This window comes from Notothenia rossii (assembly GCF_949606895.1).
Source record: "Notothenia rossii genome assembly, chromosome: 6".
Lineage (NCBI taxonomy): Eukaryota > Metazoa > Chordata > Actinopteri > Perciformes > Nototheniidae > Notothenia > Notothenia rossii.
This window is the reverse complement of record NC_136909.1, coordinates 4692287-4764375: the sequence shown is the minus strand read 5'-3', so window position 1 is coordinate 4764375 and position 72089 is coordinate 4692287. Positions and strand designations below refer to the sequence as shown.

Here is a 72089-nt window from a genome sequence, read left to right as displayed (position 1 = left end):
GGAACTCCCCTATAGCTTAGTCCTGATATTTTATTTTCCTTTTATCAGCAGCAAAGCTTCTTCTTCTTCTTCTTGCAGGTTATCAAACTGAGGCGAAGATTATGAGTCCGATAATAACCATGGTGGCCACCACTCCGATGCCGATGAACACGTAGCGCATCTTCTTGTTCTCACAACGCTTCTGTTGCATCACCTTGTTGGTTTTCTTCTCAAATCCTTTAGCCTGGGGAGAAAACACACAGAAAAGAAGCGGTTACATTACCCATGTTGTGTTATTAAAATCAGAACTAGGAAAAGACAAGATGTATATGCTCAGAGCTTTGGTATTAGTAAAATGATTGCTATAAAAAGGCTTAAACCTCACTACTTGGAAAATGTAACAGCGAAACTACAACTCAAGATGGAAGAGTATTTAGAGAAATGGTCGGATTTGGCAAAGTTAATCTATTGTAAGCATCTACATTTTTTATATTTCTTAAGCTTTGTTGATAATTACTATTGTTCATTGTACTTTTTGATTATATTATATATCTATATTTGTATATAACAGTATGATATTGTATCTATACCATGTTGTATATGCCTGCCCAGTATGGGAACGAGCTGCCCATGCCAAGAAGCTGGATCCCGCCCTCAATGCTTGCTGCCGCATTATCACAGGCTGCCTGAAATCAACACCTACAGACCGTCTGTACATCCTGGCAGGCATAGCCCCACCAGAGATACGACGAAATGCAGCGAGCAAGAAAGAGCGCCAACAACAGTCTACTGACCAAAGACATCCTCTCTTTGGCCATGTGCCAGCCAAGAGCCGCCTTAAATCCAGGAAAAGTTTCCTGAAGAGCGTCCCACCCCTCGGAACACTGAGCACAAGCAGTGAAAGAGTCACTCGGTGGGAAGAAAGACTTGACAACCTCCCATCAGCAACAACAATGGAGCTAAAGGCGAGCGAGGCACTGCCCCCTGGAGCAGACACCAACTACGCAGTGTGGAAATGCCTAAACAGAATAAGATCTGGTGTTGGACGTGCAAAAGCCACTATCGCCAAATGGGGATACCTAAATGACGAGGACGTTGTGTGTGACTGCGGCATTGAACCACAAACCATGCAACACCTCCTGATATGCCCCCTGCTGGAGCAACCCTGCACAACATCGGACTTGGCAGAGTTTAATGAGAAGGGACAGCAATGTGTTCAGCTGTGGCTGAACCACATCTAACCAAGCCCTGTAACTGACTGCCTTGTGGACACGATAAGAAGGAGAAGACCATGTTGTGTGAGACTCACTGTCAAGGAACTTGTTCTAATAAATGTTAAAACAATAATTAAAATCAGAAGTAGAAACTCTTTACGTCCCACAGCAGGGACATTTACAGTGTTACAGCAACGGAGATAAGATGTGTTTTAAAGGTCTGTGTGAACCAAAAGCTGAAATAATAACTCCTTTAAAACCAAAGCCAACAAAGAAAACATATCAAATCCAGAAAATATATTTTTTAATTTTCTCTATGTAATATGTCTGTACTACCAACAGATCACATGACTACGATGGGGTCAAGCAGGTCACATGGTTCCCACAACGCTGTTACATCACACTGTGGAGCATTCATCACATTATAAAAGATTTCACACTTTAAACACAGCACAGTGAAGCTGCATTAGACGGACATATCACAAATCAATTGTAAACAAAACACCAGAAGAAGAAGCCACATTTGCAGACCACTGAGGATTTTTTTTTTGCGCAAAACTAAGATCTCATGTTGGATTTTCTGTGTTTTTGCATCCAATTAAAGTCAGATTTTTACTCTCTGTGGGCTGATTTTGATTACGTTTTGTTCAATTTAGAAGTTTTAGTGGACTGGATGGGGCAGGTGGCTTATTTTTGGGTAAATATGGCCCGCTTAAAACTGCCATCGTTGATCCGGAAAACGTCAGAAATGGATTCTGCATCCTCAATAAACTCCAAGACCACCAAGCCAAGCCATATTGTCCACATAGGCCATTACTGCTAATTAACACAACGTATGCTAATTGAGTCAATTGGCTAGCATTTGTGAGTTAGCATCCGGCAGTTTCTATGTGTTGGCGACCCTACTATCTCCATCATAACACTTTGGGGGTAACTATGCTGGCCATTAAACAGGACTTGTCAGTTTTTCTGCATGTTAGCTGTTTCAGTGGGAACGATGCGACCCCCCCGCTGACCCCGGACGGACGCTGGCACACCAGCTTCATTCATCTTAGGAAACAATAGGAAATACCTTTCTAAACATAGCACCATAAAACACAATCAGGATGTAAATTGTACATTTCTTTTCCTCTCCAGCTCCACCTCAGGAGTATTTATAGACATCAATATGACATTTCCTCCTGTTAACCCGTGTGGAAGTAGTTTCACACAGAAACACTTCGTCTGTATGTACTGAATACATATCTTTAATCCAACACATTTGGAGAGTTATGTGTAACTTCACCATGTTTTAAGGTGAGACACTACTGGCAAAAACATGTTTTATCATAAACTGGCAGTAAGTACATTTAGTAGAGTACTGTACATAAGTACAATTAAAAAGTACTTGCACTTTATTCCAATTTATGCTACTTTATGAAACGGACAAGTCAAATCAAGCAATCTGATTGGTTCTTAGCCGTGATAATACTGAGCGTATACCACGGGTAGAATTGTAAGTTACTTTTCACAACAAGTCAGTATCCCTCCGCGCCTGAGAAAAACAGTATACTGTTGGGCTGAAAAGCAAACTGCCTGCTTTTCATACTGGAATGAGAAAGCAGCGGAGAAGTAACGGGGCAGAAACCCTCCTTTGTACGCAGCGGTCCAGACATAGACATCAAACGGCAAAACATATTCAGTGTGCAGTTCCTTTGGCATTAGGGCAGGGATACTTTCCAAGGTTTGACATAATGAATTGTTCTACTTTTAAAGCAAGCAACGATGTTTTCAAATCTGTAATCAAAGAGGTCCGCAAAAACGCTATCGACCAATCAGATTGCTTGATTTCACTTGTTCGTTTTATAAATATATTTAAATTTCTTCCGTTACGAAACAAACTTACAAAGCATAAAATGGAAACATTTAAGATTAACTTCGACCTCCGGGGGGGTCTTACTATACTATGGAGGAGTGGATTGAGCAGTGCCTTAAAAAAGCACCTAAACGACGACATGCAGAGCTACGTGAAGAGCAGGTAGACCAACTGGAAAAGTACCACCATTCAAAAGCTTTCTGATGCGGGTCTTGAAACAAAGCAGAGAAATGATGAGCGTTCGTGGCCAGAGGTGCGAAAGCTCTCTCCAGAGCTACTGGAAGCCCAATCTCGGGGACCGGAGAAAGTGGAGCAATATTCTCGCCACGCCAAGCAACAGCCTCGAACAACCTCAACCTATACAAGTGACCACGTAAGCCATGCTACTGATGTTGGACAGTTTTTCAGTGGATGCACAATAAACAGCAACAAAGAAAAATGAATGTAAATAAACAGCTAAATAATGGATCAAATAGATAAAGTAGAGACACTACATACTGATATACACCTGAACATCAGCAGGAGAGGACTCTTTAAAGTAGAGACACTACATACTGATATACACCTGAACATCAGCAGGAGAGGACTCTTTAAAGTAGAGACACTACATACTGATATACACCTGAACATCAGCAGGAGAGGACTCTTTAAAGTAGAGACACTACATACTGATATACACCTGAACATCAGCAGGAGAGGACTCTTTAAAGTAGAGACACTACATACTGATATACACCTGAACATCAGCAGGAGAGGACTATTTAAAGTAGAGACACCACATACTGATATACACCTGAACATCAGCAGGAGAGGACTCTTTAAAGTAGAGACACTACATACTGATATACACCTGAACATCAGCAGGAGAGGACTCTTTAAAGTAGAGACACTACATACTGATATACACCTGAACATCAGCAGGAGAGGACTCTTTAAAGTAGAGACACTACATACTGATATACACCTGAACATCAGCAGGAGAGGACTCTTTAAAGTAGAGACACTACATACTGATATACACCTGAACATCAGCAGGAGAGGACTCTTTAAAGTAGAGACACTACATACTGATATACACCTGAACATCAGCAGGAGAGGACTCTTTAAAGTAGAGACACTACATACTGATATACACCTGAACATCAGCAGGAGAGGACTCTTTAAAGTAGAGACACTACATACTGATATACACCTGAACATCAGCAGGAGAGGACTCTTTAAAGTAGAGACACTACATACTGATATACACCTGAACATCAGCAGGAGAGGACTATTTAAAGTAGAGACACCACATACTGATATACACCTGAACATCAGCAGGAGAGGACTCTTTAAAGTAGAGACACTACATACTGATATACACCTGAACATCAGCAGGAGAGGACTCTTTAAAGTAGAGACACTACATACTGATATACACCTGAACATCAGCAGGAGAGGACTCTTTAAAGTAGAGACACCACATACTGATATACACCTGAACATCAGCAGGAGAGGACTCTTTAAAGTAGAGACACTACATACTGATATACACCTGAACATCAGCAGGAGAGGACTCTTTAAAGTAGAGACACTACATACTGATATACACCTGAACATCAGCAGGAGAGGACTCTTTAAAGTAGAGACACTACATACTGATATACACCTGAACATCAGCAGGAGAGGACTATTTAAAGTAGAGACACCACATACTGATATACACCTGAACATCAGCAGGAGAGGACTCTTTAAAGTAGAGACACTACATACTGATATACACCTGAACATCAGCAGGAGAGGACTCTTTAAAGTAGAGACACTACATACTGATATACACCTGAACATCAGCAGGAGAGGACTCTTTAAAGTAGAGACACTACATACTGATATACACCTGAACATCAGCAGGAGAGGACTCTTTAAAGTAGAGACACTACATACTGATATACACCTGAACATCAGCAGGAGAGGACTATTTAAAGTAGAGACACCACATACTGATATACACCTGAACATCAGCAGGAGAGGACTCTTTAAAGTAGAGACACTACATACTGATATACACCTGGACATCAGCAGGAGAGGACTCTTTAAAGTGTTCTCCTCACCTTTTCATGAAGATCCTCAGCTCGGGTCTCCAGGTCTCCCAGTTTATCCGACCTCTCGTCGACCTTGTTCATGTTCTCCAACATGATGACCTTCACCTCGTCCGCATCATCCTGGACCTGCTGCAGGCGGCTAGTCCCGTTCTGCCACACACACACACACACACACACACACACACACACACACACACACACACACACACACACACACACACACACACACACACACACACACACACACACACACACACACACACACACACACACACACACACACACACACACACACACACACACACACACACACACACACACACACACACACACACACACACACACAGTGAAACTAGAGACACTTCAGAAAATATTCACAAATTAAATCTCTCATAGTTGCGTGTGAAATCCAAAATGGCTGACTTCCTGTTGGGTTTAAGATATGACGCCAAGAGGCTTTTATTTGCGTCTCACCATGCTTCATATACCTTCCAAATGTCATACTTGTAGGTTGAAGCACAACGAGGGGCTGAATGTTTGCAACGTTTTGAGCCTTTTTACCCCAAATCAGACACAGGGACAATATTTGAGTCGCACTGAGCTCTGTCGAAGTTATTTTTCTGCACAATGCCACCACTATTCTGCATCAAGGCCAGTGTACTCAAAGAGAGTTATACTCAGCCAGTGAAATGTTTGTTTATTGTTCCTGTCGCTCTGGAGGAGTTTTTGTGAAGTCTGGGGTCATGGGAATTAAAAAGACGAGGGCATTGACCGCAGAAAGAGGCTCAATAATGGGAAACACTGCATATTTGTTTCTCTAAGCCAGGATATGTTGGCCCTGCTGCTGTGATCTTCAACACGTTTCTGTTTGCATATCTCTCTCTTGTGAGTGAGTATACTGCACTCTCATTGCTACAGGTTAAAGTGTTCTTTGTTCTTATTAATGCATCAGGCATGGAGGTTATATTTTGGATTGAATCTGGCATTTCTTCATGTTTCTTTTTTAACACAGTTTGCAAAAGAAGTGAAGCGTTGCCTGTAGTTGTGCAGACTTGTTGCTGCTTGATGCTATCAGGGTGGATGTTGTATAAACACAGACGGAGCATTTCCTCCTGCTGCTACCTGTGTCTGAGCAGATTAAAGCAACAGTGCATTCATTTAAAGAAATAAGGATTTTAAAACAGTGTGGAGAAGGTTATTTATAAAATGTAATACCTTTCAATAATGTAATAAGAAATGCAATTATTTGACAGATTTCATTCGAAGGCTTTGTTTCCATGTGCAGCTCTTGCAACATATAATATATTAAAAGAAATACAAAGTAAAGCAAGTAAAATGCAGGAATTGGTTAAGATATAAATATATACATACTTAATCTCCATCTACTTCATGGAGTATTTTTCCAAATAATATAAACTGGGATAACTGCGTTTTCTGAGATTTTTTCTTTTTTTTTTTTTTTCACATAATTTGTGAAAAGGTTATTTGTATAGTTACATTTAAATGTGGTGTTAATACTTCTCTTTAGCATCCCTTTTTAATGCTAAATTGTTTCTTAAAAATACTTATTTTTTATTATCCTTACATATTTCTTTTTTTTACCTACATTGCAACTTATTTGTTTAGATTGTTTACGTCCACACCACCAGATACCAAAGCTAATTCCTTGTATGTGTAAACGCACCTGGCACTAAACTGGATTCTGGTTCTTTAAAGGTCCCCTAGTACAGGGGTTCCCAAAGTGGGGGTCGCGAGAACCAGAGGGGGGTCGCGAGATGATTAAAAAAAAAATGGAAAATTCAAAAAAAAAGAAATTATAAAAAAAATGTGTTAATTTTTTTTATATATATATTTTTTAATTATTATTAATAATAATGTTTGCATAGACATTTTTTTCTTTGACAATCCACTAGGGCAGTGTTTCTCAAACTTTTTCTTCCCCCCCCCCGTCGACAGGGGGTCGCCAGTCTCTGGCACTGTTATTTTGGGGGTCGCGGGCTGAGAAGTTTGGGAACCCCTGCCCTAGTATACTGTTTTCCATCAATATATCACAGGTCTCAGATATATACAGAGCCTGTCTCTGATTGGCTGAAACACCAAACAGATCATTGCAGCATTACCCATAATCCCCTGTTTCCAAAGTGCTGATTCTCTGTCTGTTACTATAGATGAAAATAAGGAGCCCCTCCCCACGCCCCTCTGAGAGAGATTTGGTTACAAAGAACTCAATGGTGCTCTAGGAGGAGATTCAGGTGATAAGGTGGGGGGGGGGGGGGGGGGGGGGGGTTACCTTGGTTGCTGATTGGCTAATGGTTACACAAGACAAAACATCGTTATGACATCATCAAGTGGCCAAAATCTGATCAGCTCATTTTCAGACAGGTTTTTATAGAAATGGATCAAAAAGAGAGAGAATCTTTGTTCCTGAAACTTTCAGAGTCTCTTTCCACAGAGGGGACACATGTTGATGTAGAAGAGACATGAAGAAGAGGGGACACATGTTGATGTAGAAGAGACATGAAGAAAAGGGGACACATGTTGATGTAGAAGAGACATGGAGAAGAGGGGACACATGTTGATGTAGAAGAGACATGAAGAAGGGGGGAAACATGTTGATGTAGAAGAGACATGGAGAAGAGGGGACACATGTTGATGTAGAAGAGACATGAAGAAGAGGGGACACATGTTGATGTAGAAGAGACGTGAAGAAGAGGGGACACATGTTGATGTAGAAGAGACATGAAGAAGAGGGGACACATGTTGATGTAGAAGAGACATGAAGAAGAGGGGACACATGTTGATGTAGAAGAGACATGAAGAAAAGGGGACACATGTTGATGTAGAAGAGGCATGAAGAAGGGGGGACACATGTTGATGTAGAAGAGACATGAAGAAGAGGGGACACATGTTGATGTAGAAGAGACATGAAGAAGAGGGGACACATGTTGATGAAGAAGAGACATGAAGAAGAGGGGACACATGTTGATGTAGAAGAGACATGGAGAAGAGGGGACACATGTTGATGTAGAAGAGACATGAAGAAAAGGGGACACATGTTGATGTAGAAGAGACATGAAGAAGAGGGGACACATGTTGATGTAGAAGACACATGGAGAAGAGGGGACACATGTTGATGTAGAGGAGAAATGAAGAAGAGGGGACACATGTTGATGTAGATGAGACATGGAGAAGAGGGGACACATGTTGATGTAGAAGAGACATGGAGAAGAGGGGACACATGTTGATGTAGAAGAGACATGAAGAAGAGGGGACACATGTTGATGTAGAAGAGACATGAAGAAGAGGGGACACATGTTGATGTAGAAGAGACATGAAGAAGAGGGGACACATGTTGATGTAGATGAGAAATGGAGAAGAGGGGACACATGTTGATGTAGAAGAGACATGGAGAAGAGGGGACACATGTTGATGTAGATGAGAAATGGAGAAGAGGGGACACATGTTGATGTAGAAGAGACATGGAGAAGAGGGGACACATGTTGATGTAGAGGAGACATGAAGAAGAGGGGACACATGTTGATGTAGAAGAGCTCGTAACGTCGGAGACTCTATGCGTTACATGAATGCACACAACGTTGTTTTAATGTTATGGTAGCGTTCTTAAAATAGCTCTCTATCTGTGATTTTAATTGTTGTTTTACTTTTATGTACGCACCACGACATCAAGTCAAATTCCTCGTGCATGTACCTGCTGATAAACCTGATTCAGATTCTAAAGAGAAATGAAAGTGATAACACGGAGCAGGTTTATCCAGATTGTGGGTCACGCCTTGTTTCTGCCGGGAGTCGAACCACAGGATGATAAGAGGCTGGATATTTGGAGGACATTCAGAGAGACTTTAAAGCTTTTTGCATCCTGAAAGGTTTCTACTTCACCTCCGACCCCGAGAGGAAGGCGGCAGCGACAGGAAACCGACAGATAGAACGAAAACAAGCTCGCCCTCTGCGCCTCCATTTCATATCTCACAGATTTCACTTCCTGTTGCTGCAAACACAAGTTCACTGTAGGCTAAGAATAGCAAGAAGACGTGGAAAAATAAGTTGTTTATCTGTTTTTAAAAAGGCTGCAGTTGCTATTTTATTTAAGTCTTGCACCATAATGACCCCACTTCGGACTGCCACTTCTAAGTTTGACATATTTAACACATCCATAACTATCAAGTTTGTATATTTCTAGGGTTACTTACATTTTTAAATCGTATTGTTATTATCCTTTAATGAATTCGTACCTGTCCGATCCCCCTGATTATTGATGTTGCAGCTAAAAATGTATTATTATTATTATTATATCAGATATTAAAACACTAAAGGACTCGAGGACTTTGAATACGTTTATTTAATCTTTACAATTATTATCCTTTTGTCACAGCTCTGTTTAAAGAGCGGTGCACTGATGTCCTATTTCTATATTGGACCCTGAAGGCAGCATCGTCCTGGTTCTATTTACAAAAAGCCAATGGGTTTTTGTAATGGATTTGTACTTCTTCTTTAAAGTGCAGCCGTCTTCAGACAGGAAGTGCTGCCCATTCCAGTTCGCCGCCTCCTTCCTTCCTTCCCTCCCTCCCTCCCTCCCTCCCTCCTGCCTTAATGTACCTGGCATTATCCGGGGAAACCACACCTATCAGATAAGACTCTGCTCATTACTGTGAACACAATGCTGCCTCTAAAGCTAATAAAATACATATTAATCATCTATTATCGAGTAGATTTATATTTAAGGATGTAGCCTATGAATGAGGTTGTTAGGATTTAACCATTGCTCTTGTTGGCAGCCAACAATGCATATATATATATATATATATATATATATATATATGCAGTCTCTGATAGTGTTACGTTATTCTGAGAGTGCTCTCATACTTGTTTGATTCTGAGATTGTATATATTTATATAAATATATGTTTGTGTTTGTGTGTCCGCATCTGTAGCCTGTTATTGTCTCATTATACCGCACTGTGAATGAATCAAAGTAAATATATAAGTCATCATGAACACATCTGTCCATCAGACAGAGGGCTGCTGTGCCTCCTGTCATCATTAATGGACGTCTCTTTAAAATGACCGCTCAGAGGAGAGGAGTTCTCATTTCTCTAACCGCTTGCTGCTTCCCCTCCTCTCTCCTCGGTTCCCCTTCTCTCGCCTCGATTCCCCTCCTCTCTCCTCGGTTTCCCGTCCTCTCTCCTCGGTTTCCCTCCTCTCTCCTCGGCTCCCCTCCTCTCTCCTCGGTTCCACTACTCTCTCCTCGGTTCCCCTCCTCTCTCCTCGGTTCCCCTCCTCTCTCCTCGGTTCCCCTCCTCTCTCCTCGGTTCCCCTCCTCTCTCATCGGTTCCCCTCCTCTCTCCTCGGTTTCCCCTCCTCTCTCATCGGTTCCCCTCCTCTCTCCTCGGTTCCCCTCCTCTCTCATCGGTTCCCCTCCTCTCTCCTCGGTTTCCCCTCCTCTCTCCTCGGTTCCCCTCCTCTCTCCTCGGCTCCCCTCCTCTCTCCTCGGTTCCCCTCCTCTCTCCTCGGTTCCCCTCCTCTCGCCTCGGTTCCCCTCCTCTCTCCTCGGTTCTCCTCCTCTCTCCTCGGTTCCCCTCCTCTCTCCTCGGTTTCCCCTCCTCGAGTCCTCCGCTCGCATCTCCTGTGGGTGGGACTCGAGGATAGGAGTCGAGGAGGAGAGTCGAGGAGGAGAGTTAGAGAAATGAGAAAGGGCCGATGTATACAGAGATATGTAATTAAACTACCAAATAAAATTAATTTAATCAGTTACAGTTACTCATGAAGTGGTTTCACGTATAAGGGATTCGCTGCGGTGTTGTATACAAATAAAATCAAGGACAAATATCAAGATAAATAAAGAAAATATTTAAATTAAAAAATATATAATGTGAAAAAGACTTGTATTGGAATTCAAATTAAGGCTGAACAGAACTAAATGTATATCATGAGAAATGAAATGTAAAAATATTTGAATTATTTTTAAAAATATGTAGACATACTGTTGATACTGTTGTTGTCGATTACAATGACATGCTGTTTATAAAAGGATTACAATATTCAAGGTGATGTCTTAACATTTTTTTTAACGGTTTCTTTTGTTTTGGTAATAAAACTTAAAACGCTTGTGTATTTTAAATCTCATTGTTTTTGTATGTGTACGGATCATGCTTTTAATTTGTAGTTTCTAAACCTATGCTTTTATTTTGGTAATTATTTCAGAGTCCCCTCGATGTATTTCTACCCGACATCCAACTGACGTGTTTCCAACTCAATGAAATCGCATTTTAAACCTTACTTTTGTTCTTTTCTGTATAAATAATCATCATTCCGTTATATATCAACATTTTAAATACAAAAAGTCATGCTTTTTATTTGTATTTCTTAATGTATGCTTTTATTTTGGTGATTATTTAAGAGTCTCCTCAATGTATTTCTCCCTGATTTACAACTCATGTGTTTCCAACTCAATCATTTCGCATTGTAAACCTTATTTCTGTTATTTTCTGGTTAAACAATCATCATATATAAAAGGAACACACTAGTGTACCCACTTTTGGTGAAGGAAACATTGATTGTGTTAAAATAAAGTGCCCTTTCTCGTTATTTCACATGTTATCTCTGACATAAAAGTGATATAAGTTGAGATATGAACTCACCATGTCTGTGGCGCGTGTTGCTGTCTTTGTGCTGACTGTCACCGGATCCGATGCCACTATAAAGAGACTCAGGTCTGTTCTGAACCAGGAAACTCAGAAACAGGCTCTGAAGCTTGAGACGAACCAGAGAGGCGTTTGCGGTCTGTCTTGTTATCTCCTTTCTGCCTCTCTTTGTCTCGTTTCTGTCTCTTTGCACTGTCACTTTCACTTTTGCAGACTACAGAGTGTGTGTGTGTATGTGTGTGTCTCGTCCTTCAGGCTGCTGGACTCTGAGCTGTGTGTCTGTGATGCGTTCAATGTATTCCCGGAAATGTAACAATTTACTTAAAGCCGTGACGCTGACTCGAAATATTCTGTACTTCCCCGGATATGTGTGATTTGTTTACCTATTGAGCACGAGCCTAATACTGCGGATTTCCCCCTTTATTTTACATTCATTAGGTACTATTCATACAATGACATAATTCTACCGGACTTCCTCATTTGTATGCAGTTTTTTTTAACGAATATATTTATTTGAATTCATTTTTCAACTTTTTTCAATGTATTATTCTTTTTTTGTATCATGCAATGAAACTGATCACTTGTAATGCAAATACCTGCAATAAAGTATTTTTAAAAAACACTTCAGTAAAGGCAGTATGATGTGTTTAATTGATTCATATTCACGTGTATACAATACAAAATAACAACAATACAAATATATAAAAATAAGATAAAATTACATACAAAAATTGTAAAAGCTGAAATTAAAGAAAACACATGTACATACTGTATAAACACAAAGAGACACATAGACTTAATTTAAATGTAATGCTTCTTCATACTTTGAATGTATTACATTCAACCAATAAACAGTTGTTTTAATAGTACGATTTTATTTTATTAAAAAAAAGATATGTTTTTATTTATTATAAATAGATGTGTATTATAAAAATAACGGTGAATGGTTTTGCTATAACATATAACGTAATTGTATTTATTTACTTCCAATTCTTTACAGTATTCTGCTTATCCTGCTAATCTACTTCAACAGGTGCCTTAATAACAAGGGGTCCCTGAATGCAGCATATGTCGACCTCTCCAGTGACTTTCCCTTATCTCCAGAATCCAGCCGGAAACAGAGAGCAGCAGAAACTCCAGAAACACTTTAAATAATACTTTATATACATATGTCATGTTTCTAATGTTAGTGCAATACAGCCAGTGGGGGAAGTAGTACTTAGTCGTACAACAACAGTCTGAAAATACTCATTTTGTATGTTATTTAAGTTAAAGTAGGCTACAAAAGGATTATGAAAAAATAAGCGGAATAACTACTCAGATCCTGTACTTGAGTAAAAGTAGAAGTACTCAGATATTGTACTTGAGTAAAAGTAGAAGTACTCAGATCTTGTACTTGAGTAAAAGTAGAAGTACTCAGATATTGTATTTGAGTAAAAGTAGAAGTACTCTGATCTTGTACTTGAGTAAAAGTAGAAGTACTCAGATCTTGTACTTGAGTAAAAGTAGAAGTACTCAGGTCTTGTACTTGAGTAAAAGTAGAAGTACCAGAGTGTAGGAATACTACAGTAAAAGTCCTGCATTTAAAATGTTACTCAAGTAAAAGTAGTCGTTGTGCAGATGAGAAACATGTGTAATGTTCCCGTAACATCCCCACAGGGACTCAGTGGGTCTGAGGCAATACAACATATATTTATATTGACCTTATTGCACTTTATGGTACTTTAAATCCTGCTGTTTTATATATATTATACTGTAGTTCTGATGTCTGTATATCCTTTAAACAATGGCGCCTTTGTTTTGCACTACAGGTGAATAGGGGTAAAACATTAACCAACAGATATCAGCACAAAACTTTCTGGGTGAATTATTTACATTAAGGCAATTCTTTTTTGTATTACAATGTTATGTCTGACCCATAGACTGTATATATAATATATATATATGGTCTGACCATGCAAATTAAGCGTTTTGATATTAAATAAGTGCTTATTCGCATTTGCATAAATGCAAGAATAAATATACACATTGACAAGTGAGCGTCATAGGGGCCGCGTGTGTGTGTGTGTGCGTGCGTGCGTGTGCGTGTGTGTGTGCGTGCGTGCGTGCGTGTGTGTGTGAGTGTGTGTGTGTGTGTGTGTGTGTGTGTGTGTGTGTGTGTGTGTGTGTGTGTGTGTGTGTGTGTGTGTGTGTGTGTGAGCACTCATGATAAGGAGCTGACAGCCTGACAACACGTCTCTATTGTAGATATCTGCGTCACTATCAGAGCTGAATTCTTTCCGTCAGTCTTTGATTCACTCAGCGTCAGACAGCAGAACCTTTATTACTGAGAACAGACATTAGTCAGAGAAGAAGAGTTACTTCAATTCATAGGAAATGTAATCTGTTACAATCAGGGGTGTAAAGTAACTAAGTATATTTTATTTTCATTCATTTCATCTCCCATTGTAAAGCGTCCTTGGGTTTCTTAAAAAGCGCAATAAAAATTGAAATTAATATTATTAATTTTGAGGTACTTCTACCTTTACTCAAGTACAAGACCTGAGTACTTCTACCTTTACTCAAGTACAAGACCTGAGTACTTCTACCTTTACTCAAGTACAAGACCTGAGTACTTCTACCTTTACTAAAGTACAAGATCTGAGTACTTCTACTTTTACTCAAGTACAAGATCTGAGTACTTCTACCTTTACTAAAGTACAAGATCTGAGTACTTCTACTTTTACTCAAGTACAAGATCTGAGTACTTCTACTTTTACTCAAGTACAAGATCTGAGTACTTCTACTTTTACTCAAGAACAAGACCTGAGTACTTCTACCTTTACTAAAGTGCAAGATCTGAGTACTTCTACTTTTACTCAAGTACAAGATCTGAGTACTTCTACCTTTACTAAAGTGCAAGATCTGAGTACTTCTACTTTTACTCAAGAACAAGACCTGAGTACTTCTACCTTTACTAAAGTGCAAGATCTGAGTACTTCTTCTTTTACTCAAGTACAAGATCTGAGTACTTCTACTTTTACTCAAGAACAAGACCTGAGTACTTCTACCTTTACTAAAGTGCAAGATCTGAGTACTTCTACTTTTACTCAAGAACAAGACCTGAGTACTTCTACCTTTACTAAAGTGCAAGATCTGAGTACTTCTACCTTTACTAAAGTGCAAGATCTGAGTACTTCTACTTTTACTAAAGTACAAGACCTGAGTACTTCTACCTTTACTCAAGTACAAGATCTGAGTACTTCTACCTTTACTAAAGTACAAGATCTAAGTACTTAGTAACCTGATTCCATCTGTTACTTTTAGATTACCTCAATATCAATGCAGATAAATCCAAGAGAAAATAAGATGTGTTTTACTTAAGTGTATGATGTAAGAAACCGGACAATGTGACGTTGAAAAAGAAAGATATTCAGGACCAAAACACGGAAAAACATGAGCACATACTACAGTTTGAAAATGCAGAAATACACACAGTTTAACGCACACAGTGAAGCTCTCACACACTATTTTATGAACATATAGGTTCACCTGCTGAATTAAAAACAGAACAAAGGAAGCAAAGGAAGTGAAAACCATAAAGCAGATTCAGGCAGAACAGAACAGCTCACAGAGATAACATCTGATCCTTTACATCAAACACTAAATGCTCTTTTCAGGTTTTTTATAACACCGTAATCCGGCTAGCGATCCACCATTTAATCTGATTTTGTTATGTCACTTTAAGGGAGTAGTTTCCTTTCTTACGTTACGGACGTGAAGCTGAAAAAAGGTCACAGAAGTTCGAAAGTGAATAAAATCAAAAACAGGAAGTGGGGTTATTTTATGTGTGAAAGGTAAAAATCCCCCAAGTTTCAATGGAAACATTATTTGTGTTACTTAAAAACTAAACAGAATTACACGATAAAAGGTTGAATTGAAAGAAAAAATAGCAACACGTTTTTTAAAAATAATACGACAAATACAATTAAATAACTCACCTGCAATTAACTCAGGTTACTCTTACACATTTTGACTAAAAGTACCAGAGACTTGATGACTATAAGAATAAAACTAACTTTATTTTGAAAATATGAATGCAAAACAGGAATTAGAGTAATTTCAACAATCTCCCTAAAACCACATTTGAATCTACCCGAAGTTTCATGAGGTGGATTAATGACAAAACCTTGCATGACTGGCCCATCCTGCATAACACGACAACGACAGCAGCGCCTCTAAGTAGGCTCAAGTCCCGCCTCCTCTACAACAAGGCAGCACAAGAGAGGCTCAATTCCACCTCTGAGCACCTCTCCAGAGATGCATGCTTGGTGGCTGCTTGGAGGGCAGGAGTGGGAGATAGCCGGGCCCTCCCGCATCCATCGCTACATCTGGGACCCAGGAGATGGCGCCATAGGAGGAGACGGCCTACCACGCCGGGAATGGACCACACTAAACCGTCGCTTATTTAAAAACTAAAAAATAAATTAATTGTGAATAAAATAAACCCCAAGAAAACAATTTTTTTAATGATAAGAAAAATAACTCACCTTCAATTAACTCAGGTTAATCTTACATTAAGCTGAACAGGAAGTGACCAAAAAGCACCTAAGAATAAGAAACTATCAACTCGAGATACTTTATTTTAACAGACTAAACTATTGATACTCAGAAAGAGGATGTGAAGCTGGAAATGAGGAAAGTAATATCAGAAACAAGAAGTGGATTCATTTTAAACTTTCCAACCTAAAAACCACATGAGAATATTGTTAAAAAAATTCCACGAAAGTCCCTCAGCTGGAGAAATTAAAAGAGGCTGAAGGACTGTAAATAAAAATAATTCATTTATAGTAGGCTATTTGTACTAAATTCAATCAGGAGAGAAGGTTTTGGTGTAAGAATACATATTTATTGCCAGGAATACACAAATGAATGTAATGAGGTTTTGGCGATTAGGCCCCGTTGTGCAGGAGTATCATTCGGGAGGGGAGAACCGATCCGATGAAACCCCCGGGGTCTAGTCACTGGTGGTGGTGAATGGATAGTTGGGTTGCGTTCCGATAATCCAAAAATCAGCTCCTAAATTCTAACCCTATCTCCTATTCCTTGACCTCTAAGTGAAAGGTCACGGGGTTAAGGGATAGTGGATAGGAGAATTCAAAAGGACTTAGGAGAAGAGACCGCGGTACTTTAGAGAATCCGAATGCACTTTCACTATCCGACGTGTTTATGATGCGCCAGCGGACGTCATGAATGTGCGTCTGCTGCTGTGGGGAAACTATGGAAACTACAGTTTTCTATAGCGGACTACAACATTGATGTTTAATAAGAACGAGGGACTCATCTAGAGACTCTGCACCGTGCTCTGATGCTGTTGCTTTATGCTTTATGAACGTGGACAACAGAGAAACATATTCTTCATGACCAAAGTTGGAATTGAAATAAAAAAGGAAAGTGAAACTTATGCTCGTCACACTCTCCCTCCGGCCCACATCAATACAAATGATCCCAAAGATTGTATGAAAAGATCTTAAAATCAATACAAATGTATTTATTATAAACGTTAGTCCTTAAAATCTATCACTGTGTATATCACCATTCAAACATCTTTTAAAAGTTGAACAAACTCCACACAGCTCAGTAAAGACTGAAATGTTGACTTTATTTGATCATTTCAGTAAAAACTAACGTTCATATTTCTCTTTTTGATTATAATACTGATGAATGTTCAGAACAAAGCACTTTGGCAACTTACCACATACGTTTTAAAATGCTTAATAAGCACCGTAACTTTCATGATATAATTTCTCCGTCATAATCGTTTGTTTCCGTGAACGGCCTACTGTTGAGTGACGGCAAATGCTGCGGCTGCAATGCATTGTGGGGCAGCATTTGCTCCTCTCCTTTTCGTCAAGGGAGGTCCAGTGGTTCCTAAGCTAAAGGAGGTTATAAAGGAAGTTTGAAACCTCCTTTCCTTTCATTTGGAGAATTGGAACGGCACTTAACATGGCTGCCACTGACGTACTTCCGGGTCATTTCACTCGGTTAGGAAGGTTCCTAAGCTAAATGGACCGCAACCTTGGGGTCGGTCTGAAGGGGAGGGGCTTAGCTTGACCCTGGATTCAGAGGGACAGGAGGTGGAAAGGGGTGGAGGGGAGTTACGTTGAGTCACCTGAAATTACAGCTGTCTGAGAGGGGAGAGCAGATTTAAAAGGGTTAGCGGAGCGCTGTGAGAATAGAGCGAATTGATTGGTTAAGCCAGGGAGTGACGCCCCCGATCACTTATTGAGTGGAGTGGTATGGAAATAGTAAATGAATGAGTAAAGACGGTCTTCCTGGTTGAATTTGCTCTGAGCTTCATAAAAACAATAAAAATAAATGAATAAAAAAATCTAATTAATTAAGAAATTGTTAATTGAAACAAATGGGATGATTTCAGATCAGACCTGAGTACTTTTGATTTTGTTAATCCTATTATTATTATTATTATTATTATTATTATAGAAATTGTTTTAATGTATTTTTAATACATTAAAACAATTTCTATAATAATAATAATAATAATAGGATTAACAAAATCATGGGATAAAGGAAATTCCCTGAGCATATGTATTAGTTTATTTAAATATATTGGTAGTATTTTTAAAATGATGCTATATTAAAAAGACAAAAATAAATAGATTGAATTAATTAATGAATACACAAAAAAATACAATTTAAAATAATTGATAGAAATATAATTTATAATTATTAACACAAAAAATAATATTAGATAAATAATACAAATACAAATCAATAAATAAATAGATACATAACAAATCAAATGTAACATTTAATTTATAATAATTAACAAAAAATAAAAAGTAAAAAATAAATACAATTACAGCAAAAAAATAAATGACATACTAAACCAGGAGATTAAGGGAAAAGCCCTCGTGGAGTAAAAGTACAAAGTAGCATAATATGTAAATACTTAAGTAAAGTACAAGTACCTCAACATTGTACAGTACTTGAGTAAATGTACTTAGTTACTTCCCACCTCTGGTTGCTGATTATATTATTATTTTTAATGAATAATAACATATTTCCTGTAGACTTTTTAGGAAAGCAAAAAGTATTTTTCAGGATATTTTTAACAAATTGTATTTCCAAAAAGCAGTGGGGGCCTCTATGATGCTCACATATCTGGGTTATAGTATGGAGCATTCAGTATTCAGTATGGAGTATTGAGCAGGCTGTGAGATCTTCGGAGCAACAGAAGGCTTTTTCAGTGAAACGGTGACGAACACAAAGACTATAATGAGCTCCTTGTCTGTGAACTCGTGTCACATGACCACAGCCGTGCTGATTTCCCAGCAGCAACTGGCTCTCTTTATTTTATTATTGTCTGTGTTTGTGTGTGAGGATGTTGTTCCTGAACTCATCAGGGCTTCGGTCACGGGGGATCATTTTAACATTTCAGTCACAACTTGCTGACTAACAGCTCTGAGTAAAGAGAGGTTTGGTGAGGTGGAGAATTTAAGTCACATTTGGAAGTTCTTCTACTTGATTTCGTGGTACTTTTTACTTTATTCAACATCCTGCTCACCCAGGTGTATATCAGTATGTAGTGTCTCTACTTTAAAGAGTTCTCTCCTGCTGATGTTCAGGTGTATATCAGTATGTAGTGTCTCTACTTTAAAGAGTCCTCTCCTGCTGATGTCCAGGTGTATATCAGTATGTAGTGTCTCTACTTTAAAGAGTCCTCTCCTGCTGATGGTCAGGTGTATATCAGTATGTAGTGTCTCTACTTTAAAGAGTCCTCTCCTGCTGATGTTCAGGTGTATATCAGTATGTAGTGTCTCTACTTTAAAGAGTCCTCTCCTGCTGATGTTCAGGTGTATATCAGTATGTAGTGTCTCTACTTTAAAGAGTCCTCTCCTGCTGATGTTCAGGTGTATATCAGTATGTAGTGTCTCTACTTTAAAGAGTCCTCTCCTGCTGATGTTCAGGTGTATATCAGTATGTAGTGTCTCTACTTTAAAGAGTCCTCTGCTGCTGATGTTCAGGTGTATATCAGTATGTAGTGTCTCTACTTTAAAGAGTCCTCTCCTGCTGATGTTCAGGTGTATATCAGTATGTAGTATCTCTACTTTAAAGAGTCCTCTCCTGCTGATGTTCAGGTGTATATCAGTATGTAGTGTCTCTACTTTAAAGAGTCTTCTCCTGCTGATGTTCAGGTGTATGTCAGTATGTAGTGTCTCTACTTTAAAGAGTGCTCTCCTGCTGATGTTCAGGTGTATATCAGTATGTAGTGTCTCTACTTTAAAGAGTCCTCTCCTGCTGATGTTCAGGTGTATGTCAGTATGTAGTGTCTCTACTTTAAAGAGTCCTCTCCTGCTGATGTTCAGGTGTATGTCAGTATGTAGTGTCTCTACTTTAAAGAGTCCTCTCCTGCTGATGTTCAGGTGTATATCAGTATGTAGTGTCTCTACTTTAAAGAGTCCTCTCCTGCTGATGTTCAGGTGTATATCAGTATGTAGTGTCTCTACTTTAAACAGTCCTCTCCTGCTGATGTTCAGGTGTATGTCAGTATGTAGTGTCTCTACTTTAAAGAGTCCTCTCCTGCTGATGTTCAGGTGTATGTCAGTATATAGTGTCTCTACTTTAAAGAGTCCTCTCCTGCTGATGTTCAGGTGTATATCAGTATTTAGTGTCTCTACTTTAAAGAGTCCTCTCCTGCTGATGTTCAGGTGTATATCAGTATGTAGTGTCTCTACTTTAAAGAGTCCTCTCCTGCTGATGTTCAGGTGTATATCAGTATGTAGTGTCTCTACTTTAAAGAGTCCTCTCCTGCTGATGTTCAGGTGTATATCAGTATGTAGTGTCTCTACTTTAAAGATTCCTCTCCTGCTGATGTTCAGGTGTATATCAGTATGTAGTGTCTCTACTTTAAAGAGTCCTCTCCTGCTGATGTTCAGGTGTATATCAGTATGTAGTGTATCTACTTTAAAGAGTCCTCTCCTGCTGAGGTTCAGGTGTATATCCGTATGTAGTGTCTCTACTTTAAAGAGTCCTCTCCTGCTGATGTTCAGGTGCATATCAGTATGTAGTGTCTCCACTTTAAAGAGTTCTCTCCTGCTTATGTTCAGGACTGTCTCACAGGTTTCTTTACCCAGCATGCACCTGGGGTCCTGTCTGGTATTGTAGAGTTGTTGAATCAACAGGTTTTAAAATACCTGTTGAGACTCGTCCAACTCTCTCTGTGTTGATTCTCTTTGAAATCCTGCTGTAGCTCGTTTGGCTTGAATACATGTCCAAATATTTCGTGTGAATACTTCAGGTTAAAAAAAATAAAATACCAACCATTGTATGATCATATTGCATTATTGACGTCAAATAAATTCTTATTTGAAGATGTTAAATTAAATGTAGACGTCAGATAGAAGCCCCGAAGGTTTCACGCAGACCTCTTTAATGACAGATGTTTAAAACCAGATGTGCTCAGTGAAGTGTTTCGTCCTCAGCAGCTGGTTTTCAGTATGCCCTCTTCTGAATCCTCCATGTGACCTACTTTAGGAGCATATTTCGAATTCTCCACACACACACATACTTCCTGGTTGTGTTGCTGAAGCCTGAGAATGAAGGGAACAGAAAGCATGTGAGGGAGAGTTGTCATCTGCAGGGAAGTCCCTCTGATCTCAGTTCATCATTTCAACAGAAAGCCAGTTTAATAAACAATCAGACGGTTTTACAGAAGGGTGTGACTGTGTGGAAAGTGGGTTGAAAGAGTTTAAATTTGACTTTAATAAATACAATGTTAGGAAATGTAAAGGGTGGATTGGTTTGAGGTCAGGTATATACAGTACACTATAGGTGCATGAATAAATACAAAGCAATATCAATAATAAATAAATGACAAATAATAACATAGATAATAATAATTTAAAATAACCTATACCCTTAATAATCCCACCATACTTCTATTTTGTTTGGAGCATGCTGTGTTTCTACAGCATGTGGTATCTGAGGGGGTGTTGGTTGACATGGACCCAGTAGGGGGGTTATTTAAGGGTACTGGGGAGGGGGGGGGGGCGTAACTGATCCTTCAGCTGGCAATTATAAGAGTGCAAAAAGCTGTGTGTGTGAGTTGTGCGACAGATGGAGGGAGTTTCACAGAATTACTCAAACTATGGGTAAGAAAATACCAATGGAAAAAAATTCAGAGGTGAATAAAGTACTTCTCCTCTACAGTTCAGAGGTACATGGTGTACTTTCCCTCCACTTTAGTTACTTCTCAGATGTGGATGAATGATGTGAAATATAATCAAGTGTTAAATCAGACTTTAGTTCCACCTGGAGTAAATCCACAAGCTACCCTGCAGTATACAAAGTCATTCAAACTAGCTGCACCTTTACCAGCTTTGAGAACACTTTCATGATCAATCATTATAAAACATATCATATCTATTATTCTGAAATGGACCAATCTGCACAATGACTACTTTTACTGTCGCTACTTTCACTATATTTTGATGAGAATACTTTTCTACTTTTACTTGAGGAACATTTTGAATGCAGGACTTTTACTGTAACAGAGTATTCCTACACTCTGGTATTTCTACTTTTACTCAAGTACAAGATCTGAGTACTTCTACTTTTACTCAAGAACAAGATCTGAGTACTTCAACTTTTACTCAAGAACAAGATCTGAGTACTTCTACTTTTACTCAAGAACAAGACCTGAGTACTTCTACTTTTACTCAAGTACAAGATCTGAGTACTTCTACTTTTACTCAAGTACAAGATCTGAGTACTTCTACTTTTACTCAAGAACAAGACCTGAGTACTTCTACCTTTACTAAAGTGCAAGATCTGAGTACTTCTACTTTTACTCAAGAACAAGACCTGAGTACTTCTACCTTTACTAAAGTGCAAGATCTGAGTACTTCTACTTTTACTCAAGAACAAGACCTGAGTACTTCTACTTTTACTCAAGTACAAGATCTGAGTACTTCTACTTTTACTAAAGTGCAAGATCTGAGTACTTCTACTTTTACTCAAGAACAAGACCTGAGTACTTCTACTTTTACTCAAGTACAAGATCTGAGTACTTCTACTTTTACTCAAGTACAAGATCTGAGTACTTCTATTTTTACTCAAGTACAAGACCTGAGTACTTCTACTTTTACTCAAGTACAAGATCTGAGTACTTCTACTTTTACTCAAGTACAAGATCTTAGTACTTCTACTTTTACTGAAGTACAATATCTGAGTACTTCTACTTTTACTCAAGTACAAGTTCTGAGTACTTCTACTTTTACTCAAGTACAAGATCTGAGTACTTCTACTTTTACTCAAGTACAAGTTCTGAGTACTTCTCCAAATATGTGCAGACACTTTGATGGATCTGAATAACCTCACATGGTAATTCCTCCACAGCCTCAGCCCTCCTGATTTACCCAGAAGCTCCGGTGTAAAAACACTGCCCTCCACTGGCTAAACGTTAAATAATGTACACACCTTGAGTTACTGTCGCTACTTTAATTATATTTTGATGATAATACTCTTCTACTTTTACTTGAGGAACATTTTGAATGCAGGACTTTTACGTTAACAGAGTATTCCTACACTTTAATGCATCAATCATTATAAAACATATCATATAGTCTATCAGTGGTCATGGTGGTTGTAGAGCCTAACCTAACTTCTTTATTATGTTAAACACTAAAGCAAACAATATCATATTTTTATGTTGATAAAAGTATGTTTATAAATGTAAAAGTTTGATGTAGATATTTTTGCAGCACACATGTTTTATAGTACCTCAATTTATTGTACGAACAGTATTAATCTTATTAACATCTTCTAGTGTTTAATTGTCTCGTGGAATAAATGAATTAATAGAAGGATTAAGCAACGTTAAAATATCTCACTATAAAAACATCGGTGTTGAAAGCTGCCGGTTAAAGTCTAAAGGACACCAACGTCCGCCCACACACACTGACAAACAAACACAATGAGAGGCAAACCAGACCAAACGTTTCCAGAATAATCTGACACTGAGACGGTTTTTTAGTGCTACTAAAGTGCAGATTTCCTAATAAACTCAGTGCTAATGTGTGTGTGAATGTGTGTGTGTGCAAAATATGAAGAGTGGACGGTTTGGTGTGTGCACGTGCTACTGAAGTGGAGAAAGGTAGAGAAATTGGAGCAAAGTTTAGCATTTTATGGAAAAAAGTTGTAATATTTGGAGGAAAGAATAAAAAAAATGGTGATGCAGTATTTCATTTAAAAGGTTTTTAAAAGTCTTAATAAAAAAACAACACGGTCACATGACATCACGTCACCACCACTAAGCTGAAGGCGGCTAATGTTGGGCTATAAAGGAACTACAGCACGGTCACATGACTTCAGGTCACCACCGCTAAGCTAAAGGAGGCTAATGTTGGGCTATAAAGGAACTACAGCACGGTCACATGACTTCACGTCACCACCGCTAAGCTAAAGATGGCTGAACTACAGCACGGTCACATGACTTCAAGTCACCACCGCTAAGCTAAAGGTGGCTGAACTACAGCACGGTCACATGACTTCACGTCACCACCGCTAAGCTAAAGGTGGCTGAACTACAGCACGGTCACATGACTTCACGTCACCACCGCTAAGCTAAAGGTGGCTAATGTTGGGCTATAAAGGAACTACAGCACGGTCACATGACTTCACGTCACCACCGCTAAGCTCAAGGTGGCTAATGTTGGGCTATAAAGGAACTACAGCACGGTCACATGACTTCACGTCACCACCGCTAAGCTCAAGGTGGCTAATGTTGGGCTATAAAGGAACTACAGCACGGTCACATGACTTCACGTCACCACCGCTAAGCTAAAGGTGGCTAATGTTGGGCTATAAAGGAACTACAGCACGGTCACATGACTTCACGTCACCACCGCTAAGCTAAAGGTGGCTAATGTTGGGCTATAAAGGAACTACAGCACGGTCACATGACTTCACGTCACCACCGCTAAGCTAAGGGTGGCTAATGTTGGGCTATAAAGGAACTACAGCACGGTCACATGACTTCACGTCACCACCGCTAAGCTAAAGGAGGCTAATGTTGGGCTATAAAGGAACTACAGCACGGTCACATGACTTCACGTCACCACCGCTAAGCTAAGGGTGGCTAATGTTGGGCTATAAAGGAACTACAGCACGGTCACATGACTTCACGTCACCACCGCTAAGCTAAGGGTGGCTAATGTTGGGCTATAAAGGAACTACAGCACGGTCACATGACTTCACGTCACCACCGCTAAGCTAAGGGTGGCTAATGTTGGGCTATAAAGGAACTACAGCACGGTCACATGACTTCACGTCACCACCGCTAAGCTAAAGGTGGCTAATGTTGGGCTATAAAGGAACTACAGCACGGTCACGTGACTTCACCTCACCACCGCTAAGCTAAAGGAGGCTAATGTTGGGCTATAAAGGAACTACAGCACGGTCACATGACTTCACGTCACCACCGCTAAGCTAAAGGTGGCTAATGTTGGGCGTGATGACGTTTACTCGTCTCTTTTAGACACACTGTTAAAATACCTTCCCTCCACAGTTTGCAAACCTTCTCATTAGATAATAAATAAAACCACACGTTTGATGTTTTGAGTCACTTCTCTTTATTTCCTCATCTTCACTTATTCATCACCGTTGATATTCAGTTCAATCTTAACGCTCTCGCCTTCAGCGCAGAATTCTGCAGACAGAGAGAGAAGCAGTGAGATCAGTTATCTGTGAAATCTCTGTTTCATCGTTTAATCAGGTGAATTTAAAGTACCGTTCTTGGAGTCGTAGATGAACTGTGGTTCTCCGGAGAACCCGAGGCAGCTCGCCTGCTTCTTGAAATCCTCAAAGTCAGAGTCCTTCAAGGTCGCCTCTCTGCCTGCAGACAGAAACACAGAGTTAATACCTGACTTTAGGAAAGGATTTCAGCATGACTTCTACTTTTATTAAGTTTTTAAAACAAGCATGATTAAGTACTTTTAAGTCAAGAGTAATCCATCTATCTATCTATCTATCAGGTGTATAAGCTGTAAGATTCTCTTGGTCTAAGGCAGGCGTTCCCAAACTTTGCCATGCCAAGGACCCCCATATAGCATTATCCTCTGGCGGGGACCCCCCTGTTGCATATTATTTTTTAAATGATGTGTACAAGTGCCTCGCGATGGAGCATGCAGTGCGTTGCCACTACATTTGGGGCCTTCTGCCTGATCAAAGCTGTCAGTCCGCTTTCTTTGCCTGTCATAGCCCCACTGCCCCATCTGAACACACACCCACACAACGAGACCAGTCAAGTCCATTTGAGATGATGTACTCATCTAAAACTTCTCTTCATGTGGTCCTACCTTCCATTGCTTTGCAAAATAATATTTCCTCAACAAAGTTGTCTTCTGAAATAAATCTGATGGATGCAAAGCAATTCTGCGACATTTGCTGCATCCGTGCTCTCATCCAGCTGCAGAGCGAAACATTCACTAGCTCTCACTTGCTCCAAAAGCTGAGCAGATACCCAGTTTCACTCTCAGTAGCGGCAGCTCGATTCTGATTGGCTTGAAGGGCGGTCGTGTGATTCAAAAACAAAAAATATTAAAAGATTGGCATCAAAGGACACATAGATTGATAGATATGCCGTTATTAATAACATAACAAAATTAAAATAATCCCATTTCCCTCAAACTTTGCGTGACCCCCCTGGCGGCCCCCCGGGGGGTCGGGGCCCCCACTTTGAAAAACACTGGTCTAAGGGGCATTACACTATAGACTGCTTTGATGCAAGGTAATGTGTCTCTTATGGTGCAGTACAGCAATATAATATTTGACTTCAACCATCTCTGTGTCTGTGTTTTATTCATTTCTCTTCGTCTTATTCAACCCATAAGAACCTGAGGTGACGCGCATGTCACACACAATTTTAGGGTGTAGCAGGGGTGTCACTTCAAGTATACCCTTAATTTCAACTCATATAGTCCTGAAGCGACACCCAAATCACATTTCTGAAAGGTCATGTGACCATTGGGATGACCTCATGTTCAATTAGCAGCCACCTTTCCTGACTGTTTTCTCCACAAGCTAACTTCAGTCTGCCAGCTAATTTGCCCCTCTGCCCATCCTGAGGATAAAAGGTAAGATCCATCAAAGCCTATGGTTGAAATATTGGATAAGATGTTGTTTGTCGAATATAAATCATTGTTTAGACTTTTTATTTTTTATTCTGTGGTAAAAGAGCAAGTAAATATGTGTGTGACATAGACGTCACTGCAGGCATTTAGACTAAACTGGTAAAAAAAATAAGTGTTGTGACCTATATGTCACAATTAGAAAACTTGTCATTATCTGATCAGTTTACTTAATTCAATTATACTCAGTAATATATTGTTATTATATTATATATATATAGCTAGCTATAACTAGTAATAACTAGTTACTTATACTACTATCTAGCTAGCTACCTACAACATGGCAGGTTTAGGACTAACGTCATGTGGCACTTTACCTCACAGCTGGAAATGATAATTACCGTGCTGTAGGGTAAAGTGCTACCAACGTTACATGATGACATCAGCTGAAAGTCATGATTATTTTCCATATTTTCTTCTCTAGATGAACAGGAAAAATAGGTGGGATGGAGACAAGGACATCCAGAAGATCCTGGAAATAATCCTGGATGGAAACGAAAGTGAGGTGGAGGGATTAGGTGGTGAGGATGAAGATGAGGATGAATTTGATGATCCTGTCTTAGATCCTGATTATCAGGAGGAGCCATATGAGTCGGAAAGCGACATAGGGGAAGAGGAACCACCTCAACCAGAGGGAGAAGAACCTCCTAATGAAGAACCTCCGACTGCAGCATCCCACCGTTCTACTGGCCAAGAAAGATTCTTATGGCGAAAAAAAGCTTTTGAAACACCAGACCACACCTTCAAAGGAGAGAGGGTCCAACCTCCAGATGAGCTCCCCACTCCCCTGCAGTACTTCAGGAGGTTCATTACAGATGAGATGCTTGTGGCAATGATGGAGCAAACCAACCTCTACAGCGTTCAAACCTCTGCCACCCACAAGAACGTGCAGACCACAGTAAAGGAGCTGGAAATCCTAATCGGCATGTACCTGCGCATGGGACTTTGCCAGCTTCCAGGAAACCGTGTCTACTGGGAAAACGACACAAGGATTGGCATGGTCGCTGACAATAATAATAATAATAATAATAACTTTTATTTATATAGCGCTTTTCAATAACCCAAAGTCGCTTACAAAAAAAATTAAAAGTACAGAAAGGGGGTGAACAGGCAGAAGACAACATATTGGACAAGAAAATTGAACATGAACATTACATGAACAGGCAAAGGACAACACAGGGGGGGAGCAAGCATAGGACAACGAGCGAAAGACAACATAATGGAAAAGAGGAAAGAAAAAGTTGATGAATGTATGAATAAGAGATGCAGCGTGGGGTGAATAAGAGATACAGCGTGGGGTGTGAGTGAAGTCAGTGGGTTGGGGGGTAGGGTAAGTTGAAGGCTTGGGAGAAGAGGTATGTTTTCAGCTGGGTTTTGAAGGTAGACAGTGTGGGAGAGTGGCGGACAGATTAGGGGAGGGAGTTCCAGAGGCGGGGTGCTGATCTGGAGAATGCTCTGTTGCCAAATGTTTTGAGTCTTGATGGTGGTACTGTGAGGGAGAGAGTGGAGGAGGATCGGAGGGCTCGGGGGGGGTTGTAGGGGATGAGGAGGTCAGAGAGGTAGGGGGGGGCTAGGTGGTGAAGGGCTTTATAGGTGAGGAGGAGTGTTTTGAAGATGATGCGTTGTTTGATGGGGAGCCAGTGAAGAGAGCGGAGAACGGGAGTGATGTGTTCACGGGTCCGGGTGTGGGTGAGGAGGCGGGCAGCAGAGTTTTGTACCATTTGGAGTCTATGGAGGGAATGGGAGGAGATGCCAGTGAGGAGGGCGTTGCAATAGTCGAGGCGGGAGGTGATGAAGGCATGGATGAGGGATTCAGCAGCACGGGGGGGGAGGTAGTGTTTGATTTTGGCAATGCGGCGGAGGTGGAAGTAGGAGATCTTGATGATGGAGCTGACATGGGGGTCAAAGGAGAGGGTGGGGTCCAGGATAACGCCAAGATTGCGTGCCAGGGGGGAGGGGGTGATGGTCGAATTCTCAATGGTGAGTGAAATGGGTCCTGTTTTATTGAGGGTTGATCTGGTGCCTATGATGAGTAGCTCTGTTTTATCACTGTTGAGTTTAAGGAAATTGTGAGTCAGCCATGTTTTTATTGAAGAGATGCAGGTTTCGATATGGGTGAGGGGAGGGTTGTGAGGGGATTTGGTGGTGATGTAGATCTGGGTGTCATCGGCGTAACAGTGGAAATCAAGGTTGAGGTTGCGAATAATGTGACCAAGGGGGAAAAGATAGCAGATGAAGAGGAGGGGGCCGAGGACTGAGCCCTGGGGGACCCCCTGTGTGACTGGGGAGAGGGCGGATGTGTGGCCAGAGAGGGAGATGAATTGTTGCCTGTCGGTGAGGTAGGAGGTGAGCCAGTCGAGAGCGGAGCCCTCAACACCCTGTTGGCGCAGCCTTTGTAGGAGGATTGAGTGATTCACAGTGTCAAAGGCTGCGCTGAGGTCTAGTAGTAGCAGGATGTTGAGGGCACCGGAGTCTGCAGAGGAGAGGAGATCGTTGATTACTTTGACCAGGGCTGTTTCAGTGCTGTGGAGTGGGCGAAAACCAGACTGGAGGGGTTCATAGAGGTTGTTGGACTGGAGGTGGGTGTGGAGCTGGGTGGCGACAATACGCTCCAGTGTTTTGGAGAGGAATGGCAGGTTGGAGATGGGGCGGTAGTTGGAGAGGTTGGCTGGGTCAAGGGTGGGCTTTTTGAGGATGGGGGTGATGGAGGCAAGTTTGTAGATGGAGGGAACAAGACCAAGGGATAGAGATTGGTTGAAGAGGGTGGTGAGGTGGGGGATGAGGACAGGGAGGCAGGCCTTAGTTAGGGTCGTAGGGAGGGGGTCAAGAAAGCAGGTGGTTGTTTTGGATGAGGTGATGATGGCTAGGATGTGGGAGGAGTCAACAGGAGAGAAGGCAGTGAGGGGAGGGAAGGGCGGGTGGACAACATGTCACGCGACCGTTTCCAGACCCTCCTCACATCTCTCCACTTCACCGACAACGAGGCTCCATCCAACAGGCAAAAAGGGGATAAGTGCTGGAAGATCCGTCCATGGCTTGACATGTTCCGCAAACAATGTCTCCAGATCACCCCGATGGAGCACAACTCCATCGATGAACAGATGGTCTCGTTCAGAGGAACGCGCTGCCCCATCAGGCAATATGTGAAGGGCAAACCCCACCCCTGGGGATTCAAGATCTGGGCCCGTTGCTCATCCGACGGAATCCTATGTGATTTCCAGGTCTATGAAGGTGGCACTGGGAAAAGAACCACACTTGGAATGGGAGGAGATGTGGTCGTCAAGTTGTGTGAAACTCTTCCATCAGGCCAGAACTACAAAGTGTTCGCCGACAACCTCTTCTCTTCAGCCACACTGGTGCGAGAGCTTCGTCAGCGGCAGATCTTCTACACAGGTAACACACACACACACACACACACACATACATACACGCACACACACACAAACACACACACACACACACACACAGGTAATAACAACATACCTATGGTCTCATTCTCCTTTGTTTCTAGTTTTGACTCATCTTGTCTTATTCTTTATGTATTACAGGAACAGTCCGCAGCAATCGCCTGGCTGGATGTCAGCTTGAGGATGACAAGAGTCTTGCCAAGAGAGGCAGAGGATCTTTCGATTGCCGGGTGGAGAAAGAGGGGTCCATGGCCATAGTAAAGTGGCATGACAACAGACCTGTCACCTTGATCTCCTCTCAAACAGCAGTGGAACCACAAGACAAAGCTAGGCGCTGGAGCAAACCCCAGAAGGCATTCCTTGACGTCATCCGGCCCAATGTCGTCAAAGAGTACAACACCTTCATGGGGGGGGTGGATCTCATGGATAGATGCCTTCTCCGGTACAAATACCACATGAGATCACGGAGATGGTACATCTACCTCTTCTGGCACACCATCATGGTAGCCCTGGTCAACGCGTGGCTGATCTACAAGAACGACTGCAAGCTGATCGGTGAGAGAGCACTGAATCTAAGAAGATTCCAGGCAGAGGTGGCAACTTGCCTCATCCTCATCCAGGCAAGAAGGGGGCGCCCATCACTTGACATGAACACTCCATCTCCTTCAGCACCTCCCACGAGAAAGAGAGTCCGTGTTGGAGTTCCTGATGATGTCCGTAAGGACCACTTTGGACACTGGCCCGTGAAATCTACCAAGCGTGGCCGCTGCACAGTCTGCAAAACAAATGCAACCACCACCCTGTGTGAGAAATGCGACGTGCGTCTCTGCTTCACAGAAGAGAGAAACTGCTTCAAAGGCTACCATTTCTAAACAGCCAGCAGTAGGCTTGGAAAGGATAGTGTAGGATGACTGGGAGGAGAAGAGGAACGGGAAGTTGTTGAGATTTAGGTGTTGTGGAATTAAAAATATTCCTGGTGATTATTGACACTCTGTTTCACGTGTTCCAAATGGTTCCAAATCTACCAGGCAACATGTTTTCTATTGTTCAGATTGTACTTTTCCTGCTGTTGATCTGAAATAATTTCTAGCCGGACATTGTTTTTTTTATTATTCAAGTGGCATTGGATGTTGATAAAAATAAAAAGTCAGCTACATTCTCAGTCTGATTAATTTTAGACAAATGAAGATTGACATTGACCTAACAGACAAAGATCCACCTCTCACCTGGTCCAGTTTGAAATGTCAGACACCTGGTGTGAAAAATGAATGAATGGCACTTGTTCTACACTAGTAATACATGGCATATTACATATAATAGATATAATACATATTGTATTGTCTCTTGAGGACAGTGTGGGACATGGACATGGTCTTTGAATAGAGTGCAATTGCGTTATCAACACAGGTGAGTCAGGTGAGCACTAATGATCAGTCCCTTGCTGCAGGTGTGGTGCTCTGGCGACAACACTTGACCTTTATTTGATGATAACTCCTTCTGGGAAGGTCTTATGGACCTTGGGGAATGGACTTGATATAATTGTTCCTTGGGAAATGTAGATGATAAAAAACATATGGCATGCCTAGGTGTAGAGATGTTTGGTGGGGGCACTTTTGGGGCCAATAATGGCATGCGGGCACTTTTGGGGGCAATCGGAAAATGCAAATACTCCTTTCTCTCTCTGTGCTCTTTCTGAGATGGTTTGACCATGACTAAGTCATCTGAAATGGATTCCATTCCTTCTCAGCTTTCCAACCATACATAATATGCCTATGGTAACATCTTTGGAAGCTTCAGAGTTAATGGAATGTGCTCAGGAATGTCAGAAATGTCAGAAAACACTGTACATTTAATAATTTAATTTAACAATCAAATAAGACTGCAGTGACACTGATGTCACTTTTCAGATCTCTGTCATCTGGTGGTGGAATTTAGATTTTTTTTTTAGACATGTGTTCTATGTGCTCTATTCAACCTGTGTTATGCTCCCACTAATTTTTATTGAGCCAGAAATTGGTCCAGGTTCTTATGGGTTAATGTTGTGAGTGTTACATCGGATCCACGACAAGGGTTAGGTAGAGGTTAAGTAATAATACATTATTATTTCCTGTCATGCTTCCTACCTAACAGATAGACACAGCGCACGTTGACCTCCTCCGCTGTCACCGTGATGTTGAGTTTCAGCAGCTTGACCACGGCGTCCATGTTTTTGGCCGTGGTGTTCATACTGAGGACCAGACATCCATCACAGCCCGGCAGCAGGTGGAAGGTGGTTGAGAAGACGTTCCCCACTGAAAACAGAGAATACCTGATTACACAGGTGAGATACAGAGCTATGCAGGAAACTGAGGCTGTACCTGGGATACATCAAAGATTCAAGATTCTCAGCAAGGAGCTCAGGTCAGAAGAATTTCATTGCCATTTCTCCACTTCTCTCATAGCTATGTGCATAGGACAATAAATCCTTTGAATTTGAATGACCCGTCAGCATGCTAACATCGCTTCTCATTGGATAACTTTAAAATCGCACTGTACTTTGTACATTTATTTATTATGGTCTCGAGTTAACTTGTGTTATAAATGTGGGCCCTGTGGACCTCTGTCTTTCCTTCTGGCAGTTTCAGTCGCCTAAAAGAAGTGTCAGATTGTGAAACTCACCTGACGCTGAGGCTGTGTCGCTCTCAATAGTTAAGTTGGCAGATGTTGACATGCAGACACCATTCCTGAGGAGAAAGAGGAGGCGGTGAGTTTATCGCTGAGTCTAAATCATAGACTGTATATATTAGGGATGCACCGAATATTCGGCCGCCGAAAATTATCGGCCGAAAATGGTTAAAAAGGCTCTTTCGGCTTTCGGCCGAAAGGGTTTTAGCACCGAAAAAATATCACCGAATGTCAGGGAACAGGGTTACGTTGGTAAGCTAACGTGTTGCTGTGATGACGTAATCAAAAGGCGGCGACAAGCACGGCGCGGGACCATTCTCGCGGCTGGCTCACAGCCAACATGTCTGGCGCTTGGAGATATTTAAAAATATCAGAGAAAGAGGCGCGGATTGCGATTTGTAAAACGTGTTCAGCTGACATTTCTCGAGGGGGTGTAACTGCAAAGACTTTCACCACTTCGGGATTACTCCACCACTTGAAATCAAAACACCCGGATAAATATGCGGACTATGATCAAATCACAAGCACTGACAGCGAGAGACTGTTCAGCGCTGCCTCTCATGTGCTTGATGAGAAGAGGAACAGACTTATGGCTGATAAAGCAGAGAAGCTACTGTTCATTAAAAATGACCTCCCACTTTTCCTTAATAAGTAGACAAGGCTGGCTTATCATAAGCTTATCTAGTTCTACATGTCTACTCTATACCCACTTTCCTGAAAAATGTTCATTGTGAGTTATAATTCACCATCTCAGGTTATCATTAGGGGGAAATGACAGCAGCACAGTGTTCAATATATTGTACTTTCGGTATCTAAATGATACAATGTGGTTTACATTGCTCATGAGGACAGACCACCTTATTTGCAGATTCTTGAAATTGTCATTTAATTTGTAATTGATTGTGGATTTTTTATCCAGTTTTCACTTTATGTATCTTTATACAATGTTTACTACTTTGCTTATGAAATTGAATTGTAATTTCATTTGTAAATAGTTACATTCATGTGGATTTATCCAGTTTGCACATTTGTATGCATGCACTTATAGGTGCATTTGTTGTTGTTGAAGGCCTGGCTGTTAGTCTTTATTTACACTATTTTGTTGTAGCCCTACTGGCCTAGATGTTTATGCAGTTTTAAAGCACCTTGGCTTTGTTCTGAATGCACTTTGTTGTAGTTATCCTACAGAGAAAAGAAAATGCACTTGACTTGGAATTAATGTACTGTATGCATTCAAAAGTGCTGAATAAATGTTTTATGGACCCATAATAGTGATTATTATTTAAGTTAAGTTTTGCCATAATCATGTCTTTTTCCATAATCAGGTAGCTGAACAACATTGGTAAAAAATGTATACATTATATATATATATTTCTCTTAATCATTTTCGGCCTTTCGGCTTTCGGTTTTCGGCCAACTGTTTCCTATTTTCGGTATCGGTTTCGGCCAAGAATTTCCCATTCGGTGCACCCCTAGTATATATAAAGGTCTGAATGTCAATATGAAGAAACCTGATTTGTTCAGAGCACGAGAACTGAGATGTATTTCAAATCAGGAGAGCATTCACTGATTAATCAGAGTATCATCTGCAGAGCTGTTGAATTGGGTTCTACAGAATCAAAATCAGGTTTATCACCAGGTAGGTTGACACGTACGAGGAATTTGACTTGGTGCATACATAAAAGTAAAACGAAAATTAAAAACACAGATAGAGAACTATTATACTATATCATTAAAATGATAAGAAATATAGTGAATGATCTTGGTTTTTCCTGGTATTTGTTATTATATTTTGCATGAGTGCAGATGCTCACAGTTTGTCGTCGTGGACTAAAACGATCCCGTTGGGGTCGGACGGAGACGGGCTGATGTTCCACCAGGAGCTCTCCATGTGCTTCATGATGGCGCCAAAATCTACACTATCTGAGTAACCCACCAGGAAGTGGGACCTGTTGTACATCTACACACACACACACACACACACACACACACACACACACACACACACACACACACACACACACACACACACACACACACACACACACACACACACACACACACACACACAATTAACCCTGCCCCAAAAAAGAGAGGATAAGGGCCACATGTGAACCTTTTTGAGGTTTGACCAGCGGTGCATTTTTTTGTATGGTTCAAACTAAAAATGTATCAAAAAAGTTGGAATTCTGAAAAAAAGTTGGAATTCTGAGAAAAAGTTGGAATTCTGAAAAAAAGTTGGAATTCTGAGAAAAAGTAAAAAATGAAATTCTGAGAAATAAATAATAAAAGGTTAGGGGAGGCCCTGATCCTCTGCAATAGATGTTCCTTGTGTTGTGAGAAATATGTTATTTATTTTGTATTGTGCATAAGCGTTTTAATTATTACCAGGGTTGGGAGGGTAACTTTAGTTAATAATCTGTTACTAGTTATCTGTAAAAGTGTCACAATATAAAAGTAATTTTACCTGATCACTTCACCTGATTATAAAATGCAATACAAAGACATTAATGGGAATATTTCATCAACCTGCATTCAGCACATTCAGGCAGTAGCCACAATGAAACACATCAGCACATACTACAGTTTAGAAAGCAGAAATAAAATCTGAGCTCCGTTTTAGTTTCATTCACAGTTTTGCACATTGAACATTTTAAAAAACATTTCGGAAAACTTGAAATACAAATAATAATTGTCCTTAGAATCCACTGAAGTGTCGTGTTTAACCCTGTTCACCTGTAGTGTAACAGGTGGAAAGTAACACACCACTGCAAGTACATTTAGTACTTAAGTGCTGTTTTGACATATTTGTACTTTACTTGATATTTAAATTTAATGCTACTTTATACTTCTACTGTACATATACAAATATGCTGATATAGATAATGCAGTAGCCTACTTAACTGTACTAATAAGCTATACAGTATTTAAAGTATATAAAGTTGGTCCACATTGAGAACACTACTAAACTAAAACAGCCGGCTAATAAAATAACCTCAATAATATTACTGTTGAGATATATAAGTGAAACTATTCTGCACTTTATATTATTCTGAAATAATGTACGTGAAGTATATTTTGATAGTCATACTTTTGCACTTTTACTTTTAGTGGAGTATTTTAAGACCATATTATTTGTAGTTAAGTTAAGGTTCTGAGTACTTCTTCTTACAGTGACTAACGGTGAATAAAGGAACCAGAGGGGGGTCTTACCACGGAGGGGTCCGCCAGAGAGAGAGGCGTCACCAAGGGCCGGCATTCTTCAGGAGTCAGAGCCCAGCTGCTCAGAAACAGCCCGGATACCAGCAGGAGACCTCGGAGACACATGATGCTAACCATGCTAAAGATGCTAACGATGCTAACGAAGCTAACGGTAAAGCAACCTACGACTGAGCCTCAGCTGCTCAGGCTTTTATAGCAGCTCATTGGTTTCCCAGTATTAACATTTTTCTGCACAGTCATGCTTGTGATATTTGGCCCTGTTTGTGCATGAATGATTCACTGATAGTTAAACAGAGACTGACTCCTGCTGCCATACTGCTGGAAATGTCAACATTAAAATGTTAACTAATATTTTACAAACGACAGATTCTGATGCTGCCTTTAACGATAATCTGCTAAAATATTGTAGATTAACCCTTTAAAAACCCTACTCATAAGCACTACCATAATAACATATTAACACAGAGTACCACAATTTAATAATAAGACTTATTAAACGGCTTGGTTGAATACTTTATTCTGATTGGTCAGTTTGGACATTCCAGAGGTTGTTAATTCTTGCTAACAGACTGTTGCTAAGGAAAATACACTGTTGCTAAGGAGAACAGAGAGTTGGAGAACAGACAGCTGCTAAGGAGACAACCGAGTCTCACGGCATTTCGTGTTATAGTCACAACATTTAATCTATTGATTTGTGTTCGGTGTTAATGCGATATGAAATCCGAAAAACTTTAAAAAGTCATCATATAACGGCATTGTAATACACGGTTCGGCTGCATTACATATTACAGATCTGCCGTAGTTCTTTATTTATAGAGCCCTGATGAGAAGACTTCTGGACAAACTTGAAGAGCTGCCGCCGAAACTGAATACTTAACGTGGATCATAAATATCAATCAACAATTAAACATCTTCAATTTCTCTTCACACAATACGTCTCCTTGCAGTATCAACACTAATTCGGCTGGCTTTTACATTTGACCTAATTCGTAGATAGGTTATATTTACACCATAACGGTGCACAGCTGATATAAAAGGACTTTTAGTTTTTAAAGATATTAATGATTTTCTTTGAATATAAGAATGTAAATACTGAGTCTGAAATAGTATAGCAATATGCTGTACTATGTGAAAACATGAATAAAACTACACATCTTCAGATGTTGTACATACATAAGTGTCCTACACTAATAATACAAAGTTATTATAGCTGTGTGTACCTTGTGTGCACCGCCTAGTGGTTAAAGCACGTTATTGAATTATTGTTTTTATGTGTTATATTTGATGAAAAGTAAGTAAGTGAAGTACATACTTTCAATGATAGAAGGTCAATGATAGAAATATAGAATATAAAAAATCAAGAAGATACTATAAGTGATCTCTACAATAAAACAGTTTAGTGCAGGACGTACAAAGATATTAATATGAGGAGGTGCAAAACAGAAAAACGAATTAACCTTTATTCAAACATTAAATAATACTTTAGATTAAGGTCCTCTTTTAAATAAGAAAACAGTTTTGGGGGTATCTATCTACAGATAAATATTAAGCATGACAAAGTACTTAACGTAATATATTGCTTTCCTGCAATGTTAACTATGTTGAAGCACTTATTTTAACTGATATTATACACATTAATTATACTCTTATGTATGTAGATAGTATAAGAAATGTGCAGAATATGACAGTTTAATGGTGGAGGTATACACACATATTGATAGTTGTCTTGTAATGCGCTGTTGAGGAACCTCAGCTGCGACCCAAGTTTTTCATTCATTGCATAACTATAGTTGTGTATGTCAATAAACCTTAGAAAATCTTGAAATCTTGAAAGGGATGTGCAAAATAGCCATTAAACAGTCTTTAATTATTAGTAGAGAATAACGAGTAATGAATCTACGTTATTACTCGTTTCCATTCATGTCAATTGCAGATACATGTTTAGTCTTCTCAAGCACCAACTATCAAATATCTCTCCTGATTGTTGGCACTTGACAATCACCTTCCCTGAATTTTACTCAGGTGTAACTAAAGTCTGATTTGAGGGTTGTTTATATTTCACATCATTAATCAGAATCTGCAAAGTAACTCAATTAAATGTAGTGGAGTAAAAATACCAGGTTAACCTCTGAATTGTAGTGGAGTAGAATTACAAAGTAACAATGAGCTGTCATATGGGTATATATTAATGCTGTGCATTACGGACACAAGCGATTTTCACCCATTTATTATATGTTTTACATTTGATAACACCAATGTGTTTAATACTGGCAACTTCTAATTGTGGGAAAAACTAAAACGTTCAGTAGAGACGTCCCATAGAACATTTTGCGAAATACAATAACCAGCATGTGTAGTTCTCGGGTGGGGGGGGGGGGGAACTACAGACTATCCAGTTTTGGATAGTCTGGCGTTTCAATTTCAAACAGCTGTTTGACGCTCGGCGTAACCTTGGTGCACTGCCACTCCAACATCCAATCCCAGAGCTTGAAGATTAATCACGGGGGAAGTCCTAAACGATAGCTGGGGATTATGGGTAGTGTAGTGTCTTCGGCCATCCTAAACTCAGAAATGTTTTACGGATTTCATATCGCATTAACACCATATCCCTACATGCATTGCGGCTAAAACATCCAATCAGCGAGCTTAAACCATAGCTGAGGATCTTGGGTAATCAGTTCAGTGGCTGTATGATGTGTATCGCCATAGATATATATAAACACAGTAGCCTCATCCCAATACCCCTCCTCGACTCCTCCTTTCCCTCACTCGCGTCCCTTCCTTGCATCTTAGCTCCGCATCCGTAAGATGCGAGCGAGAGACACGAGGAGGTGACGTGAGGACAGAGGAGTCCTCAGGTATTAATTGGGATGTCCTCGTTCACTCAAACGTCACTCTTAGACGACGTCTGTTAATGATGACATGTAACTGAATAACCCCTTAGAACACACATTTGTTGTTAAATATTTATTTAAATGAATGAATCTTTCTCTTGTTAGTCAAGGAATTCAATGTATGATGGTTGGTCCTGCTTTTGTGTTCCGTTTTGGTGTAAAATGTAGCCTACATTTAAATAAAAATATAATTATAGTAATGTGAAAGCCTTTTAGAAATGAATTGCACATGATAATTCCCACGGAGCTGTGAGCACTTATACATTTATGTGACGCTTTTCCAATCATCTTACAGTTGTCTTTTTCCTCTGTTGAAATCGACCAGCTGTGAAGGTGGGGGCGGGGCTTTTATACGCGAGTAGTGAAAAACACTTCCGCGTAGTCTGCTCGCGTGTATCCTCCCTTTCGTCTCCTCCCGCACCCCTCCTCCCTCACCCCTCCTCGACCCCTCCGTGTGCATTTCAGCTATTGGGACGTCCTTCAAAATGGTCTTGATCGATTTCCGGGTCAAGTCCCGGAGGAGAGGAAGAGAGGAGTCGAGGAGGGGTATTGGGATGAGGCTACTGTTTAACAGTGTTTATATATATATCTATGTGTATCGCAATGATGCTCGAAATGTCCCTTATAGGCCTACATCTGTTTCCGGTTATTTTTATTTTGAAATTCAGTTCCTGACGGACGCCAAAAAAGCCCGAGATTATGGAATCAAACAAATAAAAATAAAAACAAGGATAATTTTGTGTTATTAGTGAGTAAATAACAGTGTGTTATTTAGAAAAGAATAACAAATTAGAAGGAAAAAAAGATTTAAGAAAATACAGTATTCTGAGGCTCTGAGCCCCATTTCTTTTCCTCACAGACGACAAAAAAAGTCAGACATTATACGATTTAAAATAAGAACAATAATCGTGGCTTGATATTGAGTAAGAACATGTTTTTATGAACCCCACAGCTTCCGGTCTTCCAAGACCCGACCAGACAAAAAGACATGGTGCAGGCCCGACATATACTACCAATAGAAATACATTGCTTTTAAAATTGTTCTGTGTGACACGAAAAAAAGGGGAAAATCGTGTTGGTGATCACGAATCAATAGATTAAATGTCGTGACTATAACACGAAATGCCTTGAGACTGGGTTGAAGGAGAACAGACTGTTGCTAAGGAGAACAGACTGTTGCTAAGGAGAACAGACCGTTGCTAAGGAGAACAAACAGTTGCTAAGGAGAACAGACTGTTGCTAAGGAGAACAGACTGTTGCTAAGTAGAAAAGAGACCTAGTCCGATCGACTTCACATGTTTTCAGCATTATATAAGGGTTTAAGGATCAAAACGTTATAAATCTTGATGAACATGACAATGGTCCAGCTGATTTTTGTACAGAAGAAGAATAGTTTTCACTTTTTTAATTTTTTATTTCCTTCATGATTGTTCCTATCTTCAGAACTGTATATGAATAATGGAATCATCTTCAGTACAGAAACCTGCAGATAGAGAAACATAAATCAGTTATACATTATATAAATACATATTCCTTAGATAGTTTAATCAGGTGATTTTAAAGTACCGTTCTTAGGGTTGTAGATGAACTGTGGTTCTCCGGAGAACCCGAGGCAGCTCGCCTGCTTCTTGAACCCTTCCAGGTCTGAGTCCTTCAGGGTCGCCTCTCTGCCTGCAGACAGAACCAGGAGATAATGAACCCAGAACCTCAGATACATCATTTACACAATCCAGAAGTAGAGGAGCTCAAATGAGCACAGACTCAATGTCAGCTTCAATGCTTTACTTTTTAAGGTTTTCCACTTTTACTAGAGTCTTGGTGTTAAAACTCAGGTAAAGAATATAAATACTTCTTCCTCCGTTGCGTTTTATGTTAACAGAATCTGGAGATGATGAAACTTCAGTTAAATCCTTTCCAATATAAAGGGAAGTAAAGCAGTTAAAGTAAGCACAGACTAAGCTACCTACCCATCAGGTAGAGAGCTCGGATGCTGGTCTCCTTTTTGTTCTCATTGGGGATATTAAAAATTTCAAGTATCAGGTCCAAGTGTTTGACAATGCTGTTGATGCTGGCGACCATCATACCGTTGCCAGCCGGCAGGATGACCATCGTCCTGCTGATGTTGAAGACTGAGGACAGAAACAATTTTATAAGATAACATAAGATAAGAAGTACTTTATTGATCCCAATTTGGGAAATGTTTGCGTTTCTGCAGCATGAAAAGACAAGGCATTGCCAGAGTCTCAGAGTTAGTTTGTCTCATAAACTGGTGAGATCAGGTTGCTCTTTACGTGTTTGTCAGTATATCTGAAATGACTAGGTTAGCTACATTAGCTAGCTAGCTTACAGCAGATCTTCAGTAACATCAGAAGGAGTCATGTGATCACATTATTAAAATAAGACCCTTAACATTTTGTAGGTAAGTTTCAAGACAGTTCAAATCACTTTGTGAGTATTTTTAGGGCCGATCCAAAACTGGTTGAGTCTTTTATAGTTGAGCAAATACTTCAGAGTAGTAATCTTTTTTACTGGGGTGTAATTTCCTCTTCATCAGCGTTTTGTATTTGCAGCGTTTGGTTTCTGCAGCTTTTAGTAAACGCTGCGCATGTTTCCTCAAGTTGCTGAATGTTTTCTAAATGCTGCATGTGTTGTCAAGTTGCTGAAGATGTTTCTTCATGTGGAACATTTGAGTTTTCATAGCTGCATCCTTTCTGAAGCTGCAGCACGTTTCTCTTTATATACAGTCTATGGCAGAGGTGCCCAGTACGTCGACCACGGTCGCAATGCTGGTAGATCGCGAGTCATTCATAAAATAAAAAAATCCAGCTCTGTTAAAATGGTTAAAATAGACAAAACAGGTTTGATCCCTCCTCCCTTGGCCCCCCTGCCACTTAATTCAGGAGTTTACTTGATTGACAGAAAAAGCGACCTATCGCTTTCCAGTCTGTTAACCCAGAATGCAAAGCGATACAAAATCAGTCAAGTGCCGGGAAAACTCAAATTAAGTTAAAGAGACAAACAAGAGACAAACAACAAAATGAGTGCGGGACCGAGCAAAAAGCTAAAAACATACCACTCCACCCAGAATGGGAGGAAAAATATTTGTTTGTGATGTCACATTCAAAGGTTATTTGCCTTATTTGTAAAGCAAGCGTCGCTCTGCCAAAGAAAGGTAACGTGGAGAGGCATTATCGGAGTGTTCACAAGGCATATGACAGCGACTTCCCTCCGAGTAGCGAGTTGAGAAAGAGAAAGGCCATGTATTATTGCTACACAAACATTATCTCGCAGTCTTAGGCCCTTTCTCATTTCATCAAATCCCCCTCCTCGACTCCTCGGTCCTCCGGTAGTGACCCGGAAATGAATTTCAGCGCGCCATGTTGAAGGACATCTAATTTCTCTAAATGCACTTCGAGGACCGAGGATCGAGCGTCGAGGAGGCTCTCTGGAGGAGCTATAACCGAGGATACACTGATGGGTCCTCCACGGCTCCTTCGTGGATGCATTTCAGGAGATGTTTCAAAGAGTCGTGACGCACGGCCGGACTTATCTCAGCCAATGACAGCTCTGCATGCATCCCCTGGATATTATTTTATTAACTGCTCTCATCGCGAGGCGATGTTTACAGTGAGAACAGCTGTGAGGTACGTGCAGAAAGCAGAGCTGTGTGTGTAATATATATCACTCAGCAGTGTTTCCCCTAGGTTTACTGCCTTGGCAGGGTGCTGCCAAGGCAGTAAACCTAGGGGTTTGACTCGCGATCTACCAGCTGTCTATTTTAACCATTTTAACAGAGCTGGATTTTTTTATTTTATGAATGACTCGCGATCTACCAGCATTGCGACCGCGGTCGACGTACTGGGCACCTCTGCCATAGACTGTATATAAAGAGAAACGTGCTGCAGCTTCAGAAAGGATGCAGCTATGAAAACTCAAATGTGCTCCGAATTTTTTTTATCCTCTGGAGCAGAGAGGAGCTGTGGATTATTGTTATTGGTTAGTCACAGGACTGTTTCTACACGGACCACTATTGCGGTAAGCATGTTGTAACTTCCGGTTGTTGTTGTCATCTCCGGGTATCCCGTGTGCCTGTTCTGTTGCTGATAGCTTGTTATCTTAACTTAATCGATCGTTTTAAAACTCTTGATCACGGCAACTGCCTGACGTTGTAATCACACGTTACTACAGCTTAAGCACTCACAAACTCTCCTTCTCTTAGCGACTGTAACTCCACAGTTGCCTACACTCTTTTCGGGTTTGCTAACGGTAGCTACTTTAGCTTGATAGCTAGCCATGGCTCTTTCCCCACCCTCGGGTGCTATTTCCTGCTCTAACTGTCTCATGTTTGGTTACTCCCCTACCTCCTTTACTGGTACCGATACATGTGTTAAATGTAGTATAGTTGTTAGGTTGGAGGCGGGAATCATAGCCATAGAAGCCCGGCTCCGCATCTTAGAAAATAACTCAGCTACAGTAAAGCCCATGTTAGCCGGTGCGGACCGGCAAAAGGTAGCTCCTCTTAGCCGTCCCCCGGCAACTCCCGAGCAGCAGGGAGAATGGGTGACTGTTCAGAAGGGGCATAACGCGAAACCCGCAGGTCCCCACCAACCCGTTCACGTATCTAACAGATATTCCCCACTCAGCGAGACACCCGCTGAGAAGCCAACTCTGGTTATTGGTAGCTCTATTATGAGACACGTGAATTTAGAGACCGAAGCGTCCACAGTCACATGCATTCCGGGGGCCAGAGCGGGCGACGTTGAGGCGCATCTTAGACTGCTGGCTAAAAATAAACGTAAATACAGTAGGATTGTTATTCACGTCGGTGGTAATGATGTTCGTTTACGCCAATCAGAATGCACCAAACTTAATGTGGCGTCGGTGTGTAGTTATGCTAAAACAATGTCGGACACCGTAATCTTCTCTGGTCCCCTCCCCAATCTGATAAATGATGACATGTATAGCCGCATGTCATCATTTCAGCGCTGGTTGTCTTGGTGGTGCCCAGCAAACAATGTGGGCTTCGTGAATAATTGGACAGCCTTCTGGGGAAAACCTGGTCTGATTAAGAGAGACGGCATTCATCCTACTTTGGAAGGTGCAAATCTCATTTCGGCAAACATTTCAGGGCTCTGTGGACTTAATCCATGACAAACTGGAGTTGAGACCAGGAGGCAGAGTCGCAGTCTTACACGCTTCTCTGCGCTCTCTCCTAGGCAGTCATCCATAGGAATCCCGACCCCAATAAAATACCCAATATTAACGGTGTGTGTGTCTGCCCAAGGACAATTTAAGGTAAAACCTAATAGAGGTGTCATACATAATAACCTAATAAAAGTAAATGTAACAACTACTACAGTGCAACAAAACAGGAAGATTAAATGTGGTCTCTTAAACATAAGATCTCTAGCATCTAAAGCAATACTGGTAAATGATTTAATATCAGATTATAATATTGATATATGCTGTCTCACTGAAACTTGGTTGAGACATGAAGAATATGTCAGCATAAATGAGGCCACTCCACCCAGCCATATCAATACTCATATTGCCCGAGGCACGGGCCGAGGAGGTGGAGTTGCAGCAATCTTTGACTCAAGTTTACTTATCAATACTAAACAAAAATTAAATTATACCTCCTTTGAAAGCCTCATTTTCAGTCTTAAGCATCCGACCTGGAAAACTTTGCAGCCAATCTTATTTGTTACAGTGTACCGTGCACCAGGTCCTTATTCAGAATTCTTATCAGAATTCTCTGAGTTTTTATCAGCTTTGATTCTTAAAACAGATAAAGTAATTATCGTAGGTGACTTTAATATTCATGTTGACGATGATAAAAATAGCCTTACTGTTGCATTTAACTCTATATTAGATTCTGTTGGTTTCTGTCAGAGTGTAAATAAACCAACCCACTGCTATAATCACACTCTTGACCTTGTTCTGACTTATGGTATTGAAATTGAGCAACTATTAGTCGAACCGCATAATCCTGCTTTATCCGACCATTTCTTAGTAACTTTTGAAGTACTGTTACTAGACTACAAAGCATTAGCCAAAAGCTCCTGCAGCAGAAACCTATCTGTTAGTGCTATAGCCAAATTTAAGGAAGAGATTCCACCAATACTTAACTCGATAGCATGTCTGCATGTAGGGGAGGAAACTTATACAAAATGTACACCACCCCAAATTGATCATGTTGTTGATAGTGCTACAGATGCGCTGCGAATAAAATTAGACTCTGTTGCTCCTTTGAAAAAGAAGAAAATAAAACAACATAGATTAGCTCCATGGCATAATGCCGAAACCCGCAAAATAAAGCAAAAGTCGAGACAACTTGAAAGGATATGGCGTTCCACTAAACTTGAAGAATCTCGTTTAATTTGGCATATTACTCTCAATGAATATAAGAAAGCACTGCGTAAAGCGAGAGCAGCCTACTACTCTTCATTAATAGATGAGAATAAGAATAATGCAAGATTTCTTTTCAGCACTGTAGCCAGGCTGACAGAGAGCCACAGCTCGACTGAGCCTTCTATTCCCATAGCACTCAGTAGTAATGATTTTATGTGCTTTTTTAACGATAAAATTGTTACTCTTAGAAACAAAATCAATGACCTCTTGCCTTTGACCAGTATAGTGTTATCAACAGCTCCCGGAAACGTAAGTTCTAATAATATTACACTAGATAGTAAACTAGAATGCTTTTCAGCCATAAACCTTGAACAATTAAATTCAATGATTCTCTCTTCTAAACCATCAACGTGTATCTTAGACCCGATTCCAACTAAGCTGTTAAAAGAAGTTTTTCCATTAATTAGCACTTCTTTATTAAATATTATGAATATGTCTTTATTATCAGGCTATGTTCCAAAATCATTCAAAGTAGCAGTGATAAAACCGCTTCTTAAAAAGCACAACCTCGATCCAGAGGTTTTAGCCAACTATAGACCTATTTCTAATCTTCCGTTCCTCTCAAAAATTCTTGAGAAAGCAGTCGCAAAACAGCTGTGTGATTACTTAAGAAACTATGATTTATTTGAAGATTTTCAGTCTGGCTTTAGAACACAACATAGCACAGAGACAGCTCTGGTTAAAGTCACAAATGACATTCTAATAGCCTCTGACAAGGGACTTGTCTCTATTCTTGTCTTGCTCGATCTTAGTGCTGCATTTGATACTATCGACCATGATATCCTATTGCAAAGACTAGAGCACTTAGTTGGCATACAGGGAACTGCTTTAGGCTGGTTTAGGTCTTATCTATCTGAAGGCTCTCAGTTTGTACGTGTCAACGATGAATCTTCCATGCAAACCAAAGTTAGCCATGGAGTGCCACAGGGCTCAGTGCTTGGACCTATTTTGTTCACCCTATATATGCTTCCGTTAGGCAATATTATAAGGAATCATTCTGTAAACTTTCATTGTTATGCGGATGATACTCAACTATATTTATCAATCAAGCCTGATGAAATTAATCATCTAAATAAAATTCAAGACTGCCTCAAGGACTTAAAAACGTGGATGACCTTACATTTTTTGATGTTAAACACGACCAAAACTGAAGTTATTGTACTTGGCCCGAAGAATCTACGAAACAAATTATCTAAAGATATATTAACTATGGATGGCATTAATTTGGCCTCCAGTGAGACTGTAAGGAATCTTGGTGTTATATTTGATCAGGATTTATCCTTTAACACCCACATAAAATCTATTTCAAGGACCGCCTACTTCCATCTACGTAACATTGCAAAAATCAGGCATATCTTGCCTCAAAACGATGCAGAGAAACTAGTCCATGCATTTGTTACTTCAAGGCTGGATTATTGTAACTCCTTATTATCAGGGTGTACCAAGAAGTCAGTCAAGTCGCTTCAGCTGATTCAAAATGCTGCAGCTCGTGTACTAACCAGAGTTAGGAAAAGGGACCACATTACTCCTGTTCTGGCTGCCTTACACTGGCTCCCTATAGAACACAGGATAGAATTTAAAATTCTTCTTCTCGCCTACAAAGCCCTTAATGGGCAGGCGCCATCTTACCTTAAAGAACTCATTATACCCTATTGTCCTACTAGGGCATTGCGTTCCAAGAATGCAGGGTTGTTGGTTGTTCCTAGAGTCTCTAAAAGTACAATGGGAGCCAGAGCCTTTTCTTATCAAGCTCCACTTTTGTGGAATCAGCTTCCAGTTTGTGTTCGGACGGCAGACACCCTATCCGTTTTTAAGAGTGCGCTTAAGACCTTCCTTTTTGATAAAGCTTATAGTTAGGGCTGATTAGATTCAGCCCCTAGTTTTGCTGATATAGGCTTAGTTTGTCGGGGGACATCTTACTTCTTCCTTCTCTCTGTCTATACCTGTGTACTCTCATGTTCCGATTAACCCAGCTTCCCCAAATTTCTTTCTTTTTGGTGTCTATATACGCCGGGATCCGGAGTCATGGATGATCCTGCGGTCCTGTGTCATGGATTGCGAGTCCTGGATCTTGAGTCGTGGCTGCGGTCCTGGATCATAAGTCCTGGATGGATATCCTCGTGGATTCATCTTCTTATTATACACACATGCATTTCAAAACATTTGGACTACCTATGTTGCAAATATATTATCTTTTCAATTTACACACGGCATCTATTGCACGTCTGTCCGTCCTGGGAGAGGGATCCCTCCTCTGTTGCTCTCCCTGAGGTTTCTCCCATTTTTCCCTTTAAACTGTGGGGTTTTCTCTGGAAGTTTTTCCTTGTACGATGTGAGGGTCTAAGGACAGAGGGTGTCGTATTGTCATACTGATATTCTGTACAAACTGTGAAGTCCACTGAGACAAATGTAACATTTGTGATATTGGGCTATATAAATAAACATTGATTGATTATTGATATCGTACAGTAACAAAGTATTTGTACATTAAAAAGTAATAAAGTACGGTGTTACACTGTGCTGTATTACTTTAATTCAAACTGTATTCCCTTCTTATCATGTAGCCTACACTTCTTCCTTTCATTGATACATTACATACATCACCTGACTACAGCATATAACATACCTGCTGCAACCCTGTGCTGCTGCTGCTTCTCTCTGCCTCATCCTCTATTGCTAAAGGCAGCTCCACCTCATCTGATCTCTGATATGAAAGCAATCGTGTTATGATCATATTGAGCTATTGGTGTGAGTCTAACATTAAACAAGCAGTCTGCTTGTCATACATTGCTGACGATACATTTTAAGTGGCAATTTGTTGAGTCACTGCCGCTAAATGCCATTAGCATCAAGCTAGCAAATCCTGCATTAGCCTCACATCAACAGGTGTAGACAGAACATCCAATTATCCTGAGCTAATTTACTGAATAAACCAACTCACGTCATCTCCTGTCTTTTTTTTCACCCAACTCATGAGACTATTCTTCTGCTGGCGTTTCATTGTTGTTTTCTGTCAAATTCAATATTGTAGTTCAAAACCGCGGTACCTGCTCAACATCTGTGAGCTATTTTTAGAATGCGCACGCTACGTTCGTTGTCGCGTTCGCGCGCGTCCACCTGGGCAGGCTATTTGTGTCCTTCTCCCGTGACGATAAGGGCTTGCGGTTAAAAAATAATAATAAACTAATTTGAAACTGGGGGGGGGGGGGACACAAACGGGCAGACAGCAGAGCTGTTGTTCTCCTCCTTTCCTCCGCTCTTGTCTCTGATTGTGAGTATCTGCATTCGCGTGTGTGTGTGTGGGGGGGAGGGAGAATGTGAATACGCAAGGCAGTGGACACTGAAACATGCACATTGGATAAATAACATAGGCGTTTAGTTTATTTAATAAATGAGCACATGTTCAATTTGAAACGTGACCGTAGAAAGATTACTTCATTTGCAATTTGGTGCTATATATATATATATTTTTTTTTTAAATAATAAAAAAAAAAATTTAAATAAAAAAAAAACACATTTTGAATTTCAGGCAGGGCGCGGGGTTCCGTTGGCAGGGCGCAGCGCCCCGCCAAGACAATGGTAGGGGAAACACGGCTCAGTATAATAGGCCTACTCTCTTTATTTGCTTTAGTTTAGTAGATATCTACAAACAAAGAGTTGTATATTTTTCTAAAACCATTTAGTGCTTCACATAATAAAATACACAACGGCTGTACTGTAGCCTGTCTTAGGAGCTGTAGGTGCGTGTGTGTGGTACAGTGTGTAGGTGTGTGTGGTAGGCCTACAGTGTGTGTGCGTAGATGCAGCGGACAGACGGGTCTCAGTTGGTTTGGTGTCCTCTGCTTACTTTTAATACTTGTAAATAAAAGTTTTGGCCCGTAATTTATTGTCCTCATTGTAGCGACCAGAGAGGGGAGAGGGGGGGATATATCCAGTCTCTGATAGTGTTACGTTATTATCGGTTATTATGCGAGTGCTCTGTTTGATTCTGAAATTGTATATAGTTATATAAATATATACATGTGTGTGTGTGTGTGTGTGTGTGTGTGTGTGTGTGTCCACATCTGTAGCCTGTTATTGTCTCATTATACCGCACTGTGAATTAATTAAAAGTAAATAAGTCATCATGAACACATCTGTCCATCAGACAGAGGGCTGCTGTGCCTCCTGTCATCATTAATGGACGTCTCTATAAAATGTCCACTCAGAGGAGAGGAGTTCTCATTTCTCTAACCGCCTGCTGCTTCCCCTCCTCTCTCCTCGGTTCCCCTCCTCGGCTCCTCCGCTCGCATCTCCTGTGGGCGGAACTAAGTATCGAGGATAGGAGTCGAGGAGGGGAGTTAGAGAAATTAGAAAGGGCCTTATAGTGTCGCCAACTCGTTTCTAACATGCAAAAAGACAAACAAATGCGTCTATGGTCGGTGTATTTTCGATCTTTTCAATCGAGACGAGATCTCTCTCTCCCCCGTCTGTGTGCGACGGGGCGGGGCAGTTTACACACACGCGGCTGCTACATGCAGCAACACACGACGGGGATTGCGAGAGAAGCGCTCTAAGGTGAGGTTAAATGTTACCCGTCTTGAGGTGGACAATGCTCGCTGCCAAGAGTGTTTAGCATGGGCGGTAACACGAGCAATTTGTCTAAACATTTAGCAAAAGTGCACCACATTCAGACGGAGGAATGCACCGGGTTCGACTGTCTTTCTATTAGCTCCGTGAGTAACGTTTCCACGTCAGCAACACACGCAGTTAACAAAAGTATACAAACATGGGTTAATGATTAGAGGTAACTGAGTTACTCTTTATTTTGTTAAAGTTTCCGCTATTCTGTTTACAGTTCTGTCATCAGATTATTTAATACGATTTGTTAAAACATTATTGTTTCTTTTGATGTGAAATATTATTTATTTAATTTAAATAAAAAGCAAAGTTAATTTTGTTCACAATTTGTTGTTAATTTAATAATATATGTATTTTTGAATCAAGTATTCATCTTTATTGTCTTCATTGTTAGTTTCCACATGCCTAAAACAACCTCAAGCTAAATCTAAAAGTTGATGGCTAAATAAGAGCGTTTGAGAAATTGTGCAAGGCATAATAGTCAGAATAGTCGATTAATCGTTTCATTAATCGATAGATTAATCAATTATCAAATTAGTCGTTTGTTGCAGGCCCTATTGTAGTTATCCCATGTATAACACGTGTTATTCAGCAGCCCTTGCAATTTGGGATTTTATTTTTGGTTGGTAGACCTTGGTGAGCAGGTCATTTCAAAAGTAGCTCACCAGCCAAAAAAGTGTGGGCACCCCTGGTCTATGGTTTCGCCTGATGTTCCTTACATGGCATTGATGCTGTGTTCCCGTCAAAAGTTACGTTGACAGTTTCTTCAGAGAGAACACAGGTTCCATTCCTGGAACAAAAATTAGGAGGAAGAGTTATGTAAACAATAATTATATTATGAGGTATAAAATGAGGTCACAAATATTTGTTGTGCCCTTTTTGTGCAAAGGAGCTGATAGTTTCGAATTGTATTAATTAAATGAAAAAGATCATATTACAATCATAATTTTTAAATACATAGGTTGTCTTCAGGCTTACTTTGTATGCCTCAAACTGCATAAAAATAGGTTTAACAATGAAGCAACACCCCTGGTATTATCTGCATAGTGGTGGATTGACTGTCACGGTTAGGATATGTGCATTTTTTTATAAAGTTGTATTTCTGCAGCTGCACAGTGTTATCCACTCACAGTTTGTAAAAATGAGACACGGAGACCCCGGAAGGTGAGACAGTGACATTCATCCAGGAGCTCTCCATGATCATCAGGGTGGATTTAAACAAATCGTTATCGTTGTAACCGGCGAGGATATATGACCGTCCGAACATCTGAAGAAACATCAAACATCACATCTTTAGAGTAGGTACGAGGTAAGGCTTTAAACTGAACCCAGTAATCTTCATCAAAGTCTTGTTTACTTTATATCTCTCCAATGTATTAACTATTTATGCAGGTGAAAACCCTGTCTTTGTTCCAGAATCTTCTTCACACTTTATTACTCAAAACATCTGTTGACAGTATTTTAGATTAACACAAGAAATATTTTACCTTAGTTTTTTGTACCTGTAGCATTGTCCTTATTAGCATTAAAGCTAACAGTGAATAAAAGAACCGGAGGGCGGTCTTACCATGGAGGGGTCAGCCAGAGAAAGCGGCGCCACCAAGGGCTTGCATTCTTCTTGAGTCAGAGCCCAGCTGCTCAGAAACAGCCCGGATACCAGCAGGAGACCTCGGAGACACATGATGCTAAAGATGCTAACGATGCTAATGACGTTACCGAGCTGAGGGAAAGACGAATGAGCCTCATTGGGCTGCTCAGCCTTTATAGAAGCTTATGGGTTTTACATCATCTACATTTTTAGCCAAGTTTAAACTGTTGGACTGTTTTGAAAGCGTTTATTTGACTGGCAGTGTTCCATCATGCAGGTCCAAAGGGGGTTTCAGTGGGCGTACGGTTTTATATCAATGTTTGTCCATTAATGATTCCCTGATAGCTAAACACAGCTTGAACTCTGACATGCTGATATCCAAACCTTCATCATTTCATGGAGTTATGGCTACAAGATGGGGTTTACCAACCAGTCGATCAATGGTCCAATTCCACCCCCTCCAGTTCACATGGGGAAGTGTTCTTGGACAAGATACTGAGCCTTAAATAGCTCCTGTAGACATGTCTGTGGTATACATGTATGATGCTCACCATACTACTTCTCTGATGGCTCCCACAGGATTGTTGACATCCACCTGGATCCATCTTCTTCTTATTTACAGGCACATGCATTTCTCCAGCATCTGGACTACGTTGTAAATGTATTATCTTTTTAATGTACACACAACATCTATAGTCTAGCTGTCCTGGAGAGAGATCCTCATATGTTGCCCCCCCAAGGTTTATAACGTTAACTGGTGGGTTTCTCCCATTAACTGGGGGGTTTCTTCACGTTAACCTGGGGGTTTCATCCATTAACTGGGGGTTTCTATCATTAACTGGGGGGTTGGGGGGTTTCTCCCATTAACTGGGGGGTTTCTACATTGGTGGTTTCTTCCATTAACTGGGGGGTTTCTACATTGGGGGTTTCTGCCATTAATTGGGGGTTTCTCACATTAACTGGGGGTTTCTATCATTAACTGGGGGGTCTCTACCATTAACTGGGGGTTTTCTATCATTAACTGGTGGGTTTCTACCATTAACTGGGGGGTCTCTAACATTAACTGGGGGTTTATATCATTAACTGGGGGTTTCCCATTAACTGGGGGTTTATATCATTAACTGGGGGTTTCCCATTAACTGGTGGGTTTCTACCATTAACTGAAGGGTCTCTATCACTAACTGAAGGGTCTCTATCACTAACTGAAGGGTCTCTATCACTAACTGAAGGGTTTCTATCATTAACTGGGGGGTTTCTTCACGTTAACTGGGTGGTTTCTATCATTAACTGGGGGTTTCCCATTAACTGGGGGGTTTATATCATTAACTGGGGGTTTATATCATTAACTGGGGGTTTCCCATTAACTGGGGGGTTTCTACCATTAACTGGGGGTTTATATCATTAACTGGGGGTTTATATCATTAACTGGGGGTTTCCCATTAACTGGTGGGTCTCTCTCACTAACTGAAGGGTCTCTATCACTAACTGAAGGGTCTCTATCACTAACTGAAGGGTCTCTATCACTAACTGAAGTTCCTTTATAGCCCAACATTAGCCTCCTTTAGCTTAGCGGTGGTGAGGTGAAGTCATGTGACCGTGCTGTAGTTCCTTTATAGCCCAACATTAGCCGCCTTTAGCTTAGCGGTGGTGACGCGAAGTCATGTGACCGTGCTGTAGTTCCTTTATAGCGAGGGGTGCACATAACTTTTTCAGAGAGTTACTCAGATGAGTACCAGGACACAGGGTTTGGTACTCACCCCACATGAAGCGTGGTTTCAATAAGTGTATTCCTCCTCACTGTCCTCTATTTCCACTTCATGCATGGTAAAGGATGACGCTGCAGATGAATCTCCCTGTCCCTGTTTAAGCCTCCAAATTTCCTGAGGCCAAGTTGAAGGATCAAACACTAGGAAGTGATCACATGACTAGCCCAACATTAGCCGCCTTTAGCTTAGCGGTGGTGACCTTAAGTGCTGTAGTTCCTTTATAGCCCAACATTAGCCACGTTTAGCTATGGTTAAAGGGATTTTTGTTTTAAGTTTTGCTTTAACATTTGTTCCTTGTTCCCTCAGCTACAATGTGCCTCGCACTTTCAGCGGCTGCAGCACCAACTTCTATGAGAAATATCTGACGGGCCGAAGCCCCGGCTGCCTGCTGGACAAACCGGACTACAAATCCCTGGTGACCCCGGGCGTCTGTGGGAACGGCTTCATGGAGGCGGGGGAGCAATGTGACTGCGGCACTGTGGAGGTACGGGAATATAAATCTGTTATGGCCTTAATATGGCCTTGCTGCTTTCGTTTGGTTTTAATTAACTACATCAACAATGATCCAGTTCATAGATTCAAAGGTTTTATGTCATATGCTTATAAGCTACAGCTCTTCTGACCCGAGCTCCTCCAACAATGCAACATGTATAATACCTAATAGTGCAAGAAGTCTATATCCATGTAAATAGAATATGATATGTACAAAAACAGATTATGAAATTAAATCATGTACATTAAGACAAGATTAAATACTGACAAAAACAAAGTTAGATGAGGCATAAGTTATCCGCTCACATAGATCCGAACAAATAGAAATGTTAAAAAAAAAAAAAAACTTTGACTTTAGGGGATCTTGCAGTAACAAAACTTCAGTTCAATTATTTGTAATACCTTGCAAAATGAGGTTAATATGTCCATTTAACTCTCCTATTTAAGAGCGATGGTGTTGCACAAAATCTTACTAAATATTGGGTCTATTAAGTAGGATGTGGTGCAACACCATCGCTCTTAAATAGGAGAGATAAATGGACATATTAGAGTTCTGTTAGTGCAGGTTCCCCTTTAGTCAATACTGTTTGTTATTGCTTTGTTTGTGTAACCTTTACTCTGAAGTGTTTTTGCGATATCTATGATTCAGCATGCACACGGCAAAAATGTGCTCCGGAGAAATGAGACTAGGAGAGTAGGACCTAGAATTTCATTTGAATTAAAAAAATAGTGAGGGTTTAAGACAGTGGTGTGAAGTAACTAAGTACATTTACTCAAGAAACACTCGGTTGAACACTTGAAACACTCGGTTGGGGAGGAGGAGGAGGAGGAGTAGTCAAAGGATTGTGCCAAACAAAAAGAAACAAGCATAACAAAACCAAGCCTATCTCTACATCTATCCTTTGAAACCAAAACTCAAACAAAAAAAACCCTCACTAACTAAACTACAAAGAATTTGACAAAACAATATACAGGGGTGGCAACAATCCGCTAACCTAGTGTGTCTAAACATTAGTTAGCTACGTGGTGAGAAATGTACAGGGTACCCCAGACTTACCTAACTCCTCCACCTCTCAACACACACACTTTCACAAAGGTCAGACAATTCAAAGTTCATGAGTTGCTTAAACACTGCAGGCTCCTTCATCAGCAACAGGCCCAGAGTGAGAGAGAGAGAAGACTTCCTGGGTGCCTCCTTTATGGTCGGCCCTGGCTGCTGATAGGCCAGCTGAGGGTGAGGGGATCCAATCAGCCATCAGACTCAGGTGCACAGGCATATTCCGATCAGCTGCTGATTAGCTGTGCAGAAGACAGGGAGAAGAGAGAAACACAGGAGGGAAAGGAAACCACACAAGTACAGCCTGCCTGGCACGTAACAATAACTTTAAATAGTGTGCCGAACTGTACGGAGCAAGTGAGTGATTCCTCTTCCTAAAGTGTGAAAGAGTCCTGCAGGAAAAAGGACTCAAAACATCTAAACTATCGGGTCGTCGCTTCCTTCCTTTGCTTTCTATCCAAGCCATACGTTAAACAGACATTTCTAACGCGTTTCCTTCCATAAGATTTGATTAATTTACGATTTGTGATACTGTGTGTTGCGTTGACTCAAAATAAAATAAACTTTTTACACATTCAAGAAAGAAAACAGGCCTTTACAATAGTCCAAACAAATCAAACAAAAGAGGCGAAACTCAAATAAAGTAAAAACCAACTTAGGTGCTCTCTCTCTCTCTCTTTCTTTCTTTCTTTCTTTCTTTAGGCTTCTGTAACTTTAAAGGTAACTTAACGGTTAAAAACTGTGCCCTGAAGGCGTCTTATGACAGGTTTCCCATCTCTGTCTCTTTAGAGGAGGCACTGTGGGAATTGTGGTCCTTTAATTTGTTAATTTAATTTGCGGCCCCGATTGAAAGATTCTCTCTCTTTTTGATCTATTTCTATAAAAACCTGTCTGAAAATGAGCTGATCAGATTTTGGTCACTTTATGATGTCATAACGATGCTTTGGCTTGTGTAACCATTAGCCAATCAGCAACCAAGGTAACCCCCCCCCCTTATCACCTGAATCTCCTCCTAGAGCACCATTGTGTTATTTATAACCGAATATCTCTCATAGGGGCGTGGGGAGGGGCTCGTTATTTTCATCTAAAGGCCCTGACACACCAAGCTGACACCAAAGAACACGTCCCGACGGACCCTGTTGTGTCGCCTCACGTCTCCTGCGTCCTGGCCAACAGTCGCACTGGAACACACCGCAAAGGCTTCAGCCGACCGCCAAGTAGCACGTACGCACTGCGCATGTGTGAGTGGCAATACCTCTCCTTACCAGCAGGCGGCGGTAGTGTGTATTCGTCATTCAAAAGAGGCAACAACCGGAGGACAGACTGCGTGATAACCGAGAGAAGAAGAACAGACTGCGTGATAGATACAAACAGCAAATAGCGTGTTCCATTTTCACTCTCGTCCATCGAAAGCCTGTTTAGTGTGTACTGGTGGTCTCAGCCCGTGGACTGTTGCTTGTGGAAGCAACAGTCGACGAAAATGAAAAATAATATCCGTCTGTGTGTGCCTTCTTAATTGTTTGGTTGCACACCTCGCTTCTCATGCACTGATTCGCTAAGCTGAACAGCCAATCAGAGTGATTTATTTTGCCGACAGCCTCCCGATTCAACATGACGGATCGGGGGCGGAAGGTGTCTGCGTGGCCGATAAAGACACGACAGTGCGGGACACACCAATCTGATTAGGGCGACAGGACGCTCATCGACGGCCAGACATCCATCGGCTTGGTGTGTCAGGGCCTTTATACGTACTTGACTACAGACGTCACGATTAGGTGGCCCTAGTTATAAACAAAAATATTAGCTCTAACATATGGTGTATATTTTGCTAAATAGAACAAGAAAAAGGAACACATTTAAATAAAAAATCTGCCAAAAATGAAATATAAGATTCTCACTTCTGTAATATTCCCCCAATAGCCCCGTCTCTTTTAGAGGACCCTTGTATGAACTACCACATTACATCTTTGACCCATTGAGAAAAAAGGATGGAGGGGTATATTGCTATAGGGGGTTCTTTTATCTCATTGCAACACAAATACCTTCTCTACAAGAAATATAAATGCTTACCACTTTCTTTGATGGAAGCTAACTTTGGCCTTTCAGCAGCCACTACAGGCACCTCACGGTCTGCAAAGCGGTACGAAATAAGTATAGGCTATGAGATAAATCCCTAACTCCTCTCTTGTCTGCAGGTGCTATCGAGGCCGGAGCGTTCTGCTATAAGTACAACACCAGAGGACTATACTGGTCCTTCTGCAAGAGGACCGCCAACGACCAGTTCATCCCCTGCCAGGGAGAGTGAGTCTCACAGAAGCTTTAAAGGTCCCCTGTTATTCTGTTCTTCATCAGTATATCACAGGTCTCAGATATACACAGAACCTGTCTCTGATTGGCTGAAACACCAAACAGATCATTGCAGCATTACCCATAATCCCCTCTGTTTCAGCCCTGTTTCCAAAGTGCTGATTCTCTGTCTGTTACTTTAGTTCTGATGGTCTCCTAGGTAATCACACATCCTGTCATGTACTCAGCTACAGTTGGGATACCTTTGTTATCATGCTACTCTCATACTGGAAGAGGACATTCAGTATTTGTCTAACCGTTTCTGTCCCCTCTTTGTCTTCAGAGATATCTTCTGTGGGAAGCTGTTCTGTGAGGGCGGCAGCAGCAACCCCAACTACGGCCGGATGGTCAAAGTCGGGAACTGCAAGGCAGCGTTTTTTGGAGATTTCACCAAAGACTACGGCCAGGTGGACACGGGGACCAGGTGTGGGGAAGGAAAGGTAACATGCCCCAAAAACACATCGTTACACACTTTCTACGCTGCTATGGAAAGTGTTGCACATTTCTAAAAGTCATTGAAGCGACTGCTATTTTTTTATATGCTGATTGTTGTGATTTTGTTTGTCTTAGTGTGCTTATGTATGCATGTGTCTGTTGATTGTGTATTTGTATACATCTTTGTTTTTGTATTCGGGATTGTGGGAAACGGTATTTCGATCTCTCTGTCTCTCTGTGTTCTCACAAACTGACAGATTGACAATAAAGTTGACTTTGACATCTAAAGGAGCGGAGAGCTCGGAGCGTCTTGCTTTGACTTTTCTAATTCTAATTTGGCGAGCAGTTTTCACGCAAATCATAAAAAACGGACAAGTATTTTAACATTAGTTGTTGGGGAAATAATTCCCAAGGCCCATAACTTTGACCCAGTGTATCAGTTCATGCTGACCTCACTGAGCACAGGCACCTGTAACCTGGCTGCTGTGCTCTCAGTGTCTCCCTGTTCCTGCCTGCTGGATCAGCTCATAGAGGTGTTCTGGTTCTTTCTTGTTCTGCAGCATGTTGATTAGTCTCTCTGAACCAGCTAAATACACGGGTCGGAGGTAGAGATCTTTAGAGTTGATTGTGGCATCTCAACTCGTGGCTCATGACATGTCTTGTGCCATCAAAGCTCCAGCTCTCCTCGTGTCTCTCTGAGTCCTGACTCTCCATGGCTACAGAAGTTTCCCCCACATCAGTGTGTTGCTGCTAAATGCTGAACACAGTAAATACAGCGCCAGCAAAGCGTGTAATAATGAATCACTTCAAAAAGAACAAATCAAGTTCAAAGGTCATCGACCCACACTCTAACACATGTGTCCCCTCTTCTTCATGTCTCTTCTACATCAACATGTGTCCCCTCTTCTTCATGTCTCTTCTACATCAACATGTGTCCCCTCTTCTTCATGTCTCTTCTACATCAACATGTGTCCCCTCTTCTTCATGTCTCTTCTACATCAACATGTGTCCCCTCTTCTCCATGTCTCTTCTACATCAACATGTGTCCCCTCTTCTCCATGTCTCTTCTACATCAACATGTGTCCCCTCTTCTTCATGTCTCTTCTACATCAACATGTGTCCCCTCTTCTTCATGTCTCTTCTACATCAACATGTGTCCCCTCTTCTTCATGTCTCTTCTACATCAACATGTGTCCCCTCTTCTTCATGTCTCTCCTACATCAACATGTGTCCACTCTTCTTCATGTCTCTTCTACATCAACATGTGTCCCCTCTTCTTCATGTCTCTCCTACATCAACATGTGTCCACTCTTCTTCATGTCTCTTCTACATCAACATGTGTCCCCTCTGTGTAAAGAGACTCTGAAAGTCTCACGAACAAAGACCCCCTCTCTTTTTGTCCTGATCCATCTCTCTAAGAACCTGAAGATCGAGCTCTTCATGTTTTAATATTAAATCTACAATCAAAGTAATATATGTCCACTCTCTCTCCAGGTGTGCAGTCAGAACGAGTGCGTGGAGCTTCAGACGGCGTACAGAAACACAAACTGTTCAGCCAAATGCCAAGGACACGCTGTGAGTAACCACCAACACTGATCAGAGTTTTTGTTGTTGTTTATGTTCCCATACTGTGTACAGGAAGTAGAGGCATTCACCGTGACTTCATATGTTTGTTTGTAGACTCAATTTGGGGGTTTTGGTCGTCACCGTCTTGGTTTATTGGAAACAGAAGAGCCAAGTACAACATTTTACTGAAAAATACATGTTCAGGCGACCGAACAGTAGAAACACAAGCGGTGAAAAAGTTCTATATTTGCAAGACAGGACAAAAAACCTAAATCAAACGTAAGCCCCGCCCCTAAAGTAAACTCTGCTTTATCGTCTATTTGACTCTAAATAAGACCATAATATACTAAATGAACATCATGCTGAATCAAAGAAAACTTATGGCTAGAGATTGAGAACAAAAACTCATCAGGAAAATGTTTATAAATGAAGTGAAATGTAAAGAGATGTCCTCATAGGTCTTGTATTCAAACAGAGCAGTCGCCCCCTGCTGGATGTTTCAGGGAGTGCAGGGTTAAGGCTTCGCTCTTTAGACCTGGAAGTTGCTGCTTTTAATGGAACAGAAAATAATGCATAAAAGCTTTAAAGTGCTGAAAACCACTAATAAATACATTATAAAAATAAACAATAAAGAAAAGAAAAAACCAAACAAGAGAAATTCAATCATTAGGTGCGATGACAGTGAAATTAGAATATTAACAAGTTGTTGCCTGTGATCAAATACAAAACCACAACAAGGAGAAAGACACAAAATACACATTTCATTTAGCTTTGTCTCACCCAATGATCTGTGTTTACTTTAGAGTGTAAGCAGGAAGAGACCGTGCTGCAATGCATTCAATGTGATTTACACATTGGAGTGGATTTCTGAGTTTCTCTGAAAACAAATGCTAAGAAAGTGAACTAAATCAGGCTGAAGGCAAATACAAAAACCTGTTTCAATTTATTTCTGGAAATGGAACAAATGTTAGTCATGCGGCTGAAAGTGGCCGCTTCAACGATATTAAATGATTTGACTTATGGGTAAATTAAACGGTAATAAAGAGTGAAATGTGTTAAACACGGCTGCTCCTTCAGACTGCCATTAATAATAATAATAATTCTATTTAGAGGCGCCTTTCAAAGCACCAAGGACACCTTACAATTCATCACATCTTCTAAGGAAAGGTTTAAGACAGCACCAGAGGAGCGTAGCAGGGAACTTGAAGCACATTGAACAACTCATGATACCAGCAGGGTGCATTGTGTGTCCTCAGGTGTGTAACCACAGGAGTGAGTGTCAGTGTGAGGCCGGCTGGAGGCCTCCTGGCTGCTCCTCCAAAGAGGCCTCCGAGGGTCTCTCTACAGGTGAGGCTACTGCGGGATTTCTACATGACCAATGTTGAATTTGTTTTTTCTGCATCAACATGTGTCCCCTCTTCTTCATGTCTCTTCTACATCAACATGTGTCCCCTCTTCTTCATGTCTCTTCTACATCAACATGTGTCCCCTCTGTGGAAAGAGACTCTGAAAGTTTCAGGAACAAACGATGTGTTTTCTTGTGTAACCATTAGCCAATCAGCAACCAAGGTAACCCCCCCCCCCCCCCCCCCCTTATAACCTGAATCTCCTCCTAGAGCTCCATTGAGTTCTTTGTAACCAAATCTCTCTCAGAGGGGCGTGGGGAGGGGCTCCTTATTTTTAGAGAATCAGCACTTTGGAAACAGGAATCTTCTCTTGTCTAATTCAATCTGCTTTCCCTTTCTGCAGGAGCCACGGTGGCCATCGCTCTGACGGTGATTTTAGTGGTGTTAGGTGTGATTGCTGGAGTGATCGGATTCATCTGTAAGAAACGACAAAGTCCCATGTTGCCAACGTGAGTAAATAAACCGTATTTCAGATTGTAGTGAGGCCTTTATGCTGAAAGTCACCTTCACAATCTCTTGTTTTCTAACAGTTCACACACGCAGAGGAAGCTGCCAGTGATGCTCAGTCAACAGACCACAGTGCAGGTAATGCTGGGAAACCCCCACCGTGAAGATGGTTTTATGTTGGATGTGTTGCAGCAGCTTAAAACAACAACTCAATACGTAAATAACAATATTTACATTTTTAGGTTGTAAGGCCCAAACCCAAAGGAGCTCCACCGCCCCCCCCTCCAGCCGGAAACAGACCCAAACCCCCGGGATAGAACTACAGCGCTGCTCGCCAGGTACATAATATACACTATTACTGAATGATATAATAGCTATAATACATAATTACTGCTTTAACACTTTGTGTGGCTTGGGCAGGTTTCTAACTGGAATACATTTTTATTGTTATAAAAGTCAAATAACAAAAGAAAAAAAAGTAAGGGTAGCCAGTCTGACGAAATAAAAGTCATACTATAATATGTCAAAAATATTTACAAAAATTTATAAAATAGTGTTTCGTAAAAACAGTAACTGTACAGTATGTCAAAAATATTGTTTGTCGAAAAAAGTAATAGTATTGTATTCTAAAATATTCATAGTATAGTATGTCGAAAAAGTTATTGTATAGTATTTCTGAAATCAAGTTATAGTATAGTACGCGGTAAAAAAAGACATGAGTTTTTCTAAGAAAGTTATTGTATATTTTCTCTAAGAATAGTCATAGTATGATGAACATTTTTATAAAAGTCACTACAGAATACAGCATATAGAATTTGGAAACCTTTATAATAGTGGGAGGTGTGTGGCAGAGTGGGTTGTGCGTTGGTGTTGGGATCAGGGGAGCACAGGTTCAAACCCCACTTCAGTCAGCATGTCGTTGTGTCCCTGAGACACTTCACCCCAAAGTGCTCCTGTGGGGATTGCCCACAGTGTTGAGTATGTAAGCGTCTAACAAGTAATATGTAATAATAGAGAATGTCCGCCCCTCTTTAGTGAATGAATGTTTTTGTTTTTCCTGCAGGCTCTGAGGCCGGTCCCTCCTCCTAAAGTCTGAAGTGCCAGGTCCTGCAGAGACTCACCTTCAACACAAAGAGAAACTGAGGTGTTTTTTATTAACTCGTCGTGTCTCGGCCTTTTCCTCTGCAGCGAGACGGAGATTCTGGACTTGAACTCGTCTCCTGAACGCCATGCGCTGATGATTTGAGATTACAGGGAAGAACTGCACTTTGTTGTTAAACCACAGGGTGCTAACAGCCCTGAACGTGAGCCATACGTTTTATAGCTGTCGTTTTCACGATAAGACTGAATGTTATTGTCAAACAGTTTCCAGCAATATTTTTTACAGTGTATTTTTAAACTGCTTTTTAATAATGGTCATGCTTTTCTGGTGCAATGTGTAAAACGACTAACAACCCAAATGAAATGATTAGTACTGAATTCACACTGCCACTGAAAGCTGCTACACATCAGCCTGCTTTGTTGAATCTCAATTGTTCAAAATTCTGAATAACGAGGGAAAGAAGTTAGAGAAATGTCTTTTTTATATAAGATACAGAATCTCCGTCAGATTATATGGATTTAAAAAACAGTATTAAGACAAAACTCAACAAGATACGGTTATTTTCCAATTAAATAATGTCTCAATTGTATATAAGTCTACGGAATATATATATATATATATATATATATATATATATATATATATATATATATTTGTTACGTTTCTTAAAAAGGGAGCATTGATGTTTTGCATTACTAATAACATTTCTGTAAATAGTGAACATTGGGTAAATATTACACAGACCATGAGCATTATGGTGCGTTCACTTCGGACATGATGCGATTTTTGTGTGCGTCGTGATTACATGTAAAGAAGCGGATAGACTGTGACAGACTAATTGATACGTATTGATATATCTTATAAGATCAGCGCCACAGTATTGCCCTCATGTTATATTGTATCTAGAAAAAACCCTGAATACTTATAGGCTACTAGTCTTCTGGCATTAGTAACTCCTGACGTTTGAATTTGGTTTCAAATACAAAAATGGTTTGATTTGACTCCAAGATGATTTATTTTAAGTGAGTGAAAGTGATTACCTCACCATTGGTGGCTATCTTGGGATGTTGAGTGGGTGACTAATGATAGTCCTTGTTTCCACTTTTGAAAGATTTCCCTGGTGTGTACAAATATCTCCAGCAATACTCCATCAGATTCAGCCGTTAGCTGTTAGCCGTTAGCTGTTAGCCGTTAGCCGTTAGCGGTTAGCACACAGAGCTCACAGCTCCTCATATCTGTTCAGAAACTGGAGGAAAGGTTTACATTTTCAAACCACAGACTGTTTATGAGATCGTGAATACAGTCGCTGCTTTATTCCTGTCTGTATAACGTTGTTGTGAGTGTGGACGGAGCAGCTACAACGTTAGCTTAGCATGATTGATCAGATCTCCATTCAGAAAACACGCATTTTAAAAGTGTTTCCTCTGCCGTCTTGTGTACAGACTCATCAAAGCATTAATTCATGGTTTTTAGAAACTGGTATCATTATGTTGTTAGTTCTGCATGATCTTGAAACGTGTATTACAATTAAATCACGCTAAAATATTCATTTTGTTGTAGTTTGTACCATATTATCTACATGGAGATAAGCCCCTGAACGCACCATTACTGTATCACTAAAGCCATTACCTGTAAAAAACAAAATGCTGTTTCTTATCCTCGTTAAAAAGACTGTAACGCAGGCGATGATGATGATGATGATGATGATGATGGATGATGATGATGATGATGATGGTAGAAATCCTGTGACTGAATATTTTGTCTATGATGTTTTGAAACGCTTAATGTAAATTAATAATGGCAATAAACTTTATTTTGTACAAAAGTGTTGTGTGTGTAAGACAGAGTAAATGTTAAAGCTGCAACAACACATCTGTCTCAACAAGTCCTCCAAAAAACGACCAAATATGTTGATTGTCCAAAAGCTTATTACGACATATAGTCACGTTTTAAACTGCTAAACTTTAAACTTTAGGTCGTAATAAGCTGTTGAACAATTAACCTATTTGGTCTTTTTTTGGAGGACAGGCTGGTGTGTTCATCGTCATGTCCAGCAGGTGGAGCTCTAACATAATAAACGGATGGTCTGATGTTCTCTTTTCACATTTGCTCCTAATGATTTTGAAAGCATTTTGAATATAGAAAAACATGTATATATAAAATATATTGAATAATGATGCCTAAATTACCAGCCACACATTCCACTACAGTTTTTATATATAATTATTATTCATGTGACTCTGACTTATCAGAGAATGTGTGAATAAAACTGAGTTTTCACTTGTTTGTTTATTTAAAATCACCTTTGTAAAAAATGAGATGGAAAAAGTTAGATTCCATATTTAATTGATGCGCAACATTTTATTGTAATATACATTTTGTAATTTCTTTCTTATATTTTAAATATTCAACATAAAGCCCAATAAACATAGGCCTACATATCGGCATGTTTTAAACAGCTTTAAGCTTCAAGGATGTTGTAGTTAACCACTAATGGTAAAGAAGACACTAAATCAAACTGCTACGTATTACACAATTACACTTTCGCTTTTTCTAACTGTCGTCAGACCAGTTTTTTTACTTTCGCAGCAGAGCCGAAGCAAGACTTCATGCAGGTCAGTCACCTTAGACAAAATTACATCAAAAAGTAAGTAAAATAGGTCAAATGACTACACCACGATTGTAAATGTAGTCGATAGAACAATATAATGTTAATAATAATGTAGTTTTACCGTATACAATATGTAGACTACTGGAACAGCGGGTTGTGCAACTGAAGTTATGACCAGTCATCTTTACGGGAGAGTACTTTTATCTATGTGGAAACAATGTAGATTTAGGCCTACTGTAATAATGTGATAAAGTTCTGCAGCAGCGTGTACTCAGTGTGTTCACTTATGAAAGTTATGACCAGTCACCTCTACGGTCTTTCTGAAGCAGAAACAGCCGACACCCAGAAAACATGTTCTGTGTTTCAGTCTGATTCAGATATCAGGAAACGAGCAGGCGGACATGTTCTTTCACAGAGTAGAGCTTCAGTACTTTGAACAAGGAAGAGACATGTCATATCAAGAGCTTTAGCCCACGCCTTACACTTTACATGGCTATCTTTTATTTTTTTAAATGCAAAGTAAATAAATAATAATAATAAGGAAGGTTAGCGGTGCAAAATAAGATGTTAGTGACACAATGGTTCAAGTACAGTTCTGGAATAATTAAATCATGTACTGTACATGTGAAATAGAATAAACAGTGTAACAACTATTTAAAAAGATAATGTACATTGGAATAAAACAGTGATATAAAGATACTAATAATCATATTATTAATATGCGTTCTTTATGTTATACAAATATATATAACAGCTTTGGAGATGTTTCCTTTGTTTGTCAGTTTGATGTCAGATGACCATTTCCTTTTTAAATTGTGTTTTTGAGATTTTATCTTTCAAATATCTGTTAGTGCAGTTCATACACACCTGTTTAGAACTGGTGTTGCTGCCATGGCAACACTACAGCGGTGTGTGTCCATGTGGTTTATGGGGATCAGTGTAAGTTTTGAGTTATACTGGCGGAAAGTATTCAATGTTTATAAAATTAGAATTGTATTATGTGATGCTATATAAGTGCTTATAGTTTTTAATTGACTTAGTTCTATTAATAAGCTGTGTCCACCTGACAGAGGGAGCACACACTGAAAAAAAGGCTGTTGGATTCACATGATTTGAATGTCTACTTAAAACTATTCAATTATGTTAAATACACACAATTATTTTTATTTCAAGGAAACATTACATTCGTATGTTCATTTGAATATTTCCTTACCCTATGTTTAATCAACATTACTTTTCAATGTTCATTTTAGGCTTTGAATATGGTCAGTATATTTAAGCTGCACCAACGGACATAAGGAGCTCTCCTCTCAGACTGAGGGGCTCAGGGGAGCTAAAGGACTCTCTGAGTGTTTAAATAGTTAACTTTAGTCTAAGTTATCTCAGTGGGTCTCAAACGGTTTGGTCACAAACCATTCAAAAGATTATTTCCGCTGCAGCACACCTTCATATGATCATTATAGTTATAAAGAAAACAAGAGAATAAAGGAAAAACAGTTATGAAATACTATATGGCAGTAAAACAAGAATACAGTTTGAAAGGGGAGTGATTTGTAAAATATCCATAAAGAAAAAGAACATCTGCTTACAGTTGTGTTTCATCTGGGTGTTGAGAGATGTATCCATAGATCTCTTAATGTTGCTCTCAAAGTGCACCAGATTGATGCTTTTAACTTCAATATTTACAAATAAATCTTCCCGGGGGAGCATCCCCCCGGACCCCCCTAGAGGAGGTGAGGTCCGCTCCCCTCTCGTAAAACATAGCACTTTACCCCTGCCTATATGCCGTGAGCTGATTATCAAGGCCTTCATTGTAACAGTCACGGGTTTACTGTGTGTTTGCGTGTGGGGAGTTTTTTTGTGCGTGCTCTATAGTGCCCGTAATAGTGTTCACTGGAGTCCAGCACCTCAGCACCCCCACTCAAAATACCTTCCCGCGCCTCTGGTTGCATAGGTGGAAGTCCAGTATAAATGCTGCTTTAAAAGCCCTCTATCTTTTCAGTGTAGTCTAGCTATTATACAAAAAACAGGGCTGTTCATAATTATGGCTATATACTATGTGGTGTTTCAATAAATATATATGTTAAAGCCCGACAAAAAAAATCAAAGGTCAACAATTATTATATTCACCACAAACTCTCACCAGATCTGCTGGGTCCCCATTGAGGTTCACATCACGTGTGGGGACTCGCCTACCTTATGGGGACATAATGGAGGTCCCCATAAGGGGAATCGTTCATTTTAGGGTGAAGACTTGGTTAGGGTTAGGCATGTGTTGGTTATGGTTAAAGTTAGGATAAGGCTCTAGGTAATGCATGTAAGTCAATGTAAGACACTGTATACATTACTTCCCCTGAAGTAATGTATACAGTGTGTGTGTGTGTGTGTGTGTGTGTGTGTGTGTGTGTGTGTGTGTGTGTGTGTGTGTCATGTTGGGGCTGCAGTATTTAGCATCAGGCCAAAGAGCAGAGCTACAGATGTAGCGATTCATTTCAGACAGTTTGAAACGCGAGGGCCGTGATTGGTACGTGATCTGCCCTCGCTCAAGGGAAAACCTCCTGCTTGACTTGAGACCGCCCCCGTGATAGATAAATGTAATTATAATGAAGCCAGCTGCAATGGATCATTGATCCACCAGGAGGTGCAGTGGGGTTCCACACTGGAGCTCATGTGAAATAAAGTCAGATACAGTACGCTGGATGTACAGCGGAACTTTGTTAAGATCCATATGTCACGGATATCATACTCTGTGCTAAATAAGAGACATGTAATCATTTACAAAACATCAACATGTTGTTATTTAACAAAATAATTTTGTTATTCGAAAAAAACGAACGGGAGGAAATGCAGCCCGGCTCTCGATTTTTAATCCTAATTTAATCATCATCTTCACCACGATCATTTATGTTTATGTTCGCCGAATTGACATGAAATCACTGACACATATGAATATACTGTATTCAACTTCATTAAAACGTTATTAACGTTCCTAAACTCAGTAATTCACCAAAAATATGTATATTTTAATGGAGCTTCGTCGGTCGATCAGGATCCCAAAGTGTAGCAGAGGGATCCTCATCTGGATGAAGGGTGTTATTTTCCCCATAAGGAACAAGTCGCTGCAAATTATCCCACTTATTACACGGCCACATTCTCAACAAAAATGTTTATGTAATTCAGGCTTATAGTTCACCCTTCTCTAAAAGCCTTCAACAATGACAATATTCATAGTAATTTAATAAATCCTTCCAACACACATTGTAAAAAATAGCCTACTGTAAGTTAAGAAATCATTTCAATATGTACATCTTCTGATGTAACAACAATAACATTATAAATAGTAACATAGCTGAACATGGTATTGCACATTTAGCTTTGAGTGTTACTGACCTGAGATGTTTTTATTACATGAATTAAGGTGACTGAGGCTTTTTAACATACAGGGATGCAAACTCATCAGGTATGAAAAAGGTGACAAGGATCCGAGCCCCCGGCTCCCCCACCCCACGGAATGACAGAGGATTTTAGCAGTCAGAACAACTAAAGCAGCAGTGTTAATAATAACAGAAACGCCAAAGAGTCACATCTAATAGAAATATATAAAAGCATTTATTTCAAATTGTATAGCAGTCAGTTTATAATTTTGGCAGCACTATTGAGCATTTTGAAAATGTATTTTCATGCCTCTGTGCAAGGCTTAAGTCTTTCTATCTTTATAGCCACATGGTGTAAAGTAACTAAGTTCATAAACTGAACAAGTACTATACTTGGGCACAATTTTGAGATACTTGTACTTTATTTAAGTATTTCAATGTTTTGCTACTTTGTTCTTCTACTCCATTAAAGTTCAGAGGTACGTGGTGTACTTTGACTCCACTACATGTATTTAATACCTTCAGTTACTTCTCAGATCTGGATTAATTAAGTGAAATATAATCAAGTGTTAAATCAGACTTTAGTTCCACCTGGAGTAAATCCACAAGCTACCCTGCAGTATACAAAGTCATTCAAACTAGCTGCACCTTTACCAGCTTTGAGAACACTTTCATGATCAATCATTATAAAACATATCATATATATTATTCTGAAATGGACCAATCTGCACAATGACTACTTTTACTGTCGCTACTTTCACTATATTTTGATGAGAATACTTTTTCTACTTTTACTTGAGGAACATTTTGAATGCAGTACTTTTACTGTAACAGAGTATTCCTAAACTCTGGGACTATTACTTTCACTCAAGTACAAGATCTGAGTACTTCTACTTTTACTCAAGTACAAGACCTGAGTACTTCTACTTTTACTGAAGTACAAGACCTGTGTGCTTCTACTTTTACTCTAGTACAAGATCTGTGTGCTTCTACTTTTACTCAAGTACAAGATCTGAGTAGCCTACTTCTACTTTTACTCAAGTACAAGACCTGAGTAGGCCTACTTCTACTTTTACTCAAGTACAAGACCTGAGTACTTCTACTTTTACTCTAGTACAAGATCTGTGTGCTTCTACTTTTACTCAAGTACAAGATCTGAGTAGCCTACTTCTACTTTTACTCAAGTACAAGACCTGAGTAGGCCTACTTCTACTTTTACTCAAGTACAAGATCTGAGTACTTCTACTTTTTCTACTCAAGTACAATACTTATACCACCTCTGTTTATAGCCTATGAAAAAAACTATTAGAAATAGAAGGCTAAAGCTAACGTTAGCAGATAGTGACAATGTATGCTAGCTAGCTAGCTCAACGATTCCTTAAATAATATTGCCACAGAAAAACTTTTCAGTTCACATCACGCTCTGCTGCTCCGACAGGGAGCTCTGCTCTGAACACCTGAACGGCCCGTTCTAACAGCTGTTCACCAGCGGTCCAGTCTGTGCCACAGTGACTCCGGACGCACAGTTAATATTAACGAACGCACCCGTAGGTAATGTAGCTGCTGAAGCTAGACCATCATGACGGAGCAGCAGAGTCTTATTATACATCCATGAGCAGAGCCGACAGGCAGGAAGACTCGAGCACACAGCTCGTACTTCATTATAATATATTAAAAAAAGAACACCATGCGTGTCATGATGGCACATAACAGCTCACGGCCGCAGATTACTCCGGGTCCCAGCCCCCTCCATACCCGAAACAATTTGTATTGCAGATCTACATGAATCACACAAACGACTTATTTTGGATTCAAAACGGCGAATTTCGCCGAAAGGTGACAAGTTTGCATCACTGAACATAGACAGAGCACAACTGAAACATAACATCTGAGATGTAACAACATAATACACTTTTCGGGGATGCTTGGGATCAGTGGTGTAGTCTACTTTTTTGTAGTGGGTATACTGTAATAATTGTATTCATCCATCCTAGAGCGACGCATCGCGGAGCGACATCTGTTTAGAAGCAACACCTCATGAACACCATCAGACTAGTCTTGAGACTGGTTATGCGTTATCAACATGTCAATGTATTATAAGCATTTTTATGTGACTTTTAACTGCCAGTGAAATTAACAATAAAAAAATAAAAGAAAGAACAATGATGGAAAAAGCCCACTTATCTTCTAGGGTTGAACAATTAATCGACATTTTTATCAAAATCTCAATATGGCCTACTGCAAACACAGTCTCTGACACAGCTCTCACCAAATTTCCAACTAAATCCTGTCCACCCTTCTCCGTGAGCTCCTGGGCTATTTTGTGTGCTCTGGACGTCTCATGTCGTCTAATCTTGTTTCTCAAAGAGGCCAAAGATGTTGATCTGCTTGAATCTGAGGACTGGATCTTAAAGTGCACCCACTCCTCAGACATAGACACTCGTTGTTCTGTGAGGACACCTACTGATTTTGTAGCGCTGCAAAGGAAATAAACAAAACCATGACTAATTAGCATAATACAAGTTTTTAACAATAACAACTGCAGAAAAGAGCCAAGATTTACTCAAAAGTATTTAATAAACTGCTTACAATATTTACATTATGGCTAACAAATGCATGAAAAGCAGATAAAAGGAGAAAAATGTTCCACTTTTTCAATAGCTAATTATTTGACAACTACTGATAACTAACATATAGTAATGTAATGGTGCAAATTTTTTAAATGCACTTTTAACATGACCATGAATTAACTCTCATTTGCATAGTCATTGACTTTATGAATTTCTGTTGTTTAGATCAGCTTTCCTTTGCATGTGTGCTGACATTTCCCTAACTTTCTGTCCCTCCACCCCAACCAAGGATGCCTGTTCTTAAATTCCATAGCCTAACTTTCAGTCCACAAGGCTGGCCAGGAGCTCTCATCTGTGTCCGAAACAAGGAGATAATATAAACATTGTGTTCTGTTTATGACTGCACACACACACACACACACACACACACACACACACACACACACACACACACACACACACACACACACACACACACACACACACACACACACACACACACACACACACACACACACACTATCTCGCTCCCTTTCTCTTCCATTGATCCACCACACTAACGTTGATCAAATTAGCTAGCAAGTTAGCAAGTTAGCTACTGTTACGTTAATCATAACCATGCTAATTTCACTTACTGGGTAAATTTGCGGTAGCGCCGGACTCGTTCTCTGTCACCTTTAGGACAGACGCCTGACCTGGCTCTTCTTCTGTACTGGTAATAGGGGAAAACTTCGGAAAACATTAAAATATTGTCGTCTGTTTTCGTTTCATGTTTGCTTCCTGTTTAGCGCTCCGCGAACTTGAATGATGGAAGGATCAAATTCTGATAACGTTAGAGAAACGTGGGGTTTGTCAGAGCCGAACAAAGTGTGTTGCTGTTGCTTAGCAACAGGCCAAAGGCGACGGAAGCCCCAGACGTCCAAAAGTATTAACACAGAAGGGGGCGAAAGCGTGAAAGCGAAGTCACAAAATGATGTTGTTACGTATCATCGCTCATTTTTAAGAGGGCATACGGAAATCACTGGCATTTTCTAGTGGGTATACGGCGTATACAAGCGTATCACGTAGACTACACCACTGCTTGGGATGTGAGTGAGTGACACGGCTTAGAACAGGCGTGTCGCCTGGCAGG

At 40.4% G+C, this 72089-nt stretch overlaps 5 protein-coding genes and 1 long non-coding RNA gene across 7 annotated transcripts in view; 3 read left to right on the top strand and 3 right to left on the bottom strand.

Moving 5' to 3' along the window:
* The window catches only part of vamp5 (vesicle-associated membrane protein 5), a 14016-nt gene extending 1932 nt beyond the window's left edge, over positions 1–12084 (bottom strand). The window contains exons 1-3 of the mRNA XM_079687357.1: positions 11786–12084; positions 5139–5279; positions 1–223 (exon numbers count right to left, since the gene is read on the bottom strand). The exon at positions 1–223 is cut by the window's left edge and continues 1932 nt beyond it. Coding sequence (XP_079543483.1) covers positions 83–223; positions 5139–5279; positions 11786–11788 — 285 coding nt within the window. The 5' untranslated portion in view covers positions 11789–12084 and the 3' untranslated portion in view covers positions 1–82. The remainder of the gene's footprint in view (positions 224–5138; positions 5280–11785) is intronic.
* A 13314-nt stretch (positions 12085–25398) lies between these two features.
* Positions 25399–36449, bottom strand: LOC307043229 (uncharacterized protein). Its single transcript, XM_079687542.1, has 6 exons — positions 36264–36449; positions 34865–35010; positions 33045–33109; positions 32510–32677; positions 25581–25685; positions 25399–25499 (listed from the first exon to the last, which is right to left on the bottom strand). The coding sequence occupies exons 1-6, from the start codon at positions 36387–36389 to the stop codon at positions 25441–25443; spliced, it is 669 nt and encodes a 222-aa protein (XP_079543668.1). The 5' UTR covers positions 36390–36449; the 3' UTR covers positions 25399–25440.
* On the top strand, positions 29794–31542 carry LOC307043228 (piggyBac transposable element-derived protein 3-like). The gene is made up of 2 exons (XM_079687541.1): positions 29794–30372; positions 30528–31542. The coding sequence occupies exons 1-2, from the start codon at positions 29907–29909 to the stop codon at positions 31256–31258; spliced, it is 1197 nt and encodes a 398-aa protein (XP_079543667.1). The 5' UTR covers positions 29794–29906; the 3' UTR covers positions 31259–31542.
* LOC307043230 lies at positions 32665–33186 on the top strand. Its single transcript, XR_013809305.1, has 2 exons — positions 32665–32786; positions 33005–33186. It is a non-coding gene; the product is annotated as an uncharacterized lncRNA (long non-coding RNA).
* A 3630-nt stretch (positions 36450–40079) lies between the features above and the next one.
* LOC307044058 (uncharacterized protein) lies at positions 40080–52377 on the bottom strand. Its single transcript, XM_079689086.1, has 6 exons — positions 51765–52377; positions 51328–51464; positions 50917–50987; positions 41134–41295; positions 40733–40837; positions 40080–40649 (listed from the first exon to the last, which is right to left on the bottom strand). Exons 1-6 carry the CDS (start codon positions 51876–51878, stop codon positions 40606–40608), a joined length of 633 nt encoding a protein of 210 aa, XP_079545212.1. The 5' UTR covers positions 51879–52377; the 3' UTR covers positions 40080–40605.
* Positions 52378–54618: 2241 nt separating this feature from the next.
* LOC307044057 (disintegrin and metalloproteinase domain-containing protein 8-like) lies at positions 54619–62971 on the top strand. Of its 2 annotated transcripts, XM_079689085.1 has the most exons (9): positions 54619–55457; positions 57296–57401; positions 57730–57886; positions 59376–59456; positions 60704–60794; positions 61197–61302; positions 61384–61438; positions 61543–61638; positions 62364–62971. In XM_079689085.1, exons 3-8 carry the CDS (start codon positions 57791–57793, stop codon positions 61615–61617), a joined length of 504 nt encoding a protein of 167 aa, XP_079545211.1. In that variant the 5' UTR covers positions 54619–55457; positions 57296–57401; positions 57730–57790; the 3' UTR covers positions 61618–61638; positions 62364–62971. The 2 variants fall into 2 exon arrangements, 1 of the variants encoding a protein (XP_079545211.1); XR_013809513.1 differs by lacking the exons at positions 61543–61638; positions 62364–62971 and having other exon boundaries at positions 61384–61434.
* Positions 62972–72089: the final 9118 nt, after the last annotated feature.

Coding starts and splice junctions, on each gene's coding strand:
- LOC307043229 (XM_079687542.1), bottom strand. CDS start 36,389: ATGGTTAGCATCATGTGTCTCCGAGGTCTCCTGCTGGTATCCGGGCTG. Junction 33,110..34,864: donor TTAGTCCACGACGACAAACT/GTGAGCATCTGC, acceptor CTTTCTCCTCAG/GAATGGTGTCTGCATGTCAA. Junction 25,686..32,509: donor GCGCTGTGTCTATCTGTTAG/GTAGGAAGCATG, acceptor TTCTGTCTGCAG/GCAGAGAGGCGACCTTGAAG.
- LOC307043228 (XM_079687541.1), top strand. CDS start 29,907: ATGTCACGCGACCGTTTCCAGACCCTCCTCACATCTCTCCACTTCACC. Junction 30,373..30,527: donor GCGGCAGATCTTCTACACAG/GTAACACACACA, acceptor TATGTATTACAG/GAACAGTCCGCAGCAATCGC.
- LOC307044058 (XM_079689086.1), bottom strand. CDS start 51,878: ATGTGTCTCCGAGGTCTCCTGCTGGTATCCGGGCTGTTTCTGAGCAGC. Junction 41,296..50,916: donor GAACACAGCATCAATGCCAT/GTAAGGAACATC, acceptor TTCTGTCCTCAG/TCTTCAACATCAGCAGGACG. Junction 40,838..41,133: donor CCGAGCTCTCTACCTGATGG/GTAGGTAGCTTA, acceptor TTCTGTCTGCAG/GCAGAGAGGCGACCCTGAAG.
- LOC307044057 (XM_079689085.1), top strand. CDS start 57,791: ATGGTCAAAGTCGGGAACTGCAAGGCAGCGTTTTTTGGAGATTTCACC. Junction 57,887..59,375: donor CCAGGTGTGGGGAAGGAAAG/GTAACATGCCCC, acceptor CTCTCTCTCCAG/GTGTGCAGTCAGAACGAGTG. Junction 61,439..61,542: donor GTCAACAGACCACAGTGCAG/GTAATGCTGGGA, acceptor TTACATTTTTAG/GTTGTAAGGCCCAAACCCAA.